This window comes from Heterocephalus glaber, unplaced genomic scaffold (genome assembly GCF_053883595.1).
Source record: "Heterocephalus glaber isolate CG9 unplaced genomic scaffold, H.glaber_assembly_v1.0 deba00001689, whole genome shotgun sequence".
NCBI classification, from domain to species: Eukaryota; Metazoa; Chordata; class Mammalia; order Rodentia; family Bathyergidae; genus Heterocephalus; species Heterocephalus glaber.
This window is the reverse complement of record NW_028258414.1, coordinates 11538131-11609840: the sequence shown is the minus strand read 5'-3', so window position 1 is coordinate 11609840 and position 71710 is coordinate 11538131. Positions and strand designations below refer to the sequence as shown.

At 47.9% G+C, this 71710-nt stretch overlaps 1 long non-coding RNA gene across 2 annotated transcripts; it reads right to left on the bottom strand.

The window, feature by feature from the left end:
• Window positions 1–49302: 49302 nt before the first annotated feature.
• On the bottom strand, window positions 49303–67964 carry LOC110344165 (uncharacterized). Of its 2 annotated transcripts, none has more exons than XR_002386516.2 (4): window positions 61726–67953; window positions 55222–55397; window positions 54560–54721; window positions 49303–51101 (listed from the first exon to the last, which is right to left on the bottom strand). It is a non-coding gene; the product is annotated as an uncharacterized LOC110344165 (long non-coding RNA). The 2 variants fall into 2 exon arrangements; XR_015446518.1 differs by lacking the exon at window positions 49303–51101 and adding an exon at window positions 51121–52874 and having other exon boundaries at window positions 61726–67964.
• Between the last annotated feature and the right edge of the window lie 3746 nt (window positions 67965–71710).

Sequence of the window (71710 nt, the reverse complement as noted above, 5' to 3'; positions counted from 1 at the left end):
TGTGCTGGTGTGGACACCCCTGGTCTCTAAAGCCCACTCCCTTCCCCAAGCCCACACATGGGTTTTATTCTTTTTAGATCAAGTATTTGTCTTTCCCAAGTAGGGCTGAGAGAGACCAGAAGTGAAGTCAGATATCGGTGGTCACAACCCCAACAGGGAAGAGGAGACAATGCGAGGACCTCCTCCCAGGAGCAGGTGCTGCAGCTATGGAGGAGGTGACATCCATGGACCCATGAGTCCTGAGCTCTTGAGAAGTTCTGTCTCCTGCGTATTCTGATGGCTGTGTCCTGCTCTGTCCCGTCTCTTCCCTGGTGTCCCCCAGGTGGCTGGTTCCAATCCACCCCTCTGGTGTTCTCTGTCCCTTCCTTAGTCCCGAGACTCACATTTGGGACAAACTTCCTTGCTTCTTAGCTGCCCCAGGCACTCCCCATTCCCAGAGGGGTCACCTGCCGTTTTGTCCTGGGCAGGGTGTGACCTGTATGGTGACTTTGGAAAGGACCCGGCTCCCTGCTGTGCTTTCTGTCCCCAGGGACTGCTTCTTGGAAAGCATCCTTACTCACCCTGAAGCCTCTCCTTCTCTTTAAGGAACAGAGACTCACACGTTTTGCTTCTCTCTCATGGTTACACTGATTGACGACTACTTAGGTGATGAAAAGCACTGTTCCTTGAAAAGAGGGGGGATCAAGTGAACCCTAGTTTGAGAGCAGAAGCTGCTGCTAAGCTCCCAGCTAAGCACCTCCTCCTCTGGCTCCTTCCTCTAAATGAGACTGGGGTGGGATCCTTTTCCTTCACCCAGATAAGCCTGCAGAGCCCTTAGTGCCTGTAATCTTTACTGAAGATGCACAGTGAGAGATGAGGGTGGGCTTCAGCAAGCAGCCAGGAGCAGCCATCCCCTGGGGACCAGAATTCAAGGAGGACAGCAAGGCAGAGGTCCTCAGGTGCAGCTGGGCCACTGACATTTCTAAGGGCCGTCCTGCTCTAAACTTCTGGCATCTACCTTTCCATCTCAATAATGTGTGCCTTTGTTATTTGTAACCCTAATAAAAGCTACGATACATTACCACTTACCAGGTGCCACGCAGCAGCAGAGTGCGTTGTAACACTGCCTTCATTTATTTTTGGGGCCTTCCCCATGAAGAAGGGATTAATTTCTTCCTGTTTTATAGATGAGTAAATTAGGAACTTGCCTAGCTCAACCCTGACTTGTATCCCTGGCAGATCAGGGCTTGCCTGAGTCAGAGGTCTTTAATCCTGGAGGATTTTTGTGAGTCAGGCTCAAGGCTCTCCCCAGCCCTGGAGGCTGTAATGCAGGGCCTGTTCTGGGCTCCATAACAAGGCAGCCAAAGGGGCTATGGGAAATCTAAGCAGGGCTTGGGGACAGCTCTTCCTGCAAGAAGGAGGCATTTACACTGGGTGTGGATGGGGAGGGAATTCTGGGGAGTCAGAGCAGACTTTGTGACATGCTAGGGGGCGCTCTTGAGGGGCAGGCATGGCTCCATCTGGATGGGTTCCTGACATACCTTGGTTGGAACTTGGTGTGAAGAGGAGCTGTGGACTGCAGGCTGGACAGCCAGGCAGATGACAGCCTTGAATGTCAGGTTCAGGAGTTGGGGACAAGGCAATCAATAAGAAGGGGATGGGGACCGAGAACACATGCTAATTGGTGATAGTGAAAAAGTGGAAATCAGGACAACTACAAAATACTAAACTATAGGTAGTACAAACATGGCTGAGAAAAATTTAAGGGAAACCCTAAAAATATCGTAAAGGGTATATTTGCTTGTTTTTGTAAAGCTGTGTCCTTTTCCTAAAGATCTGAGCTGAAGCTCAGCGGGCCCAGTTGGGAAGAGAAATCACAACTTCTTTTTAACTTCAGACTGGCTCATCAAGCCACATCTGGGAAGCACTGGCTTCTCATGGAGGAGCTCTTTCTGCAGAGGGAGCAGCTGGGTGTTCCCAGCTCTCAGGTGCAGGGGAGAGAGCTCTTCTCAAAGTGACTGCTGGCAGTACTAAGCTCCTTTGCACTCGCAGCTATGTGCACTGTGGACCTGGATCTGTCTGTCTGGTGTCACTGACAGACATCTCTGTTCCTGCTTCTACAGCTGCTGTGGAGGATGCTTCTGCTCAGTTTGTAACCAGGCTGCAGGGAGGCTACAAACTGACCTGGCCTCTGCTGACCCGGCCTCTGCTGTTCCCCTGTGTGGCCTTGGTCAAGTCCCTGCCTCTCTCTCTGCAGCATTGTGCCTGAAGTAGCACTTCCGGGATCAGCTACTTTCATTCCACCTTAGCATCATCGGAGCTGGGCACCTCAGACATTAGTCAGGAAATACTGCTTTAAATCAACTCACTTTTAAAAAAGTACTGATCTAGGCCTACTTGGCATTTCTGTAAATGGCACACCATTTGCTATCAATGGACATCAAGGTTACAAACTATTACACCAGGAAAAGCTTACTCTCATGTCCCTTGAAATCGGCTCCTGTCACCCTGCCCCTGTGGCACAAATGAACCCCACTCGAAGAGCCCCTCGTTTTGGAGCTCAGGCTGCGTTCTCAAATCACATGTACACCGGAAACACCGGGGGACTTTGCTGAATGCAAATTCTCCCTCCGCAGGTCCAGGGTGGAGCATGAGAGTCTGTATTTCTAGAAAGCTCTGGGGAATGTGGTACTGTAGGGTAACAAGGGTCATTCAGTGTCACATCCTGGGAACAGGGTCGGCACTTTCACAGAAACATGGCAACAGGGGCACTGGGCTGTGCTAGAAGTAAGGTGCAGTGCAAAGACCTACATTCAATGACAAAAGCAAAGACTCCAGAGAAGAAGAAAATGCCGAGGTTTCTTGTTCTTTTTTTTTTCTTTCAAATATTCTTTTACTTCATATTTACTTCATGCACTTAGAGCTGTTGATGTTTCTATTCACAGCCTGGGGATTAGAAACTAACTCTCCTCATACCACTGCCCCCTACTACTTTAGTTCAGAAAGCCAAATGCAGAAGGTCACTCCAGGCTTGCTCATGAATGGCCCTGGCCTTGCTTGCAGCCTGGGACAGCATGCTCTGGCCTGCAGGAATGTCTGGGGCTTTCCCTCATCTGGTCACCTGCCACGCTCACAGTCAGAACGACACACCACCCGCTGACTCACTGTGGCCCAAGCACTTATGGCAGGTGCTCCCAGCGGGTCACAAGCTCTAGTAGCAGGTGGTGTAGGGGGATGGGTGGGAGTGGGGAGTGCGGCCACTCATGGGGGACCCATGCAGGGCTGGGGGCAGGGTAGACCCGGGACAAAGAAAGCATCACTGGAGTCCAGGAGAGATACAGAGGGTGGCTTTGCAGAGGGTGGGCTGTGAAGGCTGCTGTGCGTGGTGGGTCTGTGGCAGTTTGGCTGGAGCACACACGAGCCACTTTCTGGAGAGAAAAACTGGCTCTAGCTGAATGTGAGGCGCAGTCACAGGGGTCTGATGTCCTCCCAGCTGCTAGGAGGTCACAAGGACCAGTCACCCAGCAATTCCCGCCTTCCTGCTACACTCTGAGGCCATCTCTCTGTTGCTTACAGAAGAAAGTTAAAAAGCCATAAACCTGGAGGGGTTGGCTCAGGATTCAACTGCCCTGTTTTGGCTCCAGACCCCAAGGGGGTTCCTATTCCCACACATGTGGCTCTGCGCCTGTGAGGATCATGAGTGTGTATACTGTTTTCTGTGTCCCCAGGCTCTGCCACAGGAATAGCTCAGGGGCATGCAGGGAGATGTGCTTTGCTTCTGGGAGGTTAGGGCAGGAGAGGAACCAGCCCAGGGCATGTGTCTGTTTGGCTGCTGTTACAGTGCTGAGGCTGGCAAAGGCCCAGCCAGCCTCCACAGGGCTTCCCTATTGCGATGGTGGTATCGGTATGGACTCATCCACCTTGCCAGGTGCTCACTTAGGTGAGGTGGAAGCTTCACCAGTTCCAATTCTTCAAAGTAAAATGACCGAACACAGGATGACTGAACACAGATGCTTTTAGGGTTGGAGCTCATCTGTCTGGTGCCTGCCTGTCTCCCTGGAAGCCGAGAACACCCCTGCAGAGCAGGCATCATCAGTCCTATTGTATGGGCGCTGAAAATCCAGAGGATCAGGAAAGTTAAGCAACTTTATCCAGCAGACAGGTGGCTGGCCCAGGGCCAGTGCCGAACAGTGACCAGGGCTATTTCCTTTTGTCACGTCAGCAATTCCTCAGGCTTGTTCAGCTTCTGTGGTTTCTGAAGGGATCACCCTCAGGATTGAAAGCAGCCGGGAGACAGGGGGTGTCGTTTAGTGGGAAAGTGCTTGTCTAGCATGAGCGAGGTCCTGGTTTCCACCCTCAGCCTGCAAAAAAGAAAGGAAGGAAGGAAAGGGAAGGGACGGGAGGGGGAGGAAGAAGGAGAAGAAAATTTTCTGGGCTAAGCATTGGGAGCCTGGGCTTTAGCCTGATTAGTTGGCTCCATAACAGTGACAAATCAACAAGCAGCTTCCTAGGCCATGGTCATCTTCAAAATGCCTCCCAGCACTGGAATTCTGCTCTTCCTCTACTTCACAAATGTAATGTACACTTTCTAGTGAACAAAAGGTACAACATAGAAGTACAGAAAATAAAGACAGAAAACTAAGTCCTCATCTCCTTATTGTTAGAGAAAGCAATTATTATTTGTCATCCAAATTATTTTCTCTCACTACGTTTAAACATAAATAAGCAAATGTAAGTTTATTTATTGTCCTAACATTCATTTTTTTAACTTAAAATGTGTTTAACTGATATTTTTGTGCTACAATATGCAGATCTATTTTATTCTCTTTTTTTTTGGTACAGGGGATCAAACTCGGGTCCTTGCACTTGGGATTATTTTATTCTTTTAAAATACCATGTCTTGAAAATATTTTTCATTAGTAGATCTTTCCCTGTCTTTTTTAAACATTAAGTCATATTTTGTAGCATGAAGAATCATAATTTACTGGGGCATTTACATTATTTTTAATTTATTTTTGCTATTGTAATCAATGCAGAAAAAAAAATCTTTGCACATATATTCTTACTCACATGTGGACATATTCCTTTGACATGAATCCCTAGAAATGGAACTGCCAGCTCAAAGAACACACACTTTAACATTTTGAAAGATGCTATCAAATTCACCTTCTGAAGAAGCCAGGTGACCTTCGTGTCCACAATGCAAGGGAGTGTCATAGTTTTGAATACCCCGGGCGAGCCTGAATTGGGAGGTGAAGGTATCCGATGATGTGCATGGTATGCCCGAGACAACAGAGGCTCAAGGAGGACATGGGAGCACCTTGAGGTAGCACAAGAGCTGCGGCAGAGAGGAGTCAAAGCTTGGATTCCAGTCCCTGAGTCTAAACGCCCTGCAGCCCCGCAGTGAAGGAGCATGGAGGAAAGGACACTGAGTTTACCCTTGGGATGCCTGGGTTTGAATTCTTGCACTGAGCTTGCTATGTCTATGACTTTGGCCTAGATCCCCCATCTCAGTTCCTTTCTGTATGAAATGGAGATGTTGTGAGTATCAAATGAGAAGCCATGCAAGGCTCTGGCCCATAGCAGCTGCTTTCAAATGCCTCATCCTTTCTGGGGAGCTGGGGTCCTGGGAATTCTCCTTTAGAGCTCTTCTGCAGTCATCCAAGAAGGTGACTAAAGATTTATTGCCCAGCCATGCATAAACCAAAAAATTATTCCTGAAGACTGTCGAGAAGTTTTGCAACTCACAAGGATTTTGTTCATTTAGAAGTGAGAAAAAAATAGTTCTCTGATTCAGCAAGAACTATATATGAAGCTCGGAATGTTAGGAGGGAGGGTTCCAAAAGACTTTTGATCATTCCTGATATAATTATGAAAGTGATTTTGGCAGAGGCCAAATGGATTCTCAGCTTGAAACAGTTCTAGGGGTGAAGTCATTTCTCCATGGGTTCAACGGAAGGCCATCCCATTATTTGCTGCCTTACAGTGCATTGGGGATGTTGGATAATTGGAGAAGTGTCTTCAAAAAATGGCTTAAATCATCCCTCTCCCTGTCTCTAGGCCCCTCCTACATTGATTTTAGGCTTATCCATGTGACTTGCCTTAAACAATGGAACGTTAGAAAATCTGACCTAAACTTATGAAAAAAACTTGAGGATTGGAACTCACCTTCTCCTGTCAGCTTGGGGCCCTGTGTCTTGCATACAAATCAAGCTAACACACTGGAGAAGGCAACTGAGGTGCCAAACAACAGCTTGTGAGCCACCACGTGTAATGAGCAAACGATGCTAGATCATCCAGCCCCAGACAACATGGTCTCAGCAACATAGAAACTATAAGAAATAATGCATATTTTTGTTTTAAGCCACCAAGTTGGCAGAAGGCTTATTATATAGATGAAGCTACCTTATGATGATATTTATTGAAAGACTATCTGAATGAATCAACAAGGGTCCTAAGGTTGGGAGAAATAGCTTTTCCCAGGCATGCCAAAACATGTTTCAGAACCTTGGACAGAGGCCCAGGTGGGGGCTATGTTTGAACCAAACTATGCTTATACCAGGTCCTGGGGTAAGAGTGAGAACAGTGGTTCAGGGTACGAGGTGAGACAGATGTGGAAGAGAACATGGCCTTGATATGGGTGCTGGCGAGTCTTGGCAGGCACCCATTAGTTCAGGAAGTCCTCGGTCCCAGACAGGCTGGGTGGGTGCTCAGCCTGGGAGGAGGACGTGTGAAACGCTACACGCTATTGCCAGAGCCTAGCCCCAGTTGCCGCTCCACACACTAGCGATGCCAAGCAGTGTAGGCAGAATGTGAGGTGCCAGTCTCATTCCCCTGGCACCTCTCAGTCCCAGACAAACTGGGACGATGGGTCAGTCACCCAACTCCTCAAGTTCAGGGAGCCAGAGGGCTGAGGCAGAGGCTGAGGAGGCTGAGAACTGAGTCGCTGGCTGCCTGGGAAAGATTCACTTTGAGATTATCCTGACTCGCCTCTCTAACCACCTCTCCAAGCCTTGTAGTTCGAGTTATTTCCCAGGGGAAGGTCAGGCTCTGTGTCAAGGGAGTCTCAAGTTCATAATTTCATGACAACAGTCTCTTGGTTTTGGATAGAAGACTTTGATACTTCTTACTTGCCTTACCTACTTTTTACCTACCGTATCTACCTTACCTAGCTTCTTATCTACATATTATAGGATCTGGCTTGATCTTCACACTCCACCTCCTTAAAAAACCCCACAGAAGCCAGGTCTATTCCCATTCCCCTGTCCTCACCAGTGTCACCTTCCCCCTTTCATTCTCTAAGTGTGAGAGTCAGGATAGGAGCAGGCATCCCAAAGATCCAGGAGTTGGGGCCACCAGGCCTCTGCTTCCTGAGACTGTTCCTAAGTAGGCAAGTACCCTTAGCATTTGCCATTCAAGTACAGAAAATGGACTCTTTCACCACAATGTTCAGACAAGAGGTTGGATTCCAGCCTTTCGCCTTCTCTGAGCTCTGAATGTTTGGGAGTTGGTGAAGGCCAAGGAGACTTAGGTCTCTGTTGGTTGCATGGCTGTCTGGGTGTCTCCCTGCAACACTACCTATTTTCCTGCTATTTGGGCAGGTGAGGTCCTCCAGGTAGGCACCAGGGGTGACAATTCTCATTTCCTAAACATTCAGGAGGGCTGGGCACAAGGGGCTGGGGTAAGGGGCCTCCAGGGGACTTATATGCTCCTGGGATGACCCAGAGGAAGGGAAGCCTTCCTGGGGCTGACTGCATCCGGGGCTCCTGGCACTTCCAGGACTATCTCCCCATCTCTCAGCCACTTTTCTCCACAAAGCTAAAACCACACCTTCGCATCTTCACCCCCAGAAAGGAAAGGGCTCTTCCTTTATATCAGGGAATTGGAGGGATCTGTCTGGGGTCCCCACCTCTGTGGCTGCGGTAGTGGGAAGCTTCATTCGCAGCCACATGGCAGGAGTTGGGGGGAGGAGCACTTCCCCAAGGATGTGAAGTCATTATCAGAAGGAGTGATGAGTAGATAATGCAGGAGATACTCTCTGTAGGGTTACTGTTCTCATGTCAGGGATGCGGGCCCTGTGCAGAGGGCTCCCCCACACTGTCTGAGGTCTCATGACTTGGAAGTTGGATCTGGGATTTGAACCTGAGCAAGCTGACTGTGCAGCCCACCATTGTTCCTCAAGCCTCTGCCTACCTTCCATCTCCACACAGTGGCAGCGGGATAGACTCAGGACTTCTCTGGGCCAGGCTCAGCCCTGGGGGTGGGGACCATGGCAAGAGGGAGATTCCTGAATCTCAGAGCATCCTTTGTAAGACAGTACTGTCCTCATGGGATGTCCTGGGCTGGGCATCAGGAGACCTGTATCATTACTGTAATTTGTTGCTGCCTTGCTGTGTGACCTTGAGAAAGTCACTTTCCTTCCCTGGGTCTCAGCATCTTATCTGACAAATGGTGACGATCATCCCTGAGTCCCTCCCAGGGGCATTGAGTGGAACTAATGAGATAATTCCATGAATGAGCTTTCAAAAGCTGAAAAGCCCACACAGATGTGAGGATTATTCTTATGATCCTAGGCCCCCTAGGATTAGCTTAAATTTACGGCAACAGGAGGGATGGGGGTAGCAGAGACGTCCAGATGTCTGGCAGCCTCGTTCACATGACACAGTACAACCTGCTCTGCAGGCTGGCTTTGGCTTGTTTATTTATGGCTAGCAGTGCATATGAAGCTTCCTGAATCTTTCTTGGACCCCCCTCTCTCTTCTGTCCCAGCTCCCTGGGGCCAGAGACCGTGGGTTCCTTTTCTGACAGTGTGCAAGGCCAGGTACATGGTTCTGGATTCCTCTTCTCTTCTTTCTCCCTCAGGCCAAGAAATGAGGACATTGAGTCACTTCTTGGGATGGCTGAGTCTGGAGTATCTATTGGCTTTTTCCTGGGAGGAAGCACAGTCTGTTGGAACTAGGAAGGATAGGAGGCTGCCATCCAACTCTATTGGAAGCCAGCGGATGGGGTCAGGTGGAAAGAGGGCTCTATTGGTTGGTGGAACTCTTGAGAAACTTTGTTTCAATGGTGTAGCACCTCTCAGAGCCCTTAATACAAGGACAAGTTTGCTCATCAGCAAGGGGACATAGCAGCTATTTTTCTCAAAGATATTTTTATCCAACTCTTCCCTCCACCCCAACAGCATTTACAGTACTGGTGTCCTGCTGAACACCACACTGTGAGAAAATGACCTAGCACCTTGATTTCATAGTTGTGGGAGAGGAAGGCCAGCGGGTGAGTCAGGTGAAGCAGAGAATCCATATCCCACCCATGGTCCCGGGAGTTGGTGTGGCAGCACCAGCCTGTTCACCCCTGCCCAAGAAACTCCGTGCCTCCGTGAGGGCCCAGGATGGTTTACAGTTCGGAGGGACATGGAGCCCCTTAGAAAGCAGCACATGTACACCTTCTTGGCAAAGTAAATACTCAAGGTTTGAGTGTGCTTGGGAATGGTGGATATGGGGGAGCTCCTCTGGTTTCTGAGGTGCTCTTTTCTGAGGACCAGACTGGAAGGCCTGGGGAGGAAGATCTCAAGGTAGAAACGAGGACACTGCTCATGGCCCACTGTTTCCATATAGCTGTCTGTTCAGCAGCTGCCTGGTGAGGCCCCACCTGCGCTCCAGGAGCAGAACACGCCAGGAGCTGTCCAAGGTACATGTCTGCAGACCTGTGATTCGCACCTGGTGGGAGGTACTGGGATCCGAAGCCCGGAGGGTGGTGATTACAGCATTGCAATCAACCATTGTTGAGCACCTGCCTGGCCCAGACACTGTGCTTGCTGCTTGGCACATCTTTACTCCTCTAGTTCTCATGTAAACCCTGTGATGCGGGTGCTGTTGTGGTCACCGAGATATTGCAGAGGAGGAAAACAAGGTGAAGAAAGGTTAGGGAGCTCATCCAAGGCTGTAGGGCTCATGAATGATGGAGCCAGGATGGGTTTCTGCCAGCAGGCTGACTGCAGATTCCACAGTGTGAAAACACAATGCTCGACCACTCCTGCAGAGTATCGGGGTGTTGGAAAATGCTGCACTGATTGGCTGTGATATCCATGGAGATGCTTGTGAATGCAGAACATTAGAACCTGAATCAGCCTCATCAGGCATTTAGTCAACTGCCTTGATTATAAAGGATGAAGGACGGGTCCAGGTAGAGTAATGGATTGACCAAGGTCGACAATTTCTGGCTAGACTAGAAATTGAAATTCCTGACACCAGAGAGAATAAAGAGGAGGTTCCTTGTCCTGCACTCAACTTCCAGCCACATTGTTTCTTCCCCATGGCACCTTGGTGCCCAACCTGCCCCCACCTACCCAATTGGGCAGCCTGGGCCTAGCATTGTTCTTGAGTCCCACATTCACATGTCCCCATGAATCAGAGTGTCGTGCTTGCTGAATAATGGCACTGGCTGTCTCAGCCACATCTGCCCCCATCCAGGCCCAGCTGTTGATCCAACTTAAAAGAAGACAGAAGGAGAAAAAAATTAATGACAACAACAATGGAAATATTTTACAATGATTTTTTTTGTGTGTGATCAAATAACTTCCCCTGAAATATCAGAAAGCATTAAGATCCTGACTTCAAAACATTTTATCCATTAAGGGCTTTTTTCTGATTCAATAAACAGGATTTCAGGCCCTGCTCTCTCCCACTCTGCTACCCCTGCTCTGGGGACAACATGAGTCACTTCCAGTGCAGCTCACATTAAGCTGTGCAGTGGATGGATCTTTAATCTTGCTGAACACATGTTGAGAAGAAAAAAACCAATTTTGTTTAGGAAACCAGGGGCCACACTCAGCCTGAAATTAGCTCTTGGGGTAATCTCAATCCTTGTTTGACCAAGGCAGTCGTGTGAAGTTTCCTGGGAAGCCCTTGAAGGCCCCAGACAGCTTGGGTCCAAGGCAGGGGAGAGGGAAATAGTCCTCACTGGGATCCATGCCCCAAATCCTCTTGAGTCTCTCCTTTCAGCACAGAAAGAAGCTGCAATCCAGGCTGCTTATGGATCAAAGCTAATCTGGGTGTAATTCCCTGCCCAGCTCACTGAACCCTAAGCAACACATAAATGCAGATTAAAGGGTTATATGAATGCAATTTTCTAATTAATCAGTGCAAATCCAACTACTGCAGGGGACATAGAGTTCAGGTTTTATGTGAGAGGTTTTCTTGTTTGAGTTCAGTTTACAAAATACACATTCTGTGCCTGTGATTTCTAACACCCACTCACCATGGGAAGGGATGGGGAGGTCCGACAGTCCCTAGAAATGTGCCTGTCAGGATCCCTTGGACCCAAGCTCTCAGTAAGAAATGTTGGACCATGGTCAATGGGAAGAGCTCAGGTTGGGGGCCAGTGGGTTAGCTTTAAACCTAGCCTCTCTAAATCCCAATTTCTTATTTTTAGAAAGGTAAAGAGACCTGCCTGTGAGGTGGCTATAAGGATCAGACTCTGTGTTTAAAAATGGGGAGCATGGGGCTGGTGAATCATTAGCTGCTATTTTTCTTTTTACAACTGAGGGTTCACCTATTCTAGGGATTAGAGTGCAGGGGGTGGCCCACAATCTCAGGACTGAGCCTCTCTATTTTTTTTTCTGGCAGGATTCTGTGGCTTAATCTGCCTACTGTAGAGAACAGGGTTGACAAATCCAGGAAGAGTGTGGTCTCCCTGGGTCTCCAGCCCTCCTTCCTCAAAGCCTCATTAGACCAGCCCAAGGTTGGCCTGCGGGTAACTGCGGCGTTTGGCTTTGGATACAGGGCCAGTGAGAAAGCAGGTTTTACAGTGACATCAGTGGCAATGACAATATTCGTAATAATATGCTAATTAGTAACGGTGATGGGCCAGCTGTGTTGCGAACTTTGTCTCATGGTCTCACTGTAGATTTGTAATGACCAATCTACAAGGTGGGTAACAGTTTTATTCCCAATTTTTGGACAAGGATCCTCAGACTTTATAGGGCTAGAGTAACCCTCTGGTTGCCTCCAACCATGGAGCTTTCTTTTTAGATTGACTGTTAGTTTCTTTCCTGTTTATTCTCTTACTGCTCTGCCCTGTGTGTGTGTGTGTGTGTGTGTGTGTACGTGTACAAGTATGTGCCTACTTTCCCATGCTCACAAACCCACACAGCCCCCATCTGCTCCTGAAGACACACACCTACCCCTAGTGAAAGGCACGCTCGGCCCCACCCACCGCAGCACAAGTCTGCCTGCCCACTGTAGACACCTCACCAAGAATGCGCCCCAACAAGGAGACAGCCAAGAGCAAAGAGGGAGGACACATTTGAGAGTCTTTTCCAAGCTGGTGATTTTTAGATATCTCAGATTCTTTACAAGTGATGGTGACCAGGGCCACAGGTTGGAGGGTCCCGAGGACCTGCTTAAAGAGTAACTCCCAAGCTCAGCTTTTAGGACAGATGCGAAGATCCCTACAATGCTGCTCTCTGAATCGTTCTTTAATTTAGTCATAGACTGTCGCCTCTGACCCCATCCACTACCTCTAACTTCATCTCTGACCTTTGGCAACAGCTGGGCATCTCTGGGCTTCCATTTCCTCTTCTGAAAAATGTACTAGGTTTTGCTTTTCTATTGCAAGGGTTTCTGAGGTTTTCATGAGAAACTGCTTGCAGACAGAAGTGGGATGGGTAGGAGTGACTTTGAAAGGAAAGAGGAACTAGCTCACAGCAAATGCAAGCTTTGGAAACCAATTCAAGTTCAACTTCTCCTTCTCATACCTGATCCTCTGCCGTGTTGGAAACACCAGGGCTGTGACTGCCCACACAGCTTGGCAAGTGCTGGGTACTGTCACTTTAAAAGTAAAGTGAAGTGTTATTTAGCTGGACTATTTTTTCAGGTGTGTTCTAATTGTACTAATTAACTCTAAGGTAGATTTTAGCACTCCAGCCTCCATTGCTGCCTTCAAATGCCAAAACAAATCTTGCCATAATTACCAGCAATCCTTTTCATTACCGGCTGCCTAATTATCCTATTAATAGCACATCCTAAGAGACAGTATTTGCTTGGCAGGCAAATATTTGTTTTTAAATGAGCAAACACAAAGACAAACTGCTCTGTTTGCAGAAGGGTTCCAAAATGCAAAATGGCTTAGATTCATGGAAAAAATAATAATCCAAGTAAAACCAAATGCTTAATCCATTTGAAGCATTTGTGTATTAAAATATTTTTTTCCTGTCCTGCTTCCCATTCTTCCCCTAGGGTTTGGATTGGAGAAGGATCCTTAAAGATAAGGCTGTGACATGGAGTTAGGGATCATTTTGGGTTGGGGCTACACTTGGTGGAAGAGGGTCAGATAAAAACAAGCATACATGGGGTACTGCAATGGTGCAGCCAGAAGGGAGCTCTTGGAGCCTTGAGACCAGGCGTTCTGGTCCCACCCGGGGAAGGGACTGGCCAAGAGTGGATCATCCCAGGCCTGCGGGCTCCTTCCTTTCTGTCTTTCATCCATATGGAAGCATATAGCTGAAGAGACGGTAACTTTACCTCCTCATCCTGTCCCCCCTCCAGCTTTCTCCTTATCATTGTGTACACAAGCATGCACGCTCTATTTTTTCCAAAAACAAGAATGAGATCATACCATCTATTAGATGGGACCATAGGAAACTGCAGATCTATGACTGCTTTACGACCTACCAAAGGACAATCTCCTATGGTCAAATTAAGATACAGTTGTGTATTTGTGGTTGTATTGTTTAAAACGTCAAGAGAGTATAGCTTGGTGGTAGAGCCTTGGCCTAGCACACTCCAGGCCCTGGGTTCCATCCCCAGCACCAAACAAAAGCAACGACCTCGCCCAATCTCTAGAGTACTGCACGTGAAGAAGGTCGGTACCATAGGAAACCAGTTTCTACAGATGGCCCAGGCAGCTCCCTCTAGTAGCAACCTTTCCTACTAACAAACACTGCCCAGCGCTGCTGCCCTGAAGACTCCTCCATCCCTGCATACATTGCTGGCTCACCCCTCCGGGCTAAGCCCCTGTGCACAGACTCTGGGAACTGCCATGATTGTGCCGATTTCCACAATGTCTGCTTCTCCCAGCCTCTCACTCCCCATACCACCACCACCAGGATGGACTGTTTACCTGGAGATCTTAAGTATCACCGGTGATGTTTACTAATCCCCTGTTATGGCTTGTGTCTTGATGTCCCCCCAAAGCCTCATGCATTCATTGGTGGGGCTTTTTATGGAAATGATTCACGGTGCCATTCGAGGCCAAGGGCACGAGGATTGAGGGTGTGAGTGCTGCCCACCCTCTGGAACCTGCATAAGATGAAAGGGGCAGAAAGATGCTGTTGAGGGCCCCTTCCTTGCTCCCTTGTTGGTTTTGTGACCTTCTGTGTGCCATGAACTGTTTCTCTCCTGCAAGGCCTATCTGCCACGCCACCTTACCTTGCTTGGAGCCAGCCAGAGATGGGCTGAAACCTCTACAAAGTATAAGCTAAATAAACTTTTCCCCCTTTAACTTTGAGCGTCAGGTACTTTGTCTCAGCAATGAGAGAAAAGTAACTAAGACACTGCCCCAGCCACAAATACCCGAGAATATGCCTCCGGCTCCCCTCCCACCTCCAGAACTCTCATTGGCTCCCAAACACCTTCCTGGTGGCACGGTCCTCCCCAGAGTTCAAGGCTCATCTGGCATGGGGCTTTGTTTCCTATTGTCTTTGTTGCTGCCTCTTTCTCTTCCCTGAATGTCTGTGACAGGCACATCATAGGGCAATTGAAGGCCTTCATAGGAACTGCTCCCCTGACCCAGCTCATGAACAGGATTTGGGGAGTCTCCACGTGGTCCGGATACGTCTTGGTCTTCTAACCTGTCAAACGCATCAACGTGGTGGCACAGGTGGAGGATCCTGGATCTTCCTAGGAATCACGCCAAGGAGAGCTGTTTCTGTTTTTTTTGTTTTTTGTGCCAAGGATTGAACTCAGGACCTTGCGCTTACAAGGCAGGTGGCAGCACCACTGAGGTAAATCCCCAGGCCAAGGAGAGCTGTTTTTACTCTTCTTAAAGTTGACACAAATGGTATTTTGCAACCTGTGATCCAGTTATTGCTTTTTCTAGCATGTCAGAAAAATGTCTTCTTCTATCCTTCATTTTCTGAGATTTTAAAGTCAAGAATATTTTCACATTCAGTGAACAATTGTTAACCAAGAAATTAAATTTTTCTTTTTTCATTCTCACTACTGAGTACTGAACCCAGGGCCTTCCTACTGAGCTACATCCCCAGCCCCTTTATTTATTTATTTATTTATTTATTTATTTATTTATTTTAAAATTTGAGATAGGGTCTTGCTAAGTCACTAAGTTACCCAGCTTCCCAGAGTGCTGGGATTACAGGTATGTGCCATCATGCCCAACAATCTTTTTTTAAAAAATTGACACTGAAATGCTGTATTATATCAGCGCCAGGGATTTAGCTCAGTGGTTTTGCCGCTTGCTGCACAAGCACAAGGACCCAAGTTTGATTCCCGGTACCAAAAAAAACCCCCCAAAAAACCCACACACACACCAAAAAGACATTTCTAATTCTATATTATATCATCAGACCACCTTATGTGAAATGATTCCCGTGTTCCTGAGTGAGTTACTAAGTAATGTCTCGTCACCGGAACAAAATACCCCAAACCCACAACTAAAAGGAGCAGAGGTTTACTTTGGCTTATCGTTTTTAGAGGATTCAGCCCATAGTTGGCTGGCTCCAAGGCAGTAAGGACATGATGGAAGGGCCTGGGGGGAAGAAGAAAGCTACTTAAAGCATGGCGGCCAGGAAGCAGCACATGGAGGGAGGAGCTGGAGAGGAAGACACCCCCTTCCAGGGCACACCATTGTGACCCCAGCTCAGAACTCTTTGGTGGATGAATCCACGGATGGGTATAGTGCCCCTGTGATACAATCATCTCCCAACAGCCCTACCTCTCTGAGCACATGACCCTTTTGGGAACATCTAGATCTAAACCATAACAGTCATGTTGGATTTTGCTCTTGGTGAAAGGTTCATGCCAGTGCTGTTTGTACTGCACCTTGAATTTTAACATTCATATTTATTATTTAAATTTGTGAATTTAATCAGAGCTTAACCATTGTGATAGTTAACTGACTGAGCCAACTTGAGTACAGAACATCCAGCTAAATTGGATCAGCATAGTTCTGGGTATGGCTGAGGGATTTGCTGAAGACAGAAGACCTACTTCTGTGGGTAGACTTGTCACTTGACGGGTATAAAGGGGAGATGAAGAAGGAAGGAAGGCTCGCTTCTGTTTCTTGGAGGAGCTAGAGTCTTGGCCTTTACCTTGCACATCATCTCCTGGCTTCCAGCGCAGAATCTTCAGCCTCTTGATACGAATTCACACAGGACACTACAGTGAGCTCCAGGTCTTCAACTGGATCCTTCAGATCTCTAGAGCAGACAGCCCCTCAAACTCTTCCACATCTGACTCTGCGATGTGCACCAATCTTGTAAATCCTTATATATTTGTGTATCTTGAATTAAATGTTTCTCTAGTAAGCACAGACTGATGCAACCACTTAATTTTGTCATTTTAAAAAATATAGTATACATATATGCTCCCCTTGAAGAGTTGTTTCTTCTGTGTTCACTTGATTATATTATACTTCATTATATTATATTAATATATAAAAATAATATTATATTAAAATAATGAAATATATTAATATATATTAATATAATTATATTTCATTATTTTGTTAGATTATAATGTCTGTCCCCAGTTCTCTCGTGCTTTTCTGTTTCCTTTCTTGAATCTTCAGTTGGGATTCATCTCTCAGCTGGTTGAGGCATGTCCTGGAATATGCTTTTCCGAGAGGGGCATGGGGGTGCTCTGCCTTCTGGGGCTCCTGTATCCAATGAAACTGTGTTCAGCTCGGCTCTCACATGAGAACAAATCTATTAGGTAGGGAATTTCTGGCCACGACCTTTACCCCTGTAAACTTTTGCCCACAATACGATTCTTTAAAAATCATATCCATGTTCTCCTTCTGGTGTATGGTGCTGTTGAGAAATCTGAGCTGAACTTGCCTGTTTTTCTTTTTCTTTTTTTTTTTTTTTTTGGGTTTGAATGCTCATAAGACAGATTTTAGTTCTTGAAATTTCAAAAACCATACCCAGGATAAGCCTTTGTTCATTTGGTCTTCCTGTGACAAGACAAAACAAAAGGTTTCTTCTACTTAAAGTCTGATTAGGGACTTGATTTCATTTGCTTAGTTTTTTTCTTCAAGGGACAGGTAAAGTCGAGATGTGGTGGGATAAAGTGGTGTGCCAAACCTCTAGCCCGGTTAAAAATTTTTTTTATTAAAGGTTTTTTTTTTGGTACCAGGTATTGAACTCAGGACCTAGCACTTGTGAGGCAGGCACGGTGCCACTGAGCAACATTCCCTGCATTAAAGTTTTTAAAAATTACTTACTTGCTTTTTAAGTTGCACATAAGTATAGTAAACTTCATTCTTTGGTGCACAGTACTGTGATCTTCCTGCCTCAGCTTCCCAGAGTGTTGGGATTATGGGAGTGCATCATCATTTTTCTACAATATTAAAGAAACCTCTTCAAAATCATACTTCTCATGGCCTTGTACTGCTTCAGCATGTGAATGAATCATATTTTATTTAAGTATTTCCTGAGTGTTGGGCATTTGGACAGTTTCCAGTTTTTCAGTGTCATGAGGAATACATATCACATGCTTTTTCCATTTTTAGAAATTTTTCTTAGGACATTTTCTAGGAGAACTTATTTGTTAAACAAACAAACTTTGATGCTTGAGATGTACACTGCAGAACTGCTTTTCTGCAGGGCTCGTCCACCCTTGGCCCGGCCCAGCAGTGATTTTTGAGCAGTCCCCTCCTGGGAGACTTCAGTTGCCCTTGCTGTCTTTGTCAAATTAGTCCTGCTCATGTGTGGCATTTTACTGTTTTATTTTGCATTCTCTAAGTGCTATGTGACATTCTGTGATATGGACATAACCATGTTTCACTTAACTAGTCCTCTTTCATGAGTCACTTATGTGGTTTCTGATTTCTCACTATCATAATTGATGTCACATTGAATGTCCTTGTACACAAATTAGTCACATCGCAGATCACACTGTCCTTCCTCCACTCCGCCCACAATTTCCTTGGGTCCCTGCTGCCTGAGGAGAACTAAACACCCCCTCTGCTGGGTCATTGTCCGCCTCCCTCACTCTACTTCATGTTTCTTCTGGGTTATTATCTTAGAATATTTGAACTGCTGTGGAAAAATATCATAGATCAAGTCATTTATAAACAACAGAAATTTATTTCTCATGGCTCTGGAGACTGGGAAGCCCAAGATCAAGGTGATCAAATTCGGAACCTGTTTCCAGCCTCATAGAGGGCACCTTGTCACTGTGTCCTTATGTAGTGGGAAAGGCCAGCCAGCTCTCAGGGCCTCGTTGAAAAGGGCACTAACCTTGTTCCCGGGGGCTCCACCTTCATGACTCTCAGAACCTTCCAGAGGCTCCACACCTAATCCTGTCACTGAGAGGAGGTTTCACCTGTGAGCAGGAAGGAGCCAGGCACAAACATTGACCACAGGATTGTTACCTGAAATATTTATTTGTTCAGGATCTGGTCTCCATTGTCACAGTACAGCTCCACAAAGACACAGATCTGTCTATTAGAAAGTGACACACATTTATGGGATAAAATTTATAAATAGAAAAATAGGATAGGGATACCCAAATACAATCATTCCTGTTTTCATCTATTTCCTCCTATTCTTTTGTTGTGGTTATGTTTAATGAACAAAGTTCCATACGTATTATACCACAATCTCTGTGTGTGTGTGTGCGCATGTGTATGTGTGGAGACCACCAACCCTCTAACCTGTTGTAATCGGCTCTCTGCTCCCACTATGCCAGAAGCCTGTCCTGCAAAGGTTACTAAGTCCATTGTCACTTTCCCGTGCTCACTCACTTGCCCTCTGTCACCCTAGAGACACCTCTCAAAGTGTTCCCTACCTGGGATTCTCTGACACCAGCACCCTCTTGTTCTTTTTTTTTTAAATCCCAGTAATAATTTGATTAAATATTTGGGAAGGTAACATTTTCACTTAATATAAACAAAGCTCCATGGTTGATCAGTGATTTGTAGATCAGAGTAGCTTGGAAGGGAGCTTTCATTCAGAAATGGGGATTTGGGAGGCAGAAGGTAAAGTGCTTTGGTTATTTTCCAAAGGGCCCTAGGAAGCACCTCGTGTCCCCAGAGTGTCACACATCACAGGGAGAGGGAGGCTGGGGTGGGACGGGGCAGAGATCAGTTTGTCACCTGGGTGCCTGCAGGAATAACGAAGGGAGACCTACCCCGTGTGCGCGTCCCCGTCCACCAAGCCATGTCCGTTTCGTGGGTGTTCAGATAGTCTGAGCACTGCGCTTTACACACACCGAGGGAATGACCTTCCTTGTCCGTGCTATTTTGAGATCCCAAGAGCTCCATCTCACAGGGCAGGAATCTGGGCCCCATGGGGGCGGAGCAACTTGTCTCTCTTCCCAAGCTGGTTAGAAGAGCGTGAGGCGGAGGGCGCCTCTCAAGGCCACTCCCAGCTGCTCAGAGGACCCCATTTTCTCCTCCTGGAGGAGACTGCTTGCTCCTGGGGACATCATAGGGGGTGGGGCTTCTCAACTTTAATGTGCACGGGAAGCTCCTGGAGTCTTCCTGACAGGCAGATTCCGGGGCAGGAGGTCCAGGCTGGGGCAGAGGCAGGTTCTGCATTTTCCTAGCAAGCTCGCAAGGATCCAGGTGCCTTTAACTGCAGACCATGCTGGGAAATGAGGTTATGTCCCTAACCTCATTCCTCCCTTTCCAAAGACAGAAATCACCCCCAAGCAGAAGCTTTTAACTCTCTGGACTAGGGGAGCTCACAGGAGGAATTTCTCTCTGAGATGACACACAGATCTGAGGCACTGGCTTATTCCAATATTTAACTCATTATTTCTTACTTGCGGCCGCACTGATGACAGAAGCCTGTGTCATGAAGGCAGAGCGATGAGCCCTAAATGACAGGACCACTCCCTGGAGAGCCCGGTGCTCTGCCACCACAGGACTGCTGTGGGGGGGGGGGGGGGGTGCGCGCGCACGCGCGGTGCTGGTGGTCCTGCAGGCCCAGGAGGTGCCAGTCCACAGAGGCTGTGTCTTGGGCATTCTCAGCACTGCCAGCCTCCCTGACAGCCTAGAATAAGCCCTGGGGCTAAGCATCCAAAAGGGATGTGTGACAAATTGTCCTGCAGTGTGTCTTGTTGATGCTGACTGGCACACGCTGTGGGGAAAGGGGCAGAGCTCGCAGTCACAGCGGGACCCTGGGATCACATGTAGGGAGCCGCCAAGCTGTCTGTGCGAAGGTAGCTCCTCACAGCCCGATCACAGGCGACATCAGGTCCCCAGAGAGAGTCCGCCCGGCACCTGAGCACCTCGGGACAGAGAAGAGTTGCCGAGGCTGCAATTGGTGATCAAAGTCCTCAGAGATAAAGGGGCATGCTGGAGGGGTGAAGAGCTGGGGATAAATTGCCACAGGGACACAGAGAGGTCCAGACGGGCATGCTGGGGGCAAACTGACTCAAGGGGCCAGCTCAGTTCTTGCCATCTCCCGCCATTTATGCAGCATTTGTGGGGACCCCCCAGGGAGACACGACCCTCCTTGCTCCAAGGTGTCAAGGTGTCCCTAGAGCCCGGGCTCCCCCAACCAGGGTGATGGACAAAGCAGTGTGAAGAGCCTGGGCCTCCCTGGCTGGCTGTCCCCACGCTGAAGGTGGCCCCACTGACACCCAACCCTGACAGAAACTGCAACAGGGCTCTGCAGCCTTGGTGGAAGAGGTGAGACCAACAAGGTCTGGTCCCTGTTCTGGCACTGCCTTCAAAGCCAATGGAGTCCCTTCCATCCTGAGCCTCTGTTTCCCTCTCTGTACCAGGAAGCAGTCAGTGGAGCTCCATGGGATAGGGGAGCCGTGGGCCCCAGAGTCAGCCAGCCGCACAGGGCTGAGTCCTGAGGATGATGGCAGTGGAGCCCCTGGAGAGGACTCACCTGTCCCAGAGGCCCCACCTTCCTGGCACTCTGGGCTCCCTTTCCTGGCACTTGCAGCAGAGCAGGGACTTTGCAGATCCACACACCTGGAAGAGGTTGGACTTCAGGGGTCACAATTGAGAATGCGGCCTCTAAAATCAGACATCCTGAAGTTTGAATCCCAGCTCTGCCACTTGCTGTCTGGGTGACCTCAGGAAATCCATTTAGCCTTGAATAGCCTCAGCCTTCGCCTCTGTAAATGGAGAGACTAGTGCCTGGATCACAAGGACACCGGGGGATTCAAAAAGGTAGCACAGTGCTAGGCACATAGAAAGTCCTCAGTAAATGCTGTAATAGTTAGTACTCAGGGGTAAACACATGCACATATCCAGACAATGAATGTGCATGTCTACACAGCATGTCACAAAATCTCAGAGGTCAAGGACGAATACAGCAAACCCAAAAGTTCCTCTCTCTAGAAGGGCTGGCTGTGAGAGTTTGTATTTTTCCAGACTAGTTTGTAAGCAATTATACACATATATGTTACTATAGAAATGCATGCTTTGTCTTATGTTTACAAAATAGCATATGCATTGTTCTACAGCCTGCTTTTTTTTTTTTTTTTGGAGTAACAATATGTCTTTGCAGATATCTCCATTTTCCCCCATACAGATCTATCTCATTATAAAACCTGCTGTGGGGTGCTCTACAATATGGATGGATCAGTTTAACTTTCCTCTGTGGATGAACATTCAGTTTGGCTCTTTCTTCCTTCTTGTTATGGCAATATAGCAATGAACATCTTAGACATATTGCTTTGTGTACATGTGCAAGTATTTCTCCAGAGTGGCTACTGAAAAATTTGAATTGAAGGCTTTGCACAGTTTAAATATTACCAACTATGCCATGTTGCCCTCTAACAATATTTCAATGTACAGCTGCCTGCAATGTCTAAGAAAATCATTTCTTCCTTCCCTCTCTAATAATGGATGTGTTTTTCCTTTTTCTCCCCAATTTTTGCCAATCTGATAGATGATCAACAATATCCCATCCCTGCTTTAATTTTCAAACTTCCAGTTACTTCTGGGCATGTGCATTTTCTCACGGTTCATTGGGTATTTTTTTCTGTGCATATCTGTTCCACATTCTTTGCTTGTCTTTCTGCTAGATTTTCTTACTGGTCTGTAAGTGTTATCAATATATGTGGGATTGTTATTTCTTGGTCTTTTGTTCATATGACAAATATTTTCACCTAGTCTGTTGTCTTTTGGTTTTATGTTAACCTTCATCACTTTTATTAGGTTGAGTTTACTAATTGCCATAGAATCTTGAGTCTTAGAAAGATACCCTCTCCAAGACCATATTTTCTTCTGATACTTTTGTCATTTCATTTGTTATATTTAACTCTTTAGCCCATTGGAAATCTTTATTTTGTGGGGCACAGGGTAAGACAAGAAACCTGGTTTTACCTTTTTGCCCCAGTGATTTCTTTTTCCTAGCACCAGCTCTTATTTAAGAAAAGTCTGCACTTATCCCACTGATCAGGTACACTTTTATGATTTAATGAAATACTATTTTTACATGGATTCTAAACCGGCAGCTCTTTCAGCCCCGATCTAACCCTTTATGTTTATTGTTTATAATTTAATCATATGTTGAAAGTTTAAAAAATACAGAAGGATAGACCAGCAGAGACCAATGGCTCTCAACCAAAATCTACTCTTCTTCCTTCTTGGGTATATCCCAGTTCCCCTTGCACTTGTGGTCATGTGACCCAGTCCAAGCCAATAGAATGTGAGCAGTGACCCACGCTTTTCTAGGCAGGGCCCATGAAACCTCCCCTGTGCTTCTCTAGCCCTGCCCTCTTCCCACGGTTGGAACATCAAAGATTTCAAGTACAATCATGGATTTCCTAACTGGTTGTACAAATGGTAGCCCACCCTACATATGATCCTGCACCTTGTTTATTCAATTAATGTTATGTTTTGGAGACATCTCTGTCCTGACACATTCTGCATTGTCTTAAGGTTGGAAGATATGCCTGTACCTGGTATTGTACTGTACAGAAGAATGGTCTTTTATGTTACCAACCCTCTACAAATAGATAAAATTTGAGTTGCTTTTGGTCTTTTTATTATAAACTCTTTAGCAATGTCCAACCTTGTACAAATAGTTTTCATCTGTCAAAGTATTTCTGTAGGATCAGTTCCTAAATGTGAGATTTCTGGGCCAAAGGGCATGAGCATTTATAATTTTGACAGCACTTTTCATCTGTCCACACGTAGGCCAAGTTATACTCCCAGGGGCAGACTCTGAGATGGTCCATTTCCTTATCCCTCACCAGCACAGCAAGGCATCAAAATGTTCAATCCTGCCAATTTAAAAGATGAAAACTGGCTTCTCATTGGGGTTTTAATTTGCATTTTTTCATATTATGAATACGAATGAACATCTTTTTGTGAATTTCTATTTATATGCTTTGCCAGTTTTTCTCGTGTTATCTTTTTCCAAAAGATCTCTTTATAGTTATTAGCATTTTGTCTATTATGTAAAATACAAATTATTTTACCAGATTGTCACTTATTTTTTGTCTTTAAGGATGATGTTTTTGCCATGAAGAATTTTTTTTATCTGGTGAAACTGACACAATTTTCAATGGCTTTTGAGATTTTAAATTATTTGGGAAATGGTATCCACTATAAGATTATATTCTCCAGCAATCTGCCCTATTACTTTAAAGGGTTTGTTTTTAACATTTGGATCTTGGCTTCACTTATTAAATCCACTCATCAAACATTGATCAACTGCACGCTATAAGCCAGGGAGTTCTAGACACTGTGGATATAGCAGTGAAACAAAAAGTCCCAACACTCTGGCTTCATGGAATATATATATCCCAGAGAGAGAAAGCAGGCAGTGAACAGCGCAAGTGAATAAAATTAGTGGTACACTGGTGTCTTAGTTATTTTTTCCTTGCTGAGACAAAATACCTAACACCCAAAGTTAAAGGACAAAAGGTTTATTTGGCTCACAGTTTGTAGAGGTTTCAATATATAGTTAGCTAGCTCCAAGGCAGGGTGGCATGGCAGAGGGGTGTAACAGAGCAGAAACAGTCAACAGCAAGCAGGCAGGCAAGAGCACATTAGCCCTTCTTCCTAGATGTCTTCTTCCTAGATGTCCACTTCCTAGATGTCCATAGTATCCCCCATTATTTACTGCATAATCTCTCCCATGTTGAGATTTCATGTTTACCATACTTTACATTCCTTTATGCATTTGTATCTGTCTTTTAGACTCCTTTTTACTCATCTAATCTGTTTATTCATGTACTAGCACCATTGTTTTAACTACTAAAACCTTAAGACTATGTGTTACTCTGACAAAGGTAGTTCTCTTCGCCCTTTACTCTTCTCTTTTGGAATTCCCCACTATTGCTGATTTATTTTTTCCAGTTGCGCTTCAGATTCACATGTTCATTTCCTCTAGATTGCTATTAAGCATTACTCTAAAATTACCAAGCAACTTAGAGTACTATAAAATACTCAGCATCCTCATATATACTCAAATTATACAATCAACATCTTTGGGGGTTTTTTTGGTACCGGGGATCGAACTCGGGTCCTTGTGCTTGCACATCAGGTGGCGAAACCACTGAGCTAAATCTCTGGCCCCTACAATCAACAGCTTTATGGTGAGAAGCCTTCCCATCCAAGAACATGGTATGTCTTTCTGTTGGGTTATGTCTTCTGTTATGTCCTTAAGGAGCATTTCAACTCTTAATTTAGTTCTCACACTTGGATAACATTAAGACATTTTTTTTCATTAGCTAGCAACATTGAAAAGCAGAGAGTTCATTTTATCAAAATCAGGATTTTTTTTTCTTCTTGTGAAAAATGGAAAGATCTGGGAACACAGAACCCATGTCCTCCCAGGCAACAACTGATCGCCTGTTTGGCAGAAGCCATGGGTGTGTTCCTCATATCACTGGGATGCGTCCTGCTGTGCACCTGGGTCACCTCTGTCACTGCCTGGCCCTTACAAGTGTTGGATTTGGGACCCAGATCCAGCAACTCCCCCCCTCCATTGCACATGTGCATTGTTGTGACGCCCCTGCATACTCCTCCTGACCCACCTGCCTCACCTGCCCTGGGTCCTCAGCTGCTTGCTCAGTAGGGTCCCCCCAGGGCCAGGGTGTCTCATCTCCTGACACTGCCCATGCATAGGGCAATGGGCCCAGAAAAGAAATGTATTAGTCAGCTTTATGTGACTATAATAAAATACATGAGGTAGTTAGCTTAAAAAGAGAAAAGGTTTATTTAGCTTATGGTTCTGGAGTTTCCAGTCCAAAAACAGGTGTCTCAATTGTTCTGGGTCCCTGGTGAGGATGCCAGATGGCAATGGTGGGGAGGGCACAGTGGAGCCACTCACCTTGAGAGCCAGGCATCAGAGGAGCCCCTGAGAGGCCTGGGCCCCACAGTCCCCATGGAGGGTGCACCTCCAATGACCGAGGAGTACCCGCGGGGCCCCACCCCTTAAAGATCAGAGCACTTCCTAATGCTTCCATTTGGAGATGGAGCCACACAGGGACTTTGGGGCACAATATCCATATTTAAACCATAGCAGGAAGCTGGGTGTGGTGGTGCATGCCTGTAATCCCAACACTTGGGAGGCTGAGGCAAGAGGACTGCTGCAAGGTTGAGGCCAGCCTGGGCTACGTAGGGTGAAACCTTGTCTCAAAAGCATCAAATTAATTAATTAATTAACAGGTTATTGTGTAGTGATTCTCTGGTGTGTGTGTGTAATGAACCAAACAAAAAAACTCAGGGGCCTGGGGAGGACGCTCTGGTTCACAAAGGGTCAACCTGGGACCCCGAGATGGCCAGAGTCCAGTTGCACGTGGAAGGGCTATCCACTCCTCCGTCCACCGGTCTTGGGGCTGTGCCTGTTGGAACCAACCATGACATGGACTCCTGCGGCCGAGCAAGGGACAGGAGGAGCCCATCTGCCTCTCCTCCCCCATTACAAGCATTGGTGAAGGACACGGGTCCCCCTGTGGGAAGGATAAGAGGGAAAGCACAGGCTTTGCCTTCTCTCTGTCCCCAGTGGTGGTGGAGGGATCTATCTGTACAGAGCTCAAATCTCTTCCATCCTGAAACACACCCACATCTCTTCATCTGCGTGGATCTTTCCAACTCCTGCCCCAGCTCTCTCTCCCGTCTGGCCAAGCTGCTGCAGAGCCATGTGCACCAAAGTTCTCCACTTCTGTAGCCTCCACTCCTTCCTTGAGCCACCACCCTCTGGCTTCCATGTCCCCTGACCAAGAGTGCACACCATGGCCACCAATACTTCCACTGTTCAGACCCACAGGGAGCTTTGCCGGTCTTGTTTTCCAGGACTGCTTGGCTGCAGGCGCCCAATTTGCACCTCCCTGCTCCGGACCCTCTGGGTTTCTATGGGACTGGGTTTCTTCACTGTCTGTGCCTTCTCCCAGGCACCTTCCCCACGGACCAATGCTTTCAGCTGTGACCCATTTCCCATCGTGTTGTCACAGGCACTGTGTGCAACTGCTTTCATCCCAACTCTGCCCATTAGTGCCCTGAGCCTCACAGTGCCCTGCTTAGCATGGGCTGGATGCATAGACAGGTAGATACCCGTCTGAATGATCTATGCTTCATGCAGTGTTTTCCAGTGAAAGAGGGTAGCATCCCAGGCCAGTACTGAAGGTGACAACTCACTCCAGGGTAAAGTATTCGGGCTCTTTCCTAGCAAGTGTGAGTTGTGGAACCTGGGAGAGAGAAGGAGGTCGGGGGTGCAGAACCAGGCTGATTCCTGGTCCTTTTGAGAACAGGGTCTTGCACTTGTTGCTTAATCATGTTCAGTTAACCAGAGTTAAGGAAGGAAGGGGAAGGATGGACACAAAGAGGCTCAGCTGAGAGAAGGGATGACAGGATGGACAAGGCAGAGAGAGGGTCAGCGAGAAAGAGGGAGAATGCAGGAGGGGGATTGGAGAGAGGAGCAAGATCCTCTACAAGTCCTGGGGGACGCTGAAGTGTGCTCACAACTTGACAGTGACAATAGAACTGCTAGTGGCACTGTAGATACAATGGTCACTTGGCATTCGGGTGGCTTTTCATTGTTTCCCCTCTCCTGGGGAAAGGACGCCTGCTGTACAGACAGGTTACAGCCAGCCCCACTCCCCAACGCTTAGGATATTTTCTTACCTGTGGAATACCCCTGGCTTCACTGTGTCACCTGTTATCTGTTTGCCATCTGTCTCCTTTCCAGAATACAAGGCCTGCTTTGTACCTCTGTCCAGTGGCTCTCACCTGACATGGAGGAGGTCAGAATAATGTTTTTCGTTTCATGGACAAAGGAACGAATGAATGTAAAGTCACAGGCTCTGCCCTCAAGGGGCTTCCAGTTTTTCTGGGGACCTGAGAAAAAACAAGATGGGATCAATTAGATTCAGTTGCTAAAATGTGTGTGTGCATGTGCGTGTGTGCATGAGCGCAAGAGACACTGGCAATGCTTAGCTTGTCTATTTCCCTTCCTTCCAACCTCTATCCCACTAGCCAGGTCCCATAATGACAGAAACCAAGAGCTCAGGCGAGGCAGTCTTCTCTTAGTGGCCCCTGTTACTACATTTGTCACCTATAATAAATTTGTCATGAACAACTACAGTTGGACTCATGGAAATAAATGATCTGTTTATTAGGCTGCTTCTGTTGTTGGACAACAAGCTCTTTCTGGAGCTTTACTTTCTGTTTCCAATGAGATGCTGAGCATGCAGTTCTGAAGCTGGAAGCTCAGCTCTACCACTTCCCAGGAGACCTCAGTTCCTTCCTTGGGAAACTGGTGAAAATTGACATCGTAATAGTACTGTACCAATCTATGTAGCTGTAGGAGAATTAAGCAAGAACATGCTCAATGAGGGTCACTATTATTATTATTGTCATCTTTGTGCTCTCCATATCCTATAGCATGACTTTCACCTGATAGGTCTTCAATAAATGTTCCTGCAGTTGGAAACATAAAAACATCACTTGTGTTTGGAGCTTAAAATGATTGCAATACTCCCAAACATAAATTTTGTAAATTCAACAACAGAACACAAAGACAAGAAAAATAAAGTTAGTTGTCAAAGACTTGGGGATACACGTTATTGTTCTGACTGCAACACTAAACAAACCAGACGCGTAATTGCAGGATCTGAGATGTATCCTGAGACTGGCTGCGGCTGCAGATGGCTGACAGGCGTCTGAGTGAGACGCATAATTGCGTGGCTGATGTGCACTGCGCCACACCAGTGTATGCAACCAGCAGGAGGTGGGGAAGGAGATCCGTGAGGCCCGGAAGCCCTGGGGAGGTCTCCAGAGGCGTGGAGATTAGCAGTGAGGCCCTCAGCGCTCCAGGGGGAAAAGAACAGACCCCCCCCCCCCAACTCCAGAGTTACCCTTCAGGGTGCCTTTGCATGGAGGCAGGAAGGAAGGCAAGTATCTCTGCTTCCAGACAAACATGTGCAGTGGCCCAGATGTCTCTGGGGACCTGCTCATTTTGCCTCCTCCTTTGGAAACAGAATTGACACTTTAAAAAACAACAAAAAACTTTATGAGACAGGCTTTCTCTAAGTTACTAAATTGCCCAGGCTGGACTTGGAATCCTCCTGTTCCAGCTGCCCAGAGTGCTGCCATTACACGCATCCACAGCCATAATTGATACATTTTAACTCTAAGCTCTGCTACAATGTGACTGCCTTTTCCTGACTTTCCTGTAGATTCTGCATCATATCCCCAAGCAAATTCCAGATGGGACAGTCTGAGTGACCACTCCCAACCCCAACTGCACCTGGCTGTACGTGGGGTGCATCTGGGACAGGAGCCCTCCAGCTCCTTGCAGAATCCTCCAGCTCACGCCGCAGCCTGGCTCCCTCCCCTAAGTGGTGGGGGTGTCGGGGTGTGGGGGTGGGTGAGGGGTGAGGACAGGGTGCAGGTGAGGACATGTTGCAGACTGACCTGCCTGACCTTCTCTGCCTTGTTTGCTGGGTGGGCTCCCAGGGGAGGGCAGATGTGAGGAAGTTGCTGCTGAGAGCATGTGTATCCTTTGCTGGCCCTGCTGTCTCCTGGCCTTCCCCCCCCTCCCCGGGGTGGGGTGGGGTGGTGGTCACATGTCCTTGTTCTAAGTGCTCCTCTCTGCCATCACTCCCTCCCTGGTCATGCTCCTGTTTTCCTCAGGAATTTCACCTGTGGTCTCTGTTATGAGGCTGCAGTGACCCAGGGGTCCAGGGCCTACCCAAGGCCACCCTCTCACACCTGCAGGTGACCCACTTACCTGGGACCTGTGCCACCTCAGCTCTCTCCAGTGACACAAAGAACCGGTGGGCTTCGGTGGGGATCACAGGCTACAGGTGATGGAGCAGGGCACCCCTGTCCTATCAGCTGTTTCCTCTCCGGTGGTCCTGCCGCAGCCACTCGGAGGAGGAGGGGTGATTCTGGAGCTGGACAGGCTCCATGACACCTCTGCCCATGGCTTGAGCTGTTCCTTTCTCCTTCCCACAACACGCATGCGCTCGCGCGCCCTACAATCACATCCTCTCCACCTTAAAAAACAAAAACCAAAACCAGGAGAAGGACCAGGAAATATTTCCACTGTAATCACCCCAGGGAGAGCGTGCTTACTGCTTTTACTGCCAGCCTGCTCCTGAGTGTGCTGGTGGTAGAGGTGCATGCCTGTGTCATCACCTGCTGCAGTCCTGGAAGCAACAGATCCCCCACACACTGTAACACCGAGGTCAGCCTCCTAGGCGGGGCTCCTGTGCCCTCAGAGTCCTCAGGCAGAGGAGGCCCCTGTGTGACAGGTCCCAGGGTGGCCCCATCCCACAGGAGTAGGTCTGTGGCCAGGCAGGCAGAGGTGTCCCTGGCTGCCCTCTACACTCTGCTCTGCCTTTATTTCCTGTTCAGGTCATTGTTCCCGTTTTTTATAATATGAAGTCCACAGTTCATTTATGCTTCAGATATTTATCGTGTACATTGTACATTCCAGGCACTGAGCAAGGCGGTGCACAGAGGTAAACTAGGTGCCATCCTACACTCTCAAGCTTGACGTCGAGTGGAGAAAGGGTACAGCCAGCTGTCAATCACCATGGGGGTGCTGGGTTGCCATGCTCTAGGCGCCAGCTCAGGCTTGGATCCCGGGGGTGTGGAAGGCTCCCCAGCCTTTGAAGCCGAATGGCACTGTAGGCCCAGTGCCAGGCTGGTCTGTGAGTCAGGAGCCTGCAGAGATGCCTGGGATCCATGGAGCCAAATGCATCAGCAGCGTGGGAAAAGACAATTGCAAAATCAAAATGAGCAAATGGTCCATTAAATGCCTTCAAAATGTGCTATTATGTCAAGCAGTCAAGTGGATCTCCACTCAACCCTTCCACGCTTATATATAAAATATATTTAATGTGGCACATGGGGAAATGGGATGGGTTTGATAGGATTAGGGGCAAGGCCACCACCAAAGTGCCCAAGACCTAGGAAAATTCTCACCCAGCCCTGCTGGATGGAGCCCAGGCAGGAGGGGCAGCACGGACTTGAGTGCAGCAGGTGCAAAGCCAGAGGAGTGGGGTGCAGCACACCCGCCCTGCTTCTGCAAGGCCTGGGGAAAGAGGTGCACATGTGTGTGTTCATGGGGGCAGCTGTATCCACAGGGGCCCAGGAAGCAGGAAACACAGTTGTGGCTGCCCACAGATGCTGTGAGAGGGGCCAGCCGACCATCCAGACGCCCCAGATCTGGGCCTTTCCAGCCCCAAGCATCCTTTGCATTCCACTGCCTCCCTCATACCCCTCTGTGGCCACCACCAGGCACCACTTGCATACAACTGCGCATCCCACAATTCACCGAGGTTTGTTTTCCCCTCCAACCAGATGGCCTATCTGGGGAGGGCCGTGGCCCCTGGGTGCAGGCCGTTGCTGTTTTGATGAGCTGTGCACATATGGATACCCAAACATCTGGAGCGGCCATGTGCTGCCCGGGGCAGGCCAGCCCTGGCGAGCCAATGGGGGGGCCCCTGGGGTGCCAGGAGGCTTCGAGGCCCAGCCAGTCAGCGTGGATAAATTATTCATGACCGAGTTATTTGTGGTGCAAAGGGGTCCATCAGCTACTTTGATTAAAAATCCAATGAGTAATGAATATGCAAACGCCAGCGACTGCTCCAAGCAACAGATTTGTCAAATTGTCTATACTTCACCGAGATAAAGGGAAATCTCCTGGGGTCCCGAAATTGAAAAACCGCACCATCAAATCACAGCATTATCTTAATTATCAAATCGCCTTGGCCGTGCAAATACCCTGCGTGAAGCTGAGCAGGGTGACGGGGAGAGAAAAAAGTCGGAAGAGAGCTATATATTCATCTCTGAAATCGGGGGCCTGGCTAGTGAGAAAGAGCCGGGTACAGAGCAGAAGTGATTTTAATTCACATGGTGACTCCACAGCCATTTAATTATTTTAATTAGGCTTAATTAGTGGTAAATTTACAATGATATGCTTGATACCTGGCATTAAATCTTTCATGCATAAATGTTTTGTTAAAATGAGGGAAAGGCAAGTGGCATTTCGCCAGCAATTACTGCCGAATGTTCTAATGAAGGATTAGGCTTGGCGGTGATTCATGAAGGCAGGCAGGCCCCAAACTTGACTGTGAGGCACCCGAGCACTAGCACTCCCATGTGCCCCCTGCATCAGTGTCACCCTGTCCTTGTTGCTCCAGGGAGAACCAGCTTAGGGGGAGGCTTTGGGTAGGGGGAGCTTTGGGGTCCTGGCTCAGAGCCCAGAAGCTGCCTGTGTGGGGTGGGAGATGGTTGGAGGGGCTCCAAGTCCCCCCGAGAGGGGCTTCATCTATGCAAAAAGCAGCTGTGACAGGGGTTAACTGTCACCCTGCAAGGCCATTGCCCGTCTGTGGACCTGGGCAGTGCGTGAGCACTTGTGTTCTCCTGTGTACCTCGGTGCCTGGCTTGGGCCCTGTGGGATGCGATGCCCCAAATGCACGGAGGACATCCTATGGTGGGTGTTGCAGGGCCGAGCTGTGGCCCAGCCTGGTACTAACTTGTCGTGGGCCCCCGAGAGGCCAAGAGTGGGGCCTGCCTTTCAACAGGATGCTGATTAAATCATTTGGAGATCTCAACAAGGCCTCCACCTCCAGCCCTTGTCCCAAGACCCAGGGCCCTGGCTCTCTACCTACCCAGGACAAGGACTCACCACTGGCTCTCAGCAGTCAGCTTCAGCTGCCTTGCAAATGTTTAAGAGGAAACAACCTGGACCAAGATGACAGCAGGAGAAGGAGGAGGGGGGGGGGGAGGAGGAGGAGGAGGAGGAGGAGGAGGAGGAGGAGGAGGAGGAGGAGGAGGAGGAGGAGGAGGAGGAGGAGGAGGAGGAGGAGGAGGAGGAGGAGGAGGAGGGAAAGGAGCCCATTTGCTTAGCATGTCAGGGATGCTATGCTGTCTTACTGCTCCGATTCCTGCCTCCCTCTGTCTCAGTCCAGCTCTTGATGCCTGGTCTCCTCCCCTAGGGGCTCCCCTCTCATTAACCCAAGCTCCTCTTAATTCAGTGCTAATGCCTTTGGCTCTGACCTAACCGCTTCCCTGGAGACTCCTGATGTTATGTCTCTCAAGCCCATTTTAAATTTCTAGACTACAACGTTACATATTTTGGTTTCAACCTCTTAATAGCCTTGCAGAATTTTCTGCTTCAGTTTTCCTTCCTTCCACAAGAGAAGATGTGACTTTTTTTTTGGTACCAGGGATCGAATTCGGGTCCTTGCGCTTGCGCAGCAACCACTGAGCTAAATCCCTGGCCCAAGATGTGACTATTAATAAAGAGATCTTTAATTTTTTTTAAAAATCTGCATTTTTGCAGCCAAAGGGTGTTTCTTTCTGCAGTGTTGTCACACCTGTATCCACTAGTATGGATATGTCATGAAGGCAGGAATCACATTGGTTTTGATTTCTACTCAGCGCTAATCTACAATTGAGCTTGGCACACATGGGGATTGTCTCAGTTACTTGTCACTAGGACACGATACTTGACATCAACAAATGAAGGGAGGGAGGATTTATTTTGGCTCACAGTTTGGAGAAGTTTCAGGCCATAGTTGGGTGGCTTCAAGGCAGGGTGGCATGGCAGAAACACACAGCAGTGGAGAGCTGCTCATAGCACGGTGGACGAGAAGCAGAGAAGAAGGGAGGAGCTAGAGAGAGAGATACACCCTTCTGGGCCATGCCCTCACTGCCCCGCCTCTCCCTCCCAGACCCTGCCTCCTAACAGGAAGTCAGCTATAAATTCCTATAATCCAATCCCCTTCCTAAAGTCCCACCTGGGAACGAATGAGGCTCTTGGAGGACATCCAAATGTAAACAATAACAATGACCAAAGTGAATCTTTGTGGTATTAATGAAGGATTAGACCTAGCATGTAATCACTTCTCCATGGGAATGCTCAAATTCCAAATATGAAATGGTACAGTAATTACATATTACCCTTATGCACCTCCCATATATTTTAAAGCATCTCTAGGTTACTTATAATACTGAATACAATGTAAATGTTATATACATAATTATTATACTGGATCGTTTAGGAAATGAAGACTAGAAGTCTCTACATATTTAATATATACCTAATTTCTTTTCTGAACACTTTCAACATGAGGTTGGTTGAATCCACATATATGAAACTCCTGGATTTGAAGGGCCAACTATATTTTGTCACTAATCTTTGCATGTATGTTCATCATACATATTGGCTTGTAATCTTTTCTTGTAGTGTCCTTGTCTGGCTTTAGTATCAGAGTAATGCTGGCCCTTTGCAATTTGGAAGTCTTCATCCTTTTTCAATTCTTTTGGAAAAGTTGGGTTGGTGTTAGTTATTGCTTCTTTGCATATCTGATAGACTTCCACAGTGAGGCTATCAAGTCCTGGGATTTTCTTTGATGATAAACTTTTTATTGACTATTTTAAAAAACTTTTTAGGGATTCAATCTCTTAACTCATTATTGGTTTGTTCATATTTTCTACTGCTTAATAGTTCATTCGCCATAGATTGTGTGTTTCTACGAATTTATCATTTCTTGTAGGTTGTCCAATTTATTGGTGCTTAATTGTTCAGGGAAGTATTTTTCCTTCATTTTTCTACAGTGTTAGTTGTAATGTCTCCCCTTTTACTTACAATTTTATTTGAGTCTTCTCCTTTGTTTTCTTAGTCTAGCTAAGAGCTTATTGATTTTGTTTATCTTTAAAAAATACCGACTCTTCATTTTGTTGATCTTTTCTGGTGTTTTTCTGGTCTCTATTTCATTTATATCTGCTTTAGTATTTACTATTTTCTTTCTTCTGCTAACTTTGGGTTTAGCTTGTTCTTCTAGTTTATTGAGGTATAAATTTAGGTTGTTTCTTCAAAAATTATTTTTCTTTTTAATACAGGAGGGTTTTTTAAACTATAAACTTCTCTCATAGAACGGCTTTTTCTACACCTCATAAATTTTGCTTTGTTGTGTTTCCATTTCATTTGTCTCAAGATTCGTTTTGTTTTCCCTTTGATTTCTTTTTTTATCCATTGTTTGTTAAGGACTGTGTTGCTTAATTTCCACGTTTTTGTGAATTTTCCTATTTTCTTCCTGATACTGATTTCATGTTTCAGACTTTTCTGATCGTCTAGTTTTAGAGCAGGAAGAATGGCACTGGGACACCTTCTTCTGCTAACCTTCTTCCAGCACGTTTCTCAGCAAAGGGACCAACCAGGATCATGTGAGGACAGTTCCTGGGGTAGCACGGGGTGCAGCAGGCTGGTAGCTGTGATGTGGAGCCCAGAGGTCCTCCTCGGGAGTGAAACAATCACTTCTCCAGCTGGTTGCTGACTCTGAGCTGGAGTCCTCCTCCAGAAAGTGCTCTTCTCTAAGAAGAGTCGACTTCCCAGAGTCACTGTTCTCTGGGGAAAGCCCACTTGCAGGGCTGCTCTGAGAGGGTGTGTAAAGGCCCAGCTTCCTGCCACAGGGCAAGGCCATACTGCAGGACCATTCTGGCTTCAGAGCATAAGACTGTGGAGTTTTTTGTTGCTCCTCTCCTCCCTCTGCCAACCCCGCTTCCTTCACCCCATCCCCAGGCCCTGATCCATGGGCAAAATTCAGAGTCTCATTCCTGGAAACAGTCCTGCTCAGACAGCAACAGTCTGGGTTTCCTCCACCCTGTGTGCAAGCTAGTAACTATCCCTTTCTTCATCAGCAGGAAAGCGCTCAGCTCTCCGGCCTGCGTGAAAACAGGCACCACTTAAGGTAGAATCAAGCACAAGTCTGAATCGTGGAGCTCAGCCTCTTTCTGCCATTTGCTTCTCAGATACTGGTGGCCAGGGTCAGAGCCACGTTCTGTTCTTACTCCCATAAAAGTTTTTGTTTGTTTGTTGGTTTGTTTTGAGAAACCAACAGCCAAAGAAATCTTTCTTACAGATACTGATGGGTAGAGGCACCACAAAGAACTGGCTGGTTTCTACCTCACCATTTTATAGCAAAATCACTGTCACCCATGCACTAAAGGCTTCGAGACAGCTTTTAGCATCTTAGGAGTAAATATGAGTGTAAAGATAGAGATGATCAGATATTTGAGAATAATCTTTGAGAGATGATAATGTGAACCATCAGAAAAGGGCTTTAAAACAAAGAAAAGCAAGGTAGGTGAGAAATAAAAACTCCAAATAAAAAGGGAAATTCCCAAAGAGAAAAGCAAAGATACATGTTTATGCAATGAAAACAGGATGCTATACAAAAGGAACAGTCAGAGAGATTTCTGAATACAGTGGTACCTCAGTTCATGAACTTAATTCTTTCCACAATTCTGGTTGCAAACCAAATTGGATGAAAATGGAATCAAATTCAATGGTTACATCCAATGTTGACTTTATGGGGAAATTTGATTTGGTTCTTGTCCAATTTGGTTTGCAACCAGAATTGTGGAAAGAATTAAGTTTGTGAACCAAGGTACTACTCTATTAAAATTATGTAGAGGAGGGGCTATCTTGCTGGAAATTAAAACTGTGATATAATGTATTGTATGTGTGGAGGAGGGGAAGGGAGAGGTGTATGGGTGAATGGATGAGTGTGAGTGTGGATGGGTGTGCATGTGTGCGTGAATGCAGCTGTTGTGGTTTAGATCTGGATGTCCCTCTCCAAAGCCTCATGTGGCCTTGGGCTCAGAGACGGGGCGTTTGGAAGGTGATCGGACTGCAGCAGTGCTACAGGTAACTTGCTGTTAGGAAGTGGGGTTTGGTAGGAGGTGGGTCACTGTGGGCATGGCCTGGAAGGGTGTGTCTCCCTCTTCAGCTCCTTCCTGCTCTCACTGCTTCCTGCCCTCCATGACATGAGCAGGTTTCTTCTCTGCCAGACCCTTCCACCATGCACTTTTTGCCTTGGAGCCAGCCGATGATGGACTGAACCCTCTAAAAACACCTGAGCCAAAACAAACTTCTCTTCCTATAAGTTGTAGGTGTCAGGCATTATGTATCTCAGTAACAAGAAAGTAACTAAGACAAGGAATGTAAAAAAAAAAAAATCAAGTCTTTACCATCCATAGAAGGAAGATTTTATTTTATATCTACATTTTTTAAAAAGAAAATCAAGAACTGTAAATGTAGCCATTTTACTTAGACATATAAAATGAAATACAGTAAGAAATGGCTTAAAAGTAAAAATGAATTGCTCCTAGCTTTTGGGAAATCAGGACTGAGGACAGCAGGGAGCAGGAATTGCTGCTTTTTGTGCAATGATTTGACAGTTTAAATTATAGCATTTGTATCACCTTGTTAAAAATGCACATTAAATTTAACAACATTAGTTACAATGGGACTTGAAAGCTTAGAAACTTGGGCTAAATTCTACCCTCAACTCCCTGAGTAACCTTAGGTAAGTGCCTCAGTTTCCTCATCTGTAAAAAGGAGCCCAGACCACTGCGTCCTTGGATTGTTCTGAGAATTCTGCCCGATGATAATGAGAAGAGGTTTCCACCTGGCAAACCCTGGGCAGGTGAAGTGCCCAGGATTATGAAGGGCAAACTGCCTGCTGCTGGGGTTGGCTAGTGGAAGAGGTGGTGTTCAAAATGGCACAGCCCTTTGGGTTGTAAAGAGTTTCAATGTCTGCTGCTAAGACAGATGGTCTCATCAGAAATACCAACATATCTGGATGATTTGCAAACCAGCCACTAGCTAAATTTTCTGGCTCTCAGAATAGCCTTGGGACCAGGCATGGTGGTGCACGCCTGTGAACCTAGCAATCAGGAGGCTGAGGCAGGAGGATCACCATGAGTTTGAGGCCAGCCTGGGCTCCTTAGTGAGTTCAAGGCCAGCCTGAATCACATAGCAAGACCCTGTCTCCAAAAATGAAAAAATAGTCTTCAGATGTCTCTAGGACAGGTCCAGCCCCAAATGCATTCATGGAGGGGCCTGCAGGACACCCATGATTCCCCCAGGGGAATTTTGGATTCCCCCAGGGGAGGGACTGAGACCCCCACCATACCACAGGTACAACTGGCCAGGCGTAGCTCCTAGGGAATGGCCAGCTGCCAGGGAAGATGTGCATTTGAACGTGGAGTTCAGTGTTAAGCTGAGAAGGAAATTCTAGCAGGGAATTAATGTAGAAACCAGACCTTCAAGAAGCATATTTTGAGAAGTGATGACATCCTAGCTCTTCTAAAATTACACCACACACATGAATAGAGTTGGACCCTGTTACACATGGGGGCGGCCACCCATCCACAGCCCTGTTCCAGGCTCCGAGGGCGCCTGCGCACTCACAGGCAGAGGTCCTGCGCTGGTGGGCGGTCCTTGCAGGAAATCTTCTCTAACTCCTTCCTGGCACATGGGACCTCTTCCGGGCAGCCCTACACACATAAGGGACGATCACGCCTTGTGCCAACAAGGTCCTTCATCCTTCAACATCCAACCATGTGCTTCTGATAAAAGACTCTTAGGGAAAAGGCTTCCTCTTGCCTGTTAGAGTTCTGCTCTTCCCGTGAATTTAACTCACTGGTCCTATTCCCACCCTCTGCAATAAGGGACAGCAGCAAGTGGAGCCTCTTTTCCCCTGATGGCCCTTTGGGTACAGGAAGTCTTGTTTGCCATTTCCCAAAGTGTGCTCCATGGCACGCTCTCCCAGGTGTCCTGCCAGGTGTTGATGGAAGGACAGGGTGCAGGCAGGTTGGGGAGCCGACAACGTATGCATGACAAAGCCACGCCCAGCCTTGCTCTCGGGGGGGATCCAGGGTGCTCTGCTCACCAGAACTTAGGGTGCTCTTTCAGTGGGCACTGTATGGGATCAGTGTGGGGACCAATGGTCCCCAGAATGAGCTCTGCAGTGGAGTCACCTTGAAATCAGCTACAGAAACTGGCAAGTGACAAATCGGGACTTTATGCTCCCACAGAGCTGATAGTTAAACATTGGTCAGCACCCTGTTCTATCAGGTGAAAACCACCAGACAGTGGACCTGCCCGAGCCCTATAGTCCTTTTTTGCTCTGAGACAGGGCCCAGGTGACTCCTCACTGAATGCCCTTCCAGGTTTAATACCTCCCTGCTGAGTACCAGTTCCTTGGAGGTCAAGATTCCCCAGTCTCCCTCCACCCTGCTGGCTGCCCAGGCTCAAGGGCCTGTGTGTGGCCAGGGCCCTTTCAACTGGGAGCTTCTGTTTCTAGAAGTGGACACCATCCTCCGGGTGTGGCCTGGGCTGGGGGCCCATGGAGCCCACATGCAGGACCAGAGGGGCCTTCCCAGCATCCCTGAGATGGCAGGTCCTGAAACCGAGCTGGCCACTGCTGCTTCTCACGCTCACACCAGGTAGCATTCCCTGGGAATGCACCCAGGTTCGGGTGCAGTGTGAGTTCTGCCTCCTCTGGCGCCTTGAGGAATCAGTTTCCCCAGCTGTACTTGGGAACCAGTGGGACTTGGCTGCATGGTCCTGGGTGAGACAAAATCAGAGGACACAGGTGAGGTGCAAAGGATGCTGCCTGGTCCCCAGTGCTCCTCAAGGCCAGCCTTCCTAAGTGCTTCTCATCACTACAATGTCCCTATCAGCGCAGTGCACATGAGTGGTGCCTGCCCAGCCTGGGCTCTAGGAGGCAGAGAAGGGGCAGTCTGTGCTCACTCCTGCTCCAAGGCATGGCCTCCTAGTGTCTTGGTTGGAGTGTGGGAAGAGGGCCTCCAGGGTATAGCATCTAATGATTGGAGAAGTAGGAAGAGATGAGGTTAGGCAGACAAGAAGGACAAGAAATACACAGCCTTCAGTGCTAGGCCAAGAGGTTAATAAAAATGGCCAAGATTTGAGACAGGAACCCAACATTCCAGTCCTACCCTGCCCCTCAGGAAAGCCATGAGCTGGCAGATGGTTACAAGCCTCACCTCATATCCCTCAGCAGCTGTGGTTGGCACCTATTTGTGATTGCCAAGCACCTATTTCCCCCTTCCTGATATTAGCATCCATGGGGCTTGGGTGGCTGAGCCATTCTGACTGATCACAGATCAGGCTGTGACCCAGTCAGGCCAATGAAAGTTGCCTGTGTTTCAAGAATTTCTGCTCTGTCCTTCTCTCTGTCTCAAAGGCCCACGTAAGCCTGGAAATGCTAGTGGTTCACTGATGTTACCACACGGGGAGAGCTGCCCTAGGAATGAAAGCAGAGACCTCCATTCCTGGCAACAGGTACCTAACAAACCTGCGCTCCCTCCCTCCCTCAGAAAGTTCCTTTAAATTTATATATGCATGATAATGAATACATATAAAATGTCTAACTGAACTTGCAGTAAAATATGGGGAGTCACGAGGGGTCCAAAATACAGATGGAACGCAGTGAGAGCATTTTCCCATGGGATCAGGAGACAGGCTTCATGCCTGTGCTGAGTTTGAAAGGAGAATCATGCACAAAAGTTGAATTCTTTAAGCAGCATACATGCAGCCAGACAAGCACTGTGAGCAGGAAGACAACAGGGCCTGGCCTGAGCTCTTTGGATGGGAAATCTCCCTTGGTAGTTTACAGTGCAAGTTCACGTCTTGTAAGGGTTTGGGATGTGTTATGGTACCTGCTACCTACATGATCCAGGAGTCTTTAAATCTGTAAATTGACATAAAATGATGCTGAGATGGATAAGGATGACCCTGAGGAATCGGGCTGAAGACTTACTGGTAACATGCTATCAACCCAAAGGCTTCTCCATAGATAAAACTCTATGGAAAGTAGCCTTATAATCTTACAAAACAAAATACACAAGGAAACTGCCTGTCAAACACAATGAATCATGGACACAGACTCTATCCACCCCAGTTATCCATCAAGAGATGCAACAATAACAATATTAAACCTTAACACCCTCCATCCATAAGAACTCTGGGAGCAGAACTATCAGTCAATAAAAATAAGTGTGCTTGAAATGAATTCATGCAGATAGAGAAAACTCAGTAACATAAAACAAGAAAATAACTTTAATGTTGCAAAAATAAACCAACAGAATTATTAGAAATGAAGAAACTATAAGCACTGTTATAAACGAGTTACAGAACAGATTAGACCCAATTGGAGAGAGGATTCATGAACTTGAGAACATATCTGAGGAAAATACTTAGTATGTAGAGAGCTTTAGATGATGTCATGTGTGTGTCTCAGAATTACTGATCAACATTGGTCATTAGACTCATGAGCCCTAGGCAGTCCCAATCAGAATAGATAAAATTAAATTCAATCCATGAACATTGTGTTAGTTTTTTCATTGCTGAGATCAAATACCCTAGAAAAACAACTTAAAGGAGGAAAGGTTTGTTTTAGCTCATGATTTCGGAGGTTCCAGTCCATGGGAAGCTGGTTCCTTTGATTTTATGACTGAGGCAAGGCCGAAACGTCATGGCAAAAGGGGATGGTGGAGGAAAGCTGATCACCACATGGCAGCCGGGAAGCAGAGAAACAGAGGAAGAGAACCAGAGAGGAAGGGACCAGGGGCCAGATGGAGTCGCGAGGGTCACGCCTCCCCCCGTCCCTTTAACTAGGCCCCACCTCCTGCTTTCATAGCCTCCTGGTAAGGCCATCAAATGATGTTCTCATTAATGGATCAATCCACTGATGAAGTGATGGGATGAAATGATCCAATCATTTACCCAAAGCCCATCTTCTGAACATGGGAGATTTTGGAGAGTCATTTTAGATCTAAACTATAACAAGTATCACCATTTTATTAAAACTACAGTGCACCACCAACAAAGAAGAAATCTCAAGAGAGAAAAGAGAAAAAGATTGTTCTAAAGGAATGACAATGCATAACTATACAAGGGACAGTAACTTTCAACAGCAACTAACTACAGAAATAAGGAAAAATATGGAATCATGTCTTCAAATAAATAATTGATAAAAACCCAAATTATCAAATCAGAATCTAATTAAGAGTCAGAAAAAGGAAGAAATAAGGCACGCCAAACAAAAACAATCAGGGTTTCCTATTAGGAGATCGTCTTTGAAAGATCTACTGCAGGCTTATATTAAGAAGGAAATTCTACCTAGAAGTTGAGCTGCTAAAAGAAATGGTAAGTCAAGAAACATGAAAAGCACAGGATGAATCCAAATAAGAGTTCCTATATGAAGCGAGCATGGTAGCGCACACCTGTGATCTCAGTACCTTGGAGGGTGAGACAAGATGATTGGTATAAGTTTGAGGCCAGTCTGGGCTACATAGTGAGACTCTGTCTGAAAACAAAACAACAACAACAAAAATAATTTCTATATGAAGCTATAGTGATAATGTTAAATAATTATGGGGTATAATCCACACAGATCTGAAATATTAGACAAGAATAACATGAAAGATGGGAAGGAGTCAGTGGGATTAAAATAGTATAAACTTTTATTCTGCTTGACAATATGAATCTTTATTAACTTCAGATTTTATTAAATCAAGTCTACATGTTAAAATATTAAAGACACCCACTAAAAAAGATGTATCTGTGCTGAGGATTTAGCTCAGTGGTTCTGCTGCCTGCCTTGCAAGCACAAGGACCTGAGTTTGATCCCCAGTACCAAAAAACATTTTAAAAATTAAAAAAATTAAAAAGATGTATAAATTACAAAACAGTAAATGTATGAACTACAGACCAATAAAAGAAAAAAGATAAAAGTAAACCAATGGACAAAAACAAAAAAACAAAAAACTCCCCAAACAAAAGAAAGTTCACTCAATCAAATAGGAGGAAGAAAAAGAACCACAGAAAGAGGAGAATACAAAAACTAAAATGGCATAAACAACCCAAGTAGATTAGTAGGCATCATATATTTCAGTGGATTTAAATCTCTGGTTGAAATGCAGAGGTTATCAGAGTGGATGTTTCAAAGCTTCTAGCTCTAATTTTTTTTTTTTTTTTTTTTTTTTGATACCGGGGATTGAACTCGGGTCCTTGTGCTTGCACAGTAGGCAGCAAAACCACTGAGCTAAATCCCTGGCCCTCAAAACTTCTAGCTCTGTATTGTTTAGAAGATATGCATGAATAAGGACCCTGAAAAGTCAGAAGGAAAAAGATGGGAGAAGTTGCTACTGGGGAGCGCAGAGTTGAGAGACAGAGGAAAAGAAAGTCTGTTCTTGGGGACAGCGAGCTGGCACCTGGGCCAGTGTCCCCTCCCTGCCATCATGGGAGCTCGAGTTGGATGCTCTAACCCGCAGCCCAAAGGCAACAGATCAGGCCAGAGCTGGACACAAGTGGCCACCCTAAGAAGGGCACTGTGAAAGTGAGGTTTAGGAAAAATGAATCTGGGGGTGAGTGGAGGAGGGTAGAGAGGGCACAGTGGGAATTGGCAGCAGACAAGGGGGAATGCCAGGCAGGAGGAGGGAGAGTCGCACACAGGAGGCAGCAATAAAACCGGAGCAGGATAGAAGGGTAGAAGGGTCCCAGGGCCGTGCATTAAAAGTTGGATCTGGGGCCGAGGATTTAGCTCAGTGGTTCCGGCGCCTGCCTCACAAGCACAAGGTCTCGAGTTCGATCCCTGGTACCAAAAACAAAAACAAAACAAAACAAAACAAAAAGTTGGACCTGTCTCACTTTCAAAATGCTTAGCACACTGCCCCAGAGAGCATGGTAGGGTTTGTAAAACATTCACCGAGGGGCTTCCCTGTCCTCCTTAAAATATTTCCAAGTTCCCTGCCAACAAGAAGAAAAAAAACCAAGCAACACTAAAACTCATTTAAAAACTAAACGAAAAGCATTAAAAACCAAAACAATAACTGGTGTGCTCCAGTCACACCTTAGGTCCTGGGAGTCTGGAAGGAACTGACACAGCCACAAGACTTTGTGGACATACAGAGAGATGGGCTTGCATCTGGGTGGGCTGATTTGTGTATTTCTATGCAGAAACCCAGGGCTATGGTTATAGCAGAAGGGACACCCAGGGACATCTCCTGCCTCTTTGAGTGCATTTTTTCTTACCTCTTGGGAGGCTGAGGCAGGAAGACTATGAGTTCCAGCCCAGCATGGGCAACTTAGCCAGAGCTTGTCTCAAAATTTAAAAATCAAAAAAGTGCTAGGGCTGTAGCTCAGGGCAAAAGCCCTGGATTCTATCCCCAGTACCACAAAAACAACAGAAAAAGAGACTATTGGACCAGCTGTCTAACATCCCTTCACACTTCAAAATTGTGTGACTTTTGGGGAGTGGATTCTTTTTTTTTCCATGTAGGATAGGTGAGTAGAGAGAGGTGTGTGGTTCTCTCTATGCCTCCAAGGTGTGTGTGCGCATGCGCTCGTGTGTGTGTGTGTGAAAAGAGAAAGACAGAAATCAACAACCAACAACCCACACTCTGGCCTGTGCTATCCTCCGGTGTCCAGTGTGTCCCTGTTCCTGGACCAGCCCGCGTGTGCAAGTAGTTCCTTCCCCCACCTTCTCCTCCTCTGGCTATGCCCCCCTTTCTTCTTCCCGAAAATGTGAGATGCATGAACATTTCTCAGTTATGTGATGTTTTCACCAGGAGGATGGAGCCAAATAATGGTGTTTCTAGTTATTACTCTGATGAATCATAGGGGAACAGCCTTCACCAAGGTAGAACGGCTTGCATAAAATATGTTCATTCAATTAAAAAAAAAGAAATTGAAAAATAAGATACTGCCAACATGGGGCTCTGAGTTATGTAGGGTTTATGCAGCGATTCAATTTGCAATTCAAGCAAGAAACACACCAGAGAGGCACCTGTGCGCAAGCTCCCTGGAGCAGGGGGAGGGTTCCCGCTGCCAAATGAAAATCGTGTGCCTCAGAAGAAGTTTCTGGAATGGGGAAGGGGAAATGCAGTCAGTTGTTGGCTTCCCCTAGGACAGTTTGAGCAGGAGATTCTTTGCTGTGGGGTGCTGCGGCCTTTAGTCGTGAGAGCTCCTACTGCATAGGAGGCCATGTTTGTACCTTGTGTGTCCCTGTCGCTGATTAACTCAGGCTAAATGCTCATACTCAGTGCCATTCTCTCTTGCCGTTGCTCCCAAGCCCCACACTGTTGTACCTTGAGAATACCAGCTCCAACCACCAGCAGGATTTTGATTGCAAGCAACAGAAAGGAATCCTGATAAATTTAAGCATAAGGAGAGATTAAAGGTCCATGGAGCCAGGATAGATAGGAAGAGATCTTTGTAGAATAAAAGGAGTTTCAGGAATCAGGTCGCACCCCTTTTCCTACCTGATGCAGTGATTCATGGCCTCCGGCAGACAGAGTCACACAAGGCAAGGAAAAGGATCAACACTGACCAATCTTCACATTCTCCTGGCTCAAGATCTTCAGTTAAAAGAGAACGGTCCCAGGGAAGATTCTGATTGGCTGAGCCAGTCTACCCACAGACCAATCACCATTGCCGAATGATCAAGGCATCACCTTTAGCCACCTGGTGGTCAGAGGAATGGGCATCTTTATAAGATGAAGTAGCTGGAGGAAGAAATAGGAGATGATGAGATAAAAGCAGTTACCAGAGCCTAATGTCAAAGGAAAAAAATCCCAACTGGCAGAGGCCAGATTTGACCCCAGGCCTTGGCTCACTCTGGCCTTGCCAGATTTGAAGCAGGCCCTTGGAGAAGGTGTTTCATCCCAAGCAATTCTGAGTTTATTTACTAATCACCTCTGAGAAGGCGGCTGCTGGAATACATTAGGATAACTGGATTGTAAGATTTTAATGACAAAACATTGAGACCTCGGGAGACCCGCGTCCTGCGGTGGATCAATTCACATACCTTTCACTCAGACCCAAGTGACTGAAAATCATTTTGTTCCCTGAGCTTTTAAAGGTCAGGAGTTGAATGCTTCAAGAAAATCTCTTTCTCTATCACAGGAAACCTCTCGCATTTAGCAGCCTGTCAATCAGGAGCCCCCCAGGAGCCTGCAGAACTGGAGTGCAGAAAAAAAAAGGACTCTGTTCTTTCTTCCCTCCCTGGTTCTCTTTCAGCCAAACGGTGTGTGCGTGGTGTCGGGGAAGCTGGCTGGAGGGACCAGAGAAGCCTGAGGTGGGGCCATTGGATGGGCCCATTTGCAACCTCAGGGAAATGAAGCCATCACCTTCGCCTCCCAGAAGAGATCTGCTGCAGCTGTGTCCCTGAGTAGGAGGAGTCAGGGAAGAGCAGGGCCCCACCGAGATGGGGTGCCTCCCCAGCCCCCCACAGCATCCCAGACATCTCTGCAAGACAGCCTTCTCCTTCCAGTCTGCCCCTGTAGCTCAAGGAAGATGTCCAAGATATAGATCAAGCTGTGTTTCCCTACCCTGGCTTGGCAGGGACTCTGGAGCTATGTGTCCTCTCTACTAACTGGCCTGCCACTTAAAGACATGCAAATGGGGGCACATTGCCTGTCAAATGGGGCCTAATCCCCTTGTTCCCACCTGCCAGCCAAGCCAGCCTTTTCTAAACCAGTTTTGGCTGCAGGACAGCTGGGAGGCGCTAATGGGGGGGGTGGGGGGTTGGTTGCCTGGCAACCATGGGCAGAGCTCAGGGGCCTCAGGTGCTGCAGCCCCCAGGGCGGGAGCTGGCTTCCTGGCCTCCTTGCTCACATCCGGGGATCCCAGGGCCTCCAAGGTCTGGCTGTGTGGGGCTTGATCAGTGCCCTCTCAGGGGCACCTCAGTCCCCCCATCCCTCCCCCTCACTGAACGGAGGCAGACGATCTGCACTATTTCTTGCCAGAGGAGGCTATAGTAAAGGCCAGCCTCACCTCCAGCTCAGCCTAAGCAGCTCTGTTCTTAATTAAAAACAGCCTAAAGATTCATCTGCCAGTGTAACTATCTGAAAGGCATTAGATTCAATGATCCGCCAAGCCCTTCCCTTCTCTTGGGCTGTGGTGCCTAACGGAGACCTTGTTAGACAAGCAAGTACAGGAAGCTGCACCCCTGCATTTCACACAAGGCAAAAACAGAAGCCCAGAGAGGGTGAGGAAGTTTCTTAGCATCACACAGCTGGCTAGTGAGTGTCGTGTGCTATGGACTGCCCTCGGCAGATGGGCATTCTTCCTGAGGAACCCAGGGCATAGGAGGCACAGTGGGGATAGGAGAGAGAGAGAGAGAGGTGTGCCCAAGTGAGTTTCAGTGCTGACATTGGCTATGCAGAAGAGAGGTGGAGGAGTTTGGCCCTCAGTTTTCCCGGCTACGGGATGAAGACCGGATGCCCACCCTGACCTGGGGTTCCTGGCCAGGCATGTGTGCATGTATGGTTGTGTGTGTGAGAGTGAGAAAGGAAGTGGCAGGATGTGTGTGTGAAGGAGACTCTCGAGAGTTCACAGTTCCACCCTTGCCACCAGGCCACTGCTGAGGAGGGGGTGGCCCACACCCTGGACAGGGTGCCCTGTAAGCTCAGGCTCACAGCCGGCAGCCTGAGGACTGCAGAACTGCAGCTGATGTGGCCTCAGTCAGGTATTCCGGAGCTTCACAGGGTCCCTGGAGGTTACCCTCTCCCTGTGTGCAGGCTGTGGGTGAGGATATTGCTTAGTAACACACTCACCCTCACGATGATGACAACGGTCCTTTAGACAGGAATGATGGCCACACCTATTGCACAGCTGAGAAAACTGAGGCTGAGCAGAAAGAGAAAGGTCTGTGGTCAAGGGCAACCACCGATGAATGGAGCGGAGAAAGAGGATGGCAGGGAGACTGCTTCTGAGATTACAAGTCCATTTTTTCCTCTGCCAACCCACCCAGCCTTTAAGATCTGTGGGGAGAGGTAGACAGATGGCCACACTCCCGGGATATCGTGGTCATTTGACAGAGGCTGCTTGGTCTTGTGGAAAGAGCAACAAGAGGCTGAGGGGACCCTTCATTCCCCTGTGGCCACCCTGTCTCTCCATCCTTCATCAGGACCAGGGGAGGTGGGGTGGCAGCTCTACGACTTCCTCCCAGCTCTGCCCTCCAGGTTGCTGGGAATTCCCAGGCCGCATCCAGGCCTGGGCTGAAGGATAGCTCATCAGCTTCTGCAGAGAGGGGGAAAAAAAATCTGTAGAAATTTGCAGAGAGCCATGAATTTGACTATTTTCTAACTAAAGCCTGAGATGCCAGAAGGGATATTAACTATCTGTGGGATTTATCGATCTCTGGGTCCCAGGCTGCCGGGGAAACAATTAGAGGTCAATATGCAACACAAAATGAAATTTGCAGCTGTCAGATCACCCATTTGGAAATATCTCCTTGCCCTTTACCTCCATTTTCTGCCAAGAGAAATCCTTTTGGGGCACAGAGCTGACTCAGTGCTGGGGAGCCATGCATGGTTTGTGCAGGGAGGGGGGCCCCCGGTGCCAATTACCTGGGCTTCGGGGACACTGGTCCAGGAGGCTACTGGTCCCACCCTGTCCTGCCACCTACTCTCTGTGGGGTCTGAGGCAGGTCACCCCCTTCATGGGCTTGGTGGGGATCTTTCCTCATCTGAAAAATGCCCTCCTGGGTATAAACGTCTCTATCTACTTCTGCTCTTGTTGTCTGGTGGCAACCACACACGAGTCTATAGGACACCTGCCTCCTTAAACCCACTCTGAGCCATGAAATGACAAACATAATTCTTTGTCGACTCCTTTTCCTACTTCTACGCTCATTTTTTCTCCCCCAGCATCCTGTCCTGCCTTTTACCCCAGGCCGGGCTTGTGATCAGCCAATTGGTAGCTGAGTTCTGACCACTGTCCGGGGATGATGGCTGGATACTGCTCTGTGCCTTGGTCCAGGACCCCCCCAGATACCCAAATTACGGCCACTCAAGTCCCTTCTACAGGATGGCGTAGCATTTGCATGTACCCTGAGCGGATTCTCCTATGTACCTTAAATCACCTCTAGGTTCCTGTAATATGCTGTGTAAGTTGCTGTCATTGTTGAGAGAATAATGACAAGAAAAGTGTGGGTATGTTCAGTATAGATGCAGTCCTTTCTGAATATTTCTGATCCGTGCTTAGTTGCATTCATGGGTGTGGACCAAATGGATGCGGAAGGTCAATGGTGCTTCACATTTTGATGAGGAGGCCAGGAGATACAGGGCACAGTGACCCTGGGAAGGGTCAGATACGGGGGTTCCTAAGAACAGGAAGCAGTTTTCATGAGATGGGGAAGGGATGCTCTGAACCCCAGTCCTGACCCCAGCCATCAAATACTTAAGATTCTCAATAAGACAGAGGCGGGCAGTCTCCTTTACTTCGGGATGCAGAGCCCTTCCATCCCCATTGTGTTAGGCACAGCTCGGACTTCATGCCATGGGACCCTTGGCGGCTGAGCACTGGGACGGAGACCTCCGAGGAAGGGCCTGGTGGAGCTAAGCTGCTCACCTCATGGCCTCCAGCCAGGCCCCAGCTCCCCACAGCACATTGGGCTGCTGAATGCAGCAGTGGCTGGATCTACACATGGGGGAACCTCCTCCTAAAGCCCCGCCTCTGCTGCATGAGAGTTGTGAGGAACATTCTAGATCCTAACCACACCACCAGTCTTGCTGTTAGCACCCTCCGACTGGGCCTCCCTCGCTGTGCCCCTAGTACAGCCACCGCTTTCGGGTGGATCTCTGTCCCCTCCCAGCTGTGCTCCCCTCTCGCCAGCCCTTGCCCTCTGCACCCCAATCCTTCACACCCGGAGCCCTCGACCTTTGTGGGTGTCATTCATAAAACTCCAGGAAGGGGTGACAGTCGCTCAATGCTGTGAATCTACCAAATCCACTGAATTATACACTTAAAAGGGTGAATTTTATGGCCCACAAATTATATCTCAGTATGGCTATTATTATTTTCTTTAAAGAAGAAAAACAATTCCCTGGACACCCCCTCTTGTTTATTGCAGCGTTTTTCTAATGGAGAGGCTGAGACTCTCCACTTCTGAAGTAGGCTGAGGTTGTTGTCTGTCTCAACCAAGTGTTCATTCATTCATTCCATTCATTCACTTGCTTGCTTGGTTGGCCTATAAGCACTTACTGTGCATTTTTCATGGGTCAAAAATGCAGTAATAATTAAAATAGGTATAAGCCAACCCTCACACAGCTTTGTCAAGCGGTTTCTTGGAAGTTTCAGGCTTTAGTTAAAAACCACAGGTGTGTTTTGCATGCTAGTCAGGGATAGCCTGTGATCATTTTGATGCAACATTGGCCCCAAGCTCTTCCCCTGACCTCACTGCTCTGATACTCTGCTTACCAGCTGCCCCATCCCCTGCTCCCCAGGGTCATGGACTCTCCGACATCCAGCCACTCCGTCCTTCTTGAGGAGCAGCATGAATTTGGGGGCTATCCTCATTTCAGAGGGAGTACCAATGGGTGTGAGGGCGATTGCTTTGTCCTTTGTACCTGTGATTGGTTCAGGAAGGGACATCATCCAGTTTCTGAGACAGAAAACTGGTGGTTTTGGGAAGCTGAGCTCTTTTTTTCTCTCCTGCTAGAAATGAACAAGGAAGCCCTTGGCCCAGGTTGCTGTTTGCAGATGGTGTATCTCTGCGAGAACCAAGCAGATACCCATGCAGGAAAGTAAGAGTTGAGGAAACCACTAGAAATGGATGAGTTAGAGTCTGGATAGAACTGAGCCCGAAGCCCACACAATTATATGAGTCAGTATATTAGTGAAACCTTTCAGTACACCATGCTTGTGTCCCGCTCTTCCTGGAGATTATACAGTGTTCCCTGGATTCTCCGACCCTTTTCCTAACTGCCTTTCTGTGTCCCAGTGCACCTCAGGCAGGAGAGGGGAAGCTGGGGCAGGTGGAGGAGGAGGAGGAGAGACTGGAGTCCTCTGAGCACAAGAGGCTGGCGAGGGCAGGGCCAGGTTGGAAGGATGGGGCTAGGGCTGCTCAAAAGGCCTCACCAGGTCTCAGTGGCGGGCAATGTGCAAACAGCGGGAGACAGACAGCGAGGAGCAGAGAGGTACAGGAGCAGGCCTGAGAGTCAGGGGTGTTCCAGGGAAAGGCAGAGCAAGCCAGTGGGCGGGAAGAAGGGTAGGGGACAGGCAGAAAGCACGGTGGAAGGAGGTGAAGAGGAAGAGGGGGAAAGCCAGGAGGCAGGGAGGCCGGAGGGAGAGGGAGAGACGAGAAGGAGGGACAGCCGGCTGCAGGAGCTGAGCAGGAGCCAATCGCGCTGCAGGGGTTCAGTGTGTTCCCGAGGGAGCAATTTCATCAATAGCACTTTACCATACAAGTGATTCTCATCACAGCTGGCGCTAGGTGGGCTGGGAACAGCAATAAAAAAACATTTTTATTATTTTTTTAAAAAAATCCAGATTATTTGAAAACGCTGTACACACATGCCTCTTCAGACCCTGGTGAGAGGCCAGGATAGGCGATGGAACAGAGGCCCAGACAGTGCGCGCGCGCGCACACGCACACACACACACACACACACACACACACAGGTCTCAGGAGAAAGGTCTCGCAGGCAGGGGCTGAACTGTTGGTGGAGCTGGGCCAGCTGGGCTGGAGGTCAGCATACCGGAAGGCTGGAGCCGGAAGAGTTGGGACACCTCTGGGCCCTGGGCTAGGTGTGTCCAGATGCGCATCCCTGTCCTGAGCGGTGCTTGCCAGCCTGGAAGAGTTTGGGGCTCGAACAGCCTCAGGAAGGCCACAGGTCACAGAGGACCCCTAAAGGGTGGAAGAACATCAGAGGTTGCACTGCGAGAGGCTCCGGAGTTCTGAGGAGCAGCCCTGCAGCTGTGCTGTGGAGCACTGGGGCTCAGGGAGGCGCTGTGCTGGACGTGGGCAGTGGCTGGTCATCGCCGTGGCCCAGCTCACCTCAGGGTCACTTCGACATTCTATTCTGTTTTCTGTGTTGGTTCCTATTGCTGTTGAACCAGTTTGCTTCTAACAGTGTATGCAGTAAATTAATGCAGAGGGGGAAAATGGTCTGATCAAGTCCAGCCCATTTTACAGATGGAGAAACTGAGGCTCTACGAGATCCTTTAGCTGGCTGGTGTGCGCCTCACTTTAAGGGGCTGTTCGTGCAGCTGCTTGTCTTCCACTTTTGCGGTGAGCTTGTGCACCGCACTTCCTGGGGTGTTGGGGTGGGATCCTTTACTGTTCACACCCACATGGCTGGGCTGCAGGTCAGGCCTGAGGCTCTTATTTTTCCTACTGTGTCCTCCAGCCAGGAAGCCAAGTAGTCCTGTGGGGGCTTATCTGTTATCTTCCTAACACATTTGTTGATTCTAACTATCCGGGAGGGGAGCTTCCATTTTCCCCTTGTCCTGTTTTGGCCTGTAACTGTGTGATTCTCCACAGGGGTTATCTACGGCCAAGTTTCATAAACCAGAATAGATTTAAACTTTATCAACACTCCCTCCCTGGTTTTATTGCTTCTGCTGGGTAATAGTGTAAATAATCCTGGGATTGTTAATGTTCCCTAATGTGAGCGGGGAGCAGAGGTCTGTGAACAAATGGTGTGTTGCTAACGGGGTGGAAAATGCAATTTCTGCATTTCTCATGACTGAATGTAGCAGCACCTTGCTCTGGGACGCTGGGTGATATTCCAGGTTGGTTTAACATGCATCACCTTATTGATCCTGCCAATACCTTTCTGAAGACAGTGGAAGTGGCCTATATGTCTACCAGCAGATGGAGGCGTAAAGAAAATGTGGTATTTATACTCAATGGAGTAATACTCTGCCATAAAGAAGGATAAAGTAAGAAGGAGAAATTTAAGTCATTTGTAGGAAAATGAATGCACCTTGAGACCATAATGTTAAGTGAAATAAGTTAGGCACACAAGCTTAAATATCACATGGTTTCTTTTGTATGAGAAACCCAAAATATAAATAAAGAGTAAAATAAAAGACAGATAATAGAAGTAGGGAAATAGATCTTTCTCAAACGAGAAGGACACCAAGAGATAGACGGGAGGGGAGGGAAAGGGGATGGAAAAAGAAATGAAGATGTGTTATGTGTATGCACCAGCTCCACCCAGGAATTCTACCACTATGTACTGCAAAGACATTTAATACAAAAACATCACTGTGGCTCCCCAACCTTTATGGGAACAACTGTTTACAATGGGAAAACAGCACGACCCCGTCTCCCACAGTCCCCATGATAATGCCTAATGCAAGCGTGGGGCTTCGGCAGAGATTCCTCCTTGATTATCAAATCTGCATCCTCCTCCTCCGTGAGCAGAATGCCTATTGTTAGCCGAGCACGTTACAGCCCGGATATAGGGCTGTGTCGTCTCTAAGCCTCGCTCGTAGCTGGGATGAGACCGCAAGACCAAATGTTGACCTCAGGGTGCATTGTGTAGCGCTTGAGCCAAATCCTAAGACAGGAGTACATGCTTTCCTTTCCACTTTTCCTGCTGTTGTCGGGAACACAGATCCAATGGCCGGAAATTCCACAGCCATCCCAGATGGTAAGGATGGGAGCTGCATCCTGAGGACGGCAGAGAAGAAAGATAGCGGGCCAGGCCCTGACCTAAGCAGAGTGCTTCTGCATCAGCCCCAGACAGCCTTCCCAGACCTCTTTCATGTAAGGGAATAAGAGATGTCGATCTTGTTTTAAGCTACTGCTATTTTTTTCTATTACACACAACTGAATCAAATCCCAAGAAACACAATACCACAGGATTCAGAGAATCCTTGAAATAAATCTCAGGTGTCTGTAGCTTAGAGTTTGGGGCACTTGAACCACAAAGAGGATTGCCAAGGCAGTGGTGGCACTGGGAGCCACCTGGGATGCTGTGGATGAGCTGAGGGTGTTTAGGGAAAAGATGAGCAGAGCCAGAAGCACTTGTGAGGAACAGCTTAGGAGGAGAGTGCCTGAAAGTGCTGGGGTGTTCTGCTACGGGCAGAACTCATCACTGATCTGCCGGTAGCGAGAAGGGTTTAGAAAAGGAACAGGGAGGTAAACAATTTTGGAATAGCTAAGAGTTGATTCAATGATACATTTCCAAGGAAAATTGAAGAACACACCCCACAGATTGGCTCTAGAATTTCTGATGTCCTCTGCAGAAGCTGAGAAGCGGACAGAGCAAATAGTGGGTGTTTGCTCTACATAGCTTTGTTGAGTGGATGACCAACTGCGTACCCTGCCCACAGACAAATTTCGCAGCAGACAGTGAAACCACTGAGCTAAATCCCTGGCCCTAAATCTGTGGGATCCTGCTGGTTTTTTTGGGTTGTTTTTGGTACCTGGGATCGAACTCGGGACCTTGTGCTTTTGAGGCAGGTGCCGGAACCACTGAGCTATATCCCCAGCCCTTACAGACAAATTTCTAATTTGATAGAGGCAAAAGAATGAGTAGGGAATATTGTTTGAAAAAAAATTTTTTTGAAGGACTTCTCTTGATGCTTGGGACAAAATGCCATCGACATCCTATGCACTGGAAATTCTCTGCAGGTATAACTTTTAAAAACATTTTTTTGTTTTGAGACAAGGTCTCTCTATGTAGCCCAGGCTGGCCTCGAACTTGTGGCGATCCTCCTGCCCCAGCCTCCGAAATGCTGGGATTACAGGTGTGCACCACCCCACCCAGCTGCTGGTGTAACTTAAAGACATGCTTGTTCCTGTGGAGGTTGACCCTCCTCTCGTGTATTTGGGATGGGGGTCACCCTCGTGTCTGCAGGGTCCCTGCTGGCAACACCAGAACTTCCCCAGGTGACCCTGACCCTTCTAGGTCACATGAAGCACCTACTTCTACTGTGGCCTCCGTGGAGGGGCAAGGAGGGGGCCACACTTCTTGACACCCTTCTACCTTTTAATTCTGCCACTGCAATAAGGAAGCCTTGTGGAGATCTGAAAGAGATTGTAAAATTAAATTTAAAAATAGCTGGATGTGGTGGTGCATGCTTGTCATCCCAGCTACTCAGGGACCCTGTCCCAAAATAAAAAAATAAAAAGGGCTGAGGATATGGCTTGATGGTAGAATGTTTACCCGGCATGCATGAGCCCTGGGATTGAGCCCCAAACTGCCAAAAAAAAAAAAGTTAAAAAGTAAAGAAACCAAGTTAACCACAACACCGTCCATCAAGAGAAAACAACACAGCCAATGAACATATAGTTGACCATCTGGCCCGGCAGAACCTGCAGGGACCCAGGTCTCTTCTCCCTCTACTCACCTGAGCCCTGAGATCCTCACTGTCTTCTAGATGGGTATTTTTCTTCTTAAATGGCACCCTCTCCAAGGTGACTCTATCACCTTAGGGGAACCTCTTGCTGTCCACAGGGACCCAGGGACATCACCATCCCCCTTGGTACGTGCAAAGCCAGAGGGAACCGATCTGAAAAACAGTGTGTGAGTTTGGGTGCTGAGGTGAGTAAGGAGACTCGTAGGAGACTCTGCTCTCCACCTTCCTGCTTCCCAGTTCTTCCCACCACCCAGCATGTGCACACATGCTCCCAGGGATCCACAGTGATCCGCAGGACCATTAGAGCACCCACAGGAAAGGGCTCCCCTAAATGAGCTCCCTGTCATCTGACAGCAGAGTGCTAGCCACATCCTGGACTGCCAAGCTGTGCAGAGGAGACTCTTGCAGGCTCACCCAGGACAGCAGAGCTCCAAACTCCCTGCTTTGCTTGGCTGGTGCCCCACACTGACCTCCGAAAGCAGGAGGGAGCCTGATGAGGATTTACGACCACTCTGCTCTTGATGGCTCCTCCGAGGGTGGGCAAAGTGCAGATCTTTCCTCTTACGGATGCACAGAGTGTATCAGGGGTTGTGATTTATGAGACTGTGCAAGAATAAAGTTTCCTTGCATTCAGAGAAAGAAAAGGGACTGACCTGTGCCTTCCTGCAGCGCTTCCTGATTCGGGCACCAGCAGTCTGGGAGAAAATTATCAATTTCTTCACAAAGAGCCTTTTCCCCAGGCACGCAGAGTTCCTGCAGGCTTGGAGCATCTCATGGAGCGCCTGGTTTGTCTTTTCTGTTATTCAAGCACTCGCTGTATTGTGGAGGGCTGAGTGAGGCAAAATCATAATGCACACGTTTTTATCTCTAGGGCTGGTATTTTTAGTATGGAAGCCAGGCTAAATGAAATTAAAATTGAAAAAGAAATCAAAAGGAAGGGAAATAGATGGTGGCTTCCCTTACTGGCTGAGCTCTTGCACACATTTTTGGGTTCTGAGTCTGGTGGGATGGGTCTTTCAGGGGTGTGGATGTGGGGGTGGGGTTCATCTCAGGGCAGGGAGCAGGATGGAGGAAGGGTAGTGGGGTAGCCCTGGCTCCCCAGCCAGCCTTTGTCATGCAGCAATCACTGTGTGGCCGACCCTGCTTTAGGTACCTTTCCCACAGTCTCAGGATGGTCCCCTGGGGTGAGCCCTAGACTCCCTTTTCACGGGAGTAAGACTGAAGCTGGGGCGCACCCCGACTTGTCCTTGTCACTTGAGGCCCATCTGTCAGGTGAGAAGGCCTCGCTCCTGACCCACACCATCTGCCACTTCAAGGGGAGCCTGGTCTCCAAATCCTAGAAGTGGATGGTGGAAATAACCCTCCCCATTCCCCAAAGCTGTTTTTGCAGATTAACAAGAAGCCCAAGTCCAGGTAGGCCCTAAAAATCATTACAGAGCCTGAGAGGCCCTTGGTCTTCGGAGCCAGATCAGTTCCATGAGCAACTGGCTGAGGGGCTGTGGGCTGGAGCCCCTGGATCCCAACCACAAGATGACACCAGGTCAGTCCACAGGGACCCAGGCAGGCGAACTGACAGTGGCACCAGCGCCTGTCCCAGTGCAGTTTCCACCCCTCCTACCCGGGGCACGGTGGCCACTGTGCCATAAAACCCAGCCTGGCCCATGTTAGACTGAGTGGCCTGAGATGACAAGAAGTTGATGGTAGGATTTTAGGTATGTTGGAGGGTGGCTTCCTGGACTACACAGGGGCTTCTTAGGAGTGAGAGTTTCCTAAGGTCTCTGAAATGAAAACATTCATTCATTCATTCATTCACATGTGTATAGATCAGCATGGAAAGAGCAACAGGCCTGAGGGTCCCTCTGGGGGTGGCTTTGTGTGTAGGAGGACAGAACCACTCTTTCCAGTCCAATCCTTATGACATTTGGCAATTGAGGGAGCAGGAGAATATTTCTTCCCCTTCAAAGGAGGCTGGAACTCAAAGATAGGAAGGGAGGAGATGGAGAAGCTGGTGCAGTGGAAGGGGCTGAGGACATTTCCTGGATGATCGGGTTGAGTTTATCGGTGGAACTTTCACAGTTAAATTTTTATGGATGTCGGGGAGGAAGCCCTTGGGAAGGAAAGGAACTTAGCATCTGGCGTTCATCGATTCTGAAACTCCTTTCCTCACATGTTATCGGCAGCTCATCTGCTGCTGGGGTTGTGGTCGGATTAATTAGCTTTTATGGGGCCAGCTCTCAGAGCAGGCCTGTCACACAGAAGTGCTCTGTCAGTGTCAGATTTTGTTATGATTGTGGAGGGAGCACCGGTCAATGCAGGAGGCGAGGATACTCCGTACATTTGTTGAATGAATGACCAAAGTTGGTGAGCATACACAATTAAGGAGCAATAGGCAGAACCAGATCAACCCAGGAAGCCAAGGTTTGAAAAGATCTTTGCAAGTTAAAGACAGCCCAAGGTCAGGGCCAAGGCAATCACAGAATCTACAGGGACAATAAAAGGGAGCTTCGAGATGGACTTTGTGATGGTGCCCAGGAAGGCTTGCCATGTGGCCTCATGGCCTCCAGCTTAGGCCTTGGTTTTCCAAGTGGGGATGGGCCAGACATTGCCTAAGACCTGCTCCAGCTGCAGGGATCCCAGTACATGCCTATGGCTCTAGCTGGGTCTTTTCAACGCAGCCGAGTCAGCCCACAACCTACCACGTGAACGCACTCAGATTGGAATTCAGTTCCACATGACCCATTTTGCAAAGAATTTCCAGTTGTGTCTGCCGGGCCAGCTCTGTGGGACACTTGCAAGTGAGTTACAGAGACACCCTTGCCCCTGCCAAGGAAGGCGGTGGGCCAGCATCCACAGAGACAGACAAAACAACCCCAGCAAACTCCAAAGTGCACACTGTAGCATTTTGAACACGGAAGGCATATAACCTCCTTTGTGTCTGGCTGTCATGAAGCTGGACACAGTTATGACTCGTTTCTGCTGGCAGCCTGCAGCCCTCAGTGTGGTCTGTCTTGTCAACACAAAGCCCTTTGGCCTCCTGTTCTATTGTTCTGATTAAAATGCCAGAATTGCTCTTCCGAGCACTATTGATTTTTTAGCCCCCGAAAGAGGAGGCAAAATGGAAGTTGAGCGGGCCAGTGCAATGGGAAGAGTGGGTGACATTTGAGGTTAGGGAGTGGAGAAGGAGGGCAGTCCAGGGTGGGGCTGCTGGAGGACTCCCACATAGGTCCACGGATTGGCATAGTGCTCGGGAGGAGAACCCAGCTGCCAATAGGAACGCAGGTTGGCATCTGTTAGAATGACCTCAGTCCTTCCAGACTGGATGTTTCTAAAAAGCCATAACCCAGCTCTGACTGCCCCACCAGTGTCTGTCATTCTCTCTCTCTTCTTCTGGCTCGCGCAGAAATGGGTGGGGAGTGGAGGGAGCCAGGACATGAATTTGGTCCACTTGGGTCACCTCCTGTGTCATAGCACTGGGCAAGTCTTTCCATCTCCCCGAGCCTCCACTTCCTTAACTATGGAGTGGCAATATTACATCTATCTTATAAAATCACTGGAGGGTGGAATGACTGTACTTGGAAGAAGGTGCACAGCAATTGTTATTATTACTTAATGTCTGCATTCAGTACTGAGATGTCGGGAATCCCTAGCGGATGCCCTCATCATGGCTTTCGCAAAGAACCTTCTTTCCATCCTCAAACTGGACCTTCACAAATGAGTGCAATTTTCCTCCGAGAACTCCTGGCTGTCTGTTCTTATTTCTTTCATCCTTGCCAATGGACCTTCCTTTGCTATCTGGTGCAAGCTCACAAACATTCAACATTCTGTATTGACTGAGTGCCTCTTCATATTTTATCTGTATGGGATGCCAGACTCGTCTGTGAGCACAACAAAGATTCACACCCTGGCTGAACTTACGTCCTAGAGAGAGGAGAGAGACAATCACTGTAATTCGTAAGTGAATTATGCAGTTTGTTCAAAAGCAGGGAGAGCTAAGGGGAAATGAGAACTGGACAGGGCACAGTGGATGAAAGTGGGTTGGGAAGTGGGGGCCTCGGGGCAAAGGGAACGTTACCAAAGTTGTGAAGAGGGTGAAGGAGTTGGCTCAGCAGACGTGTGGAAGAGGAGCTTTCTAGGTGGCGGTGGTGAGGCAGTTGAGGAGGGATCCAAAGGTTTGCTGCAAAGTTGAAGGGCAGGAAGGAGCGGGGGTTGAGCTTGGAGAAAAGGTCATGCAGATGGAGTTGGGAGAAGACCCACATCTCTCATGGCTTTGCTGACTGTGGGAAGGATTTGGGATTTGGAGAGGGAAACCATTGCAGAATTTTGAGCACAGAAGAGACTTGACTTAGCCTTTAAGGGGATCTTTGGGGTCTATGTGAAGAATATCTGGAGCCAGGGATTTAGCTCAGTGGCACCACGCCTGCCTTGAAAGCACAAGGTCCCGCGTTTGACCCCTGGTACAAAAAAAAAAAAAAAAAAAAAAAATCTGGTTGGCAGGCAAAAATGGAAGCCAGGAGGCCCATCAGGGAATTTTTGCTGTAAGGTGGAGGAAAAATGATGGTGGCTCAGGAAACGTGGTGTCAGGAAATGAGGAAAGTGGTCAGAATCTGGATCCATTTGAAGCTAGAACTTCCAGGTGTGCTGATCTATTGGATGTGGCGTGTGAGAGAAAGAGAGGAATCCAGGGCAGCTCCAAAGTTTTTGGCTGAGCTAATGGAAAGAGAGAGGTGCTGTCAGCTCAGTTTGGAGAAAGCTGTGGGTGGAGACAGTTTTGGGTAGGGTGTGATGAGGGATTTTGGATATGTTGAGTTTGAGATGCCTGTTAGACGTCTAAGTCAAGATGTTGAGTGGGTGTTCAGATATATAAGACTGAAGTCCAGGAAAGAGGTCTGAGCTGGAAATATAAGTGTGGGAGTCTTTAGCATATAGTTGGTATTTAAAGCCATGAGACTGGATTTCCATGAGCCTTTTTCCCACAATGCCTCTGATCAGTCCTTAGACCAAAGTTTTTCAGAAGACAAGTAAAATCTCATGGATAGTAATACATTAGACTTCATTCGTTCATTGTCCTCATCTGCTTACTTAGGACTCCCAATACTCCAAAAATGTTCCATTCTCCTCTGACATTTCTGAGAGTCCTCAAATGATGTCTCATATGTGCTCACAACTAAGTCCAACTATCCCAGCTCTGATACTGTCCCGTTGCACATCCAAGGGCATCTTCCAGGAAGCCTTGGTCAGTCATGGGCACCAATGCATCCTCCACCTCAACCTCAGCATCCCAGAAATCCCTGGGCCAACTGATGCTGCTTATCTTCTCTAGGGTTTGTCACTATCATTGTACCACAGCCCTCAGAGTCTCAGAGTCTCTGTCAATTTCTATGTGTTGAAGATATCTTAAATTCTAAACTTTAGGGCCATGGTTCTCTCACTGGGACAAGAGTTGTCTGATAATACAAAGAAGTATGTCAGGGAGAACACAATGCCACAAGGTACAAATGGTGTGTCTTTTAAGCATCGGTTTTCCTCACTGAGAAAATTGAAAACATTTTGTTAATAATTAAAGAGCAATTGTGTTGGAGAATAGCATACAAGATTGGCTTACAATTTGAAGTCAAATCCATAATACTTTCCACCTTTTTATGATCCCACAGATTTCTGAGAATGTTCCATCATTGTTGGTTGATGGTCAATTATAATCTTTGAAGAGTCCTAGGTCACTATCAGTGGTTGGAAGGGGAGGAGAAGGCAGCTCGGCACATTTGTTAACTTTTAAGTCTCTTGGGTGGACTGAGTTAAGTTCACCAGGCATGGACCAGTGAAAGAGGAAAATAGCAAAGTGAAGTGGTGAATTACATTTTGGGAGAAAACTCATAATCATTGTGGTGAGAGACTAGTCCCGTTTTCTTTCATTCTATGTGACACCCTAGAAAAGCTCAGAGATCATAGGAGGTGTGTGTCAGTTTCTATCATCAACTGGCCAAGATAATGGTATCTGCATTTCTGGAATCTTGAACCAAAGCCAGGCTCAGGCACAGAGAATTTGGGGTTTCACGATGATGGGCCCTGATAATGCAAAGTTAACATCTCTCAAGCTCAAGAAGACAGAAGACGTGTTGGTCTAACTAAAGAGATTTCACACTGGAAGTCAATGGAGCCGGAGAACTGTGCCTTGGATGTGATACATGGTAAGTACTACCTGTGGGATATTGGGACAGCAACTATAGAGAGGGATGTCCAGGGATTTCCAAGGAACACAGCCAGGAAGAGAGCCTGTGGCCACCACGCTCCAACCAACCAAGCAGCCCACATACCCCACATCCGGTGGAGAATCTTGAGAACTATAAGCAATAGTGAGCTCCAGGCGAGAGGCTCCAAATGATGGTAGTCATCAGAACTCTGGAGCTTACTAGATATACTCACCTTTGGGCACCTCTTCCAGACCTGACTCAGAGTCTAAGAACATATGTTTTGTGAGGACTCCTGGGGACTTCCAGGTTAAGTTCCATCTCTCCCTAAGTGTCTCATATGGAGCTTGGTTCAGTCTTTATACCCACTGCTCTATGCCAGGGAATGGGTGGCATCCCATGGAAAGTAGAAAATTATTGAAAGACATGGGCTGTGCCCTCAAATAGTTGAAATACATGAAAAGAAAAAGACAAATGAGAACTTGGAGAGTGAATTCAAGACCAAGAAATGATGGCTGTGGGCCGGGGATTTAGCTCAGTGGTTCCACCGCCTGCCTCACAAGCGGAAGGTCCAGAGTTCGATCCCCGGTACCAAAAAAAAAAAAAGAAAAGAAAAGAAATGATGGCTGTGTAGGTGACGCTGCTAAGAAGCTGGTGAATGTCACACCCTGGAAAGGCTGTGAGATCATAGGAAGCATCTGCCAATCTCTGTCATCAAGTGGCCAAGATGATTGAAAACCGTGGCTTGGACCTGGAGCCAGGATTCCAGCTAAAGTGAGATCTCCAGATCTCAGGGAGGCTGCCCAGGGAATAAATGAGACCAAAGGGGTTCTTGACGCCTGACTAGGGTCCAGGTCCTAACAGAAAAACAGTGTGAGACAGCCAGTGCCTAGTGACCATGGCCATTCATTTTGAGCAGTAACAGGTTGGACTTCTGAGACCTTCCCAGTGGAGTACTAAAAATTTACTTACTGGGAGGAGATCCCTCTGACAGGAGCCCACATCAGCAGGTGAACAGAGTGAGCCAGACAATGAAGGACTTTTTGCACCAACAAATGGATGAAAATTGGGAAAATCCAGCATATGACCAAAGTCCAAACTGTTGTGGTAGATGAGAGGTGGGTCTGACAGTGACGAAGTGTTCATGCGGGCCTGTATCAGTGTCTGTGCAAATGGCAGCTACCTAGGGTGACAGAAACAACAGTCTTAACCCAGTATCTCCCAGAGGAGAAATATTCTTGGCTATTCTGGGATCTGAGAGCCTCAGAAGTGTGAAAGGGACTCTGTGAAGATGAAATGTGTGGAGTACATGTGGAAACCACGAGGCCCTAGCAATATTGCTGGTCTAAGGCACTGGGCAAGACTGGACTTTTCTGGGAAGGCGACCACAGACCAACACCATCTGGAGGTGAAACCAAGGAAATCAAGATCAATCAGGGAGCAGAGGACTCCCTGGAAAGATGGAACACACTGCCCTGGCAGGCATGTCCTCAGCCATAGAGGGTTTCTAATGAGCACCTCAGGTGCACCTTAGGGGCGAGCATGGGCCACACTCTAGGAGCATTCCTGCTGTCCAGGCTACTGTCCTGCATCCACTTCATACTTTGTAATATACGTCACCTTCTCAAGTATTCCAGACTCTCTCTTGCATCTCAGGTGATTCTGTCCAGGTGATTCCTTATGGGAAAGGGCTGCTTGCCAAAGAGGCCACTTACCCAGGAGACAGGACAAAGTCAGGGCTTGGGAGAAAATGTTCAGTGCTGTTAGCAATTCCATTTCCTCTTCATTCTACTGTAGCACGCAATTGGCAAATCACCCCAGTCCCCCAAACACTGACAGAAGCTGGAGGGCCCCGAGATCCGTGGATGACATTATACGACACCACCTAATTTGTTCTGAGCTCCCTGAATGCTGCAGGGAAGATACTGGGATTGTATGTTCCTCTGAAATACAAAAATAAAATAAAATAAAAGGTTGTGACAGAGATTTAAATGAGAATAAAATGCCAAATAACTCAGAGGTATTGAAGTAGAATCTGTTTCTCAGAAGAATCCCAGGTTGAACTTGCCGGATCAGTTTCAATTTGCCCCAGTGCACCGAATGGCCAGGCCAGGGAAGCCGATCTCAGAACAATCCAGAACTCGGCACCAGACCCACTACTTATCACTTTAACTGACACTTACTCCATATGATGCTCAAACATTCACCGAATGGGTTCAATTTAATTTGAGATGGGGAATTTCTTTCTTTCCCCTATTGAAATATTTAATGCAGTGGGATTTAGCTACATAGCTTCCACCCTGGCATTCCATCACTCTTCCATCTTGCTTTAAAAAACACAAAAGAGCCCTTTCAACCTGGATTTATTTTGAAAACATTTGATTTTAACCAACTTTGTAATTACAAAGCTTATTGATCTATATATACTTTGATAGGCGATAGAATCAGTGGGTGAAAAATAAAGTCTCCTCCTTGCTATCTGTTCTACAGCCCTGAACATTAAATGAACAAGCACAGATTTATTACAAACAAGCCATTCTTAGACTCAAGATGGACAAGACACCTTGTCTACTGCCAAGTGTGTGTCTTCGCTTGCAGCCCACCCAGCACTCCCCTACAGGGGGAAGTGGGAGGAGGCTTTGGATCCTGGGTGCTCCTGGGAAAGCAGGTGGGTTCTCCCACCCTGTGTTTATTAGTGCTGACAGACGGGAGTGCAAGAGCATCGTTCACCCCGAGGTGTTACATACTGATACACTGACAGGCAATTATCTTTGGAGATAGTGTTAAAACACAATAATTAATTGGAAGAGCAAGTGAGAGAGTGGTGGCCGCAGGCTGAGGCAGCATGGTGTTTCTAAAAAAACGCTCTGTGAGGCTGGTAATTTAGCTTCAATGGGTCATTTGATTTCCACCACCTCCCCCCAACTCTCTCCTGAAACCTTCCTGGTGCTTTGTCTTTCAAAAACATTAGCCCTGAAAGTGCCTCAGCCATCATTAAAGTGCAGGCCAACCTCCCAGAGCAACTTTCCAAAATGGTGCCTGGCAATAGAGAAAAATCACCGCCTTGGCAAAGGTGTCTCACACAGCCTGCTTTTGTGACGGGACGTGCCGGCGGAGTGTCTTTGTCTCAAACCCAGGCTGACACATGTCTGCTTCAATAAAACATTCCCACTTCAGCTGACTGATTTGGTGGGAACAAGAAGTTCACACACCAAAGCATGGGCTGACCTTCACAACCCTCTCACTAGTAAGGGGGAGGAACGCATTGTCCTGTCCTTTGCTGACAGGCATTGGGCAGTATGCGCTTTTCTTTTGCTTGTTTTCCTATGTTGACATCCACTGACCTATATTTGATATTCTGCATAATATACATGTGTCAGCAATCACACATTTGATTGAGAAAGGGAAAGAAGACAAGAAAGAGAAGGATAGAGGAAGCATTTTACAGTTTAGCAAAAGTTAAATGTATTATAGAGAATGCTTTGTTTGCAAGGGAAAGAAACCAACTGGATTTTGTTTAAAAGGAGTCAGGGGAGACTTATTTTTAGAACACAGGGAAGTCTAACAGAATTCAAAGCAAAGCTAGTACCTTGACCTCAGAAGGTCAGAATAAGAACTCATTTGGCTCTTCCCTCCATCTCCTGTCCCTGATGAGGGATTTATTTTCCTTTTGCTGCTCCAGCCAGATCCTGTAGCTCTCTAGTCCGCAGGGCATTGGACAATCCCAAGTCCACGGAGCCATGCCCACATGCCGAGGGTACAACCATCTGAAGCGTGTTGGACTCACGCTGTCTCATGGACAAATTCCCAAGTCGTGGGCAAAAGCATTGACTGATCTGTCTTCTATCAGGTATTCGTACCTTGTCCAAGAAACTCATCACCAAAAATCATGACAGAAGCTGGAGGAGAAGCCTAGTTTTTTGTGGGCCAGGTTATGTGGCATCACTTAATTTGCCATGGAGAAGTCATTAGCACTGGGGTTTCCTCCAAATATAAAATTAAAGGAATAAAATAGAAGGTTGTGGCTTACTCCAAGGGAAGTCATTTTGAACAAAATGGCTGTGTATGGGGGCAAGGGTAATGAGCAGTTTATTATATTATAAGCAGGGGAGATATCCAAAAAAGTTACACTACAAAGAGAGTAACTTTTATTTGCTTGCTTCTTTAAACAACAGAGATTTATTTCTCACAGTTCTGGAGACTGGGAAGGCCCAGATCAAAATGCTGACTAATCTGGCTCCCAGAGAGGCCCTTGCCCTGGTTTGCAGATGTACACCTTCTTGTTCTCTGCTCACCTGGTTTTTTGTTTTTTGGGTTTTTTCGGTGTGTAAAGAGAGAGATGTCTTTCTCTTCTTTTTATATTAAATTTCCTTTTAAACGTACATAAATTGTACATATTAATGAGGTACTACGTGATGTTTAGAAACATATATATCGTGCAATGCTTAAATTGGGTTAAACGTATTTGTCTCTTCAAACATTTACCATTCTCCTATGGTGAAAACATTCAGAATCTTTCCACCTAGCTTTCTGCAAAGTCCAGGACGTTTTTGTTATCTGTCATCACCCTGCTGCGTGATAACACCCCAGAACTTCTTGGCCCTATCTGATTGTAGCTGAGTACTCTCTGACCCTCTCTGCTCAACTTTGCTCCATCCCTTCCCACCTCTTCTCTCCCCAGCCTCTGGTAATCATCGTTCTACTCTCAAATTTCAGGAATTATTTTTTAACGAAAGGAAATATTGGGAGATGCCTAGCAAAAGGGCATTTAGTAGTCCTAGTTATAGTGAGTTATTTGGAGAAAGCTCAAGAGCAGAAGTCAAGATTTGGTGTCTGCCGCCTGCTCTGGAGTGTAGTGCCCTTTTCTTCATTCCCCAAGAGAGATATTTCTCTAACATCCTGCCCTTCCTTTTCTGTGAAGAGAGCCAGCTAGACAATCTTCGTCACCTGTTGGCTTAACAGTTTTAGGTCAGTTGCACTTTTCTACTGCTCTTGGATCTGTTTTGGAGGGCTTTTCTAGTTAGGGTGCTACAGAAGTCATAACTGCGAGTTGCAAATGACAGGTAGGCTTACAATGGGCACCGCAGAGTCAGGTGTGAAAATACAAAAGAGCTGTCTGCGTGCTGGAGAGCCAAAGGATCCAGTCAACAGTCGAAGGCCTGGGGCTCACTGTAGAATCAACCCTGTGCGAGTCCCTATCAGGCGGCTGAAGGGTCTGCAGTAGGAGGCTAAAGAGTCTGCAGCACAAGGCTGAAGGGGCTGCTCTGGAAGCTAAGAGACAGACGTCCAAGGCAAAGGTGAAGACTAGAGCTTCTCCAAAGAAACAGAAGTGAGCCTTTCTTTCTTCCTTTCCTTTTTTATCCCATTCTGTCTACAAGCCTATTGGTTGGTGCCGCTCACACCCAGGGTGGGTCTTCTGTCTTCGGTAAATCTATTCAGTCAAATCCAGAACTGTGCTAAGCCAATGGGTTGGATGTTTCTTATTCAATTTGAGCAACAGTTAACTCTCACAGGCACCCACTCCAGGCTGCTCCAGCCCCACATACTGTATCTCTCTCACCCAGTATATATGGCTGGCCATTTCTGGGTTCTTGGATGGGACAGCAGGCAGCTGACACAAAGTAGCTTCTACTCCATAGTAGTGGAGGGCAAGAGGAGAAGAGGATAATCATAGACTCAGGGCACAAGCAAAAGGGCTAAATGAACTGCTTTACTTAGACTAAATCAGGGCCTCAGATCCCAGCTGCTTTATCCTGAGTATCAGATATATATAATCATAGGCGAGCACAGACACGAAGGGAGACACTACCGGCTTAGGACCCTTCCATAAACCACGGGTGAGCAATGAGCCTCTGTTCAAACGGAAGGGACAATCTACTCAACCCTCCAAGTAAGAGGTGACAAAAATGTCACCCTTGAAACAAGGCTGGGATTGGAGAACACAGCAGAAATGGAAAAATCCAAAGTGGGGAGGCAGGAGGCCTGGGATTGAGTCTTGGTGGCCTTGCTTGAGTGCCATATCTGTGGGACAAGCCTAGGAGGAAGCGAGCTCTGAGGCTGGTGCCCATGGGAGCAGTGACATGGAGGCGCATCTCAGGAAAGAGTGGGCGAATGAAAAAATGAAGGAACAAAAGAAGAAAGGAGGGATCAAGACCTCAGACAGAGGGCCCTGAGCTCTGGCCACTCCAGCAGTCTGCCTGACCTAGGATCAGGTGTCCACCTGTGCCCAGCTCCTGTGTGACAAGTGCCAGGCCTGCACCAGCCCTTCCCACCCAGAGTTTTTGTGGAGTTGGTGCAGCTCTTCCATGCATGGCAAAGAGGAGGGCAGAGATGTCAAGGGCCTGGGTCACACGCCGGGCCTTAAATCCTTCTCCTCCAGGGCCCATATCCGTGTCTCCGTCTTTCCACCCTGGAAAGCCTTCCCATGGAAACCCTCACGGAATCTGCTAGTCAGTCAACATTCCCTCTGCCCATCTGGCAGCCAGCCCTGTCTCATACTGATCACCCTGGCACCCTCAGAAGAGGATTGAAAAGGTACCAGCTGGACCCTCCGTAGGTGGGGCAGGAGGAAGACATCCATGCTCACCCGACAATGCAATTTTCCATAACCTGTTTTCATTTTTGAACACATCTCTCATTGCATCCAGAGCCTCACAAGCTGAACTCTTCTTGCCCTCTTCTCTCATATCAGCAAGGCTCAGAATGAGCTCAGAGCCTGGGCCCACTCAGGAATCGGTGTCTGCCCCTGCCTGCCTGGTGATGAACAGCACGCTCCCACCCTACTTGCTCTCCTCGATGAACCGCTAAGATTCGGGGACAGGTACAGATTGAGGCCACCGCGAACCGGGCCAGAACTGCCCACGACCGTGAGAAACAGCTGTACTCCAAGCCCACTCTCTCCTTTCCTCCTAATGAAAACTCTCCTGTAATCTGGGGCTGCAGCAAGCCGGAGCATGAATTATTCAGAGCAGGCTCAGTGTGTTATCTCCCCTCCCTGGGGAAGGCCCTACCATTGTCCGCCCTGATGGGTCATTATGCACTCTGTGAATTTAATCTTTTGGGCTATCCAGCCTGCACAGAAAAAAATGTATGAATAACAATTTTCCTGTAATAACCTTCAACTAACCTTTCAACCAGAATGAGTCATTCCAATCCTATTTTCACATCAAGAGGAGTCAAAGGCAGCAATTACCTCTTATCTGTTTCAGAAGCTACCCCTCCTTCACTGCACCCTTAATTTTTAAAGGGGTGTTGAAGAATGTCTCGGGAGCCAGAGGAAGGGAGGCCTGGATGGAGGGCGGAAGGACTGGGTGGTGAGAGGTGCTGGCATCCCGAGGGCATTCAGAGCCAGGCCTCCCGAGCTTCAGACTTCCGCTTGAGACTGAAGGACAGGACCTGCCCTTCCTCCTCCAGCTGCCACTGCAGCTGGCTGTCATCAGCTGGACGTCTGGTTTTCTTTCCTCTCTCAGGTCCCACAAGGGACAGTGTCTCCTCTGGCCAGAGACTTGCACAGAGCCTTCTGTGGATGGCAAGTTTAGAGGAGTCTTGGCTCCTTTTGGGGCCACCATGCTGCTGAAACAGGAACAGGAAGGGTGGGGCCCATGCCCAACACAGGGTCCCCACTTCACCTGGGGGTTTCTACCACACGGAGCTCTGGAAGGAGCCTGGAATTTGCAGTTAGGGACAACTGGCTGTGAGCTCAGCTCCCTGGGCTGCGTGAGCCTGGCTATGTCACTGTGCCTGCTGGAGACTTGGAAGGCCATTAAGGCTAACATGGGAGCAGTAACAGGCTGTCACACACTTCCAATGGGACATGGGAGCAAATCTGTCAGGAGCAAACTCTGGGCCTGGGCCAGGTCCCCCATGAGGCCAAGGGACCTGCAGCCCTGCTCTCCCTGTGGTGAGCTCAGCCTGGTTTTGATTCTTCTTGCACCCAGGTAAGGGTGGGGCACACTCAGGAGGGGAAGAGCTGCATCCAGGGACTTGATACAGAGCATGCAGAGTGGAGGCAGGAATTGGATGGGACGGGGCCTGTGCAATTCTTACCCTCCAGCACTTCAAAGGTTGCAGTGTGAGCAGGGTGGCCTCAGGTGGGGAGGGTCCCTGACCTTGTTCCTTGAGCACAGTGGTCCCCACTGTGGTGAGTCTCTACTCCAGGTTCACAAAATGGTCAGACCCCAGGTGCTGAAGGTGACAGATTCCTCAATAAGAGACCACCACCGTGGGCAATCCTGGAGACAAAACATGATGTGGCCTGGGTGGGTGACTGCAGAGTGGCAGCCAGAGACAAGCCAGCAGGCCCTTGGCTCGAGGCTGTAGAATTCCTGTGCTGTTGGTTTCTGGATTGTCAGACAGCTGGGACTGAGGCCCCCAGCCAGCTCAGCTCCGTACACTCTGAGCAGGGTGCATGGCCTCCTGGCGAACCTGTCCCATAACCCTCTAAGAAGCTTCCTGTCCTCCCTCTCGCCCTCTATCCCTCCAGAAAGCTTTCCTACCACCCCCATTTGCTTGGGAAGACAGGCAGTGGTGGTCTGGCCTCAGGCCTTTCCCCCTCCATCCTGAGGTCTGGGATTGCTGTGCGGGCTTTTCCTCTTGTCTCCACCTGTGCACTGGCATTTCTCCTCACAGCCCATGACGTAAACTTTCTCAAGGGCCCGAAGGAAACACAGACACACTGACCGTGGATGTCTGGGAAGCCAGATTACAGGTGGGTTATGATTTGCGCTTTTTCCCTCTCCTTTTCAGTAGTTTCCAAACTTTACAAACATATATTATAAAAACTGACTTTTCTCGCATGTGTACCCTCCCACTTTGAGTGGAAGAGGAAGAGGTGTGGCCTGAGGAAGGACCTTTACTGCACTCCAGGCAGAACTCAAGATGCCAGCTGAAGGCAATGCGAGCAAAGCACTGTGGCTGCCCGGGCATCATCAGACTCTGCTCAGGACTCAGGTTCATGCTGCTGAAGAGTCATCTGTGTGGCACCCAGGAGGAGGAGGCCACCTGGCTCCTGTGGAGGAGGCAGACGCTGGCTCAGAGCTGCAATCTGGTCCCTTGTGGTGGCCACAGCCCGAGGGCCTCATCCAGCGCTTTCTCCCTTCATAGCACCTGCGACATTGGTCCAGTCCCGCTGGGCTTCACCTTGGATACTCCAGGGCCGGGCTGAGTGACAGTCACATCCTTTTCACCTTCCATTTCTGAGCCCCATTCTACTACCATCTTTGCAACTACAATAGCCTGACCCGGCCACCTTAGGCCTGGGTGAGAACCTGAGAGCCTTCTCCCGCCGTGTCAATCTATGCAGCTGGATTTATTTATTTATTTATTTATTTATTTATTTATTTGCAGTGCCGGGGATGGAACCCAGGGCCTTGCACGTGCTAGCTGAGCCCTGGACCACCGAGCTCCACCCCCAGCCTTGTGCCCATGATCAATATCTTCCAGCCTCAGTTTTCTCTCCTGGCAAGTTTAACCTGGAGTTTAGAACACATTCCCAGGCCAGGGCAAGGGGAATGCTCTGAACTGAGACTTTCCTCAGATGTTTTGTTCCAGAAAAAAGCAAACTGGGCTTCATGAAGAGCCAATGCATGTGCTACAAAACATGTCACAGCGACAGCAGTCCCCTTCCCCCAGAGGAAATCAAGTCGTACATTTTTGTGTGTGTGTTTTTTCCTCCATTCTCAGGGCAGAGGAGTTGCATTTGAATGCCCAATGTGGACGCTTGGAACAGAAAAGGAAGTGGACACCTAGGACTGTGTTTCCCTCCATCCTATCTCAGAGAATTTAGCTCACGGGTCGATTTCACCTGCAGTTATACACCTGGAGCATGAGGGCAGCTGTTCGAAGAGTATATACTTCTAGCTCTGCTGTATTTTTTTCCCCTTTGCAAGAGAGAACTGAGACACGAACACTGCCCTCATTTGACTGCACACAAGCTGTGTACAGATGCAACAAAATGGCTCCCCTGGGCTTTCCACAGCCGGGCTGTCACGAAGAGGCATCGCACACAGCAGAGCAGATTGCTGGCAGGTGTGGCCCTGGGGACAGGCAGGGAGGGCTGTGGGGTGGGGGAAGATGGCAGATGCGGAGCACTACCTTTCTCCCCTGCAGTCTGGCCACCCTCTCCAGCCTAAGGACCAGGCACGATCCAAGGTATTAGGGCCAAAATGTGTGATTTGGGGTAGTGCTATAGCTCCAAGATGGTCCCCAGGTAGGAGAGACAGGGGGTGGGGGACAGAGTTGTCACCCAGAGCTGCAGGGTGGAGGAGCTACCCTGGAGAAAGCCTGGATTTACTCCCTACTATCTGGTGACTGAGATACCAGCTGCCCCTAGGTCCCTGTAGAGTCCTAGGTGACAGGGGTTAGGGCACTCTACAAAAGTGGCCAGGTTCTGGAGCTTCCCCATCATCCCACAGCAAGGAGAGGCCCAGAAATGCCATAGAGGCTGGGTGACAGGGCTTGAGGGACAGACCTGAAGTCCTCCAGGCCTCGTCAGCTCCTTGGAGTATTGATGAAATTTCCCTAAGGTGTGTTAGGTGGAGCTTAGATTCCTGGGACACATAAAAGTGTAAATGGCTCTCTGCTTACAGAAGTTTGGGAAACGCTGACTTAAACAAACTGAAGCATTGTATGTCCTGCGAGACTTGTCAGAGCCTTTTCCGGGCTAATGAGGCAAGGTGCGATACAGTTTGTAGGATTTCCCAAACCCGCCAGCCAGGGACACATTTGTACATGGCCCTTTCCTATCCGGCCTTCTGCACACACTGGGGTTGTGAAAGATGGGATTATGGCTGTGAGAAGCGTAAAAAGGCATATCTTTCTCAGGGGGAGTGAAGTAGTATTCTAATATTGCTTAAATCCTTCTAAATGCAAAGTGGTTTAACAGATTAGCTCCAAGTCTTCTGGAAGGCTCCGAGGAAGTGGGACACAGGAAAGGTAAGTTGTGATTTGAAGAAGGCCA